The sequence below is a fragment of the Rhinopithecus roxellana genome, chromosome 16, assembly GCF_007565055.1.
Source record: "Rhinopithecus roxellana isolate Shanxi Qingling chromosome 16, ASM756505v1, whole genome shotgun sequence".
Lineage (NCBI taxonomy): Eukaryota > Metazoa > Chordata > Mammalia > Primates > Cercopithecidae > Rhinopithecus > Rhinopithecus roxellana.
In genome coordinates, this window is record NC_044564.1 from 36,970,556 (window position 1) to 37,042,644 (window position 72,089).

Sequence of the window (72,089 nt, forward strand, 5' to 3'; positions counted from 1 at the left end):
ACCGCGCCCGGCCGGTTCTTTCATTTTCAAAACCTAGCACTGGTGACAAAAAAGAAAATAAAGGAGAGATCTTGAGTATCCATCACACTGCAAGCTGAGCACCGTATTCCATTGCATAGTTTCCAGAATTTTCACGTGTGTGTGAATGTACATGAGCATTCCATGTCAATGTCACTTCACGGACAAATCTTTCTCCCCCTCCATCAGAGAGTCTTCACCAAACAAGCATTTCTGGAGTAACCTACTCTTCATCATCAAGAACAACCCGGAGTGCATGCTGGGTCCTGTGGGCACAGAGGTTACAATGGTAGAGACTATACCATCTGCGCTGAGACCTACAGCCCAGGCTGGATCCAGTGTCGGGCTAGCCTGAGGCCTGTCCATTCTACAAGTCCATACATTCATGCTCATCTCTCCCTCAAGAGTTGCCAAACTCTGACCAGGCACAGTGGCTCACACCTGTAATCCCAGCACTTTGGGAGGCTGAGGCTGGCAGATCTCCTGAGGTCAGGAGTTCAAGACCAGCCTGGCCAACATGGCTAAACCCCATCTCTACTAAAAACAAAAAATTCACTGGGCATGGTGGTGCATGCCTGTAATCCCAGCAGCTCGGGAGGCTGAGGCAGGAGAATCATTTGAACCCAGGAGGGGGAGGTTGCAGTGAGCCGAGATGGCACTATTGCACTCCAGCTTGGGTGACAGAGTGAGACCCCATCTCAAAAAACAAACAGAAAAGAGTTGCCAAACTCTGCTCAGGTCTCCTCTGTGATTCCAGGTTTCTTGTCTCCTGGTGGGCACAGTGGTAACCTCTCCTCACACAATTCAACCCATCTAACTGCTCCTGTCTGTTGCCTCATCTCCCATCTCTCCTCCTAGTTCCCCTTTTAATTGTCCCCCTTTGGTCTATTAATGAATCAATAACTCCATTGTCCAGATTTGGGGAAAAGCTCTTCCCAATTCCTCCCATGACTGAAACCTGTTTTTCTCTAAGATGTCCCAAACCTTGAAGCCATATCTAGGAGACCTTCTCCAGTCTTTTTTTTTTTTTTTTTTTTTTTTTTTTGAGATGGAGTCTTACTCTGTCACCCAGGCTGGAGAGCAGTGGCGTGACCTCAGCTCACTGCAACCTCTGCCTCCCCAGTTCAAGCGATTCTCCTGCCTCAGCCTCCCGAGTAGCTGGGACTACAGGCATGTGCCACCACGCCTGGCTAATTTTTTTGTATTTTTAGTAGAGACAGAGTTTCACCATGTTAGCCAGGATGGTCTTGATCTCCTGACCTCGTGATCCGCCCGCCTCAGCCTCCCAAAGTGCTGGGATTACAGGCATGAGCCACCGCGCCCAGTCTGAGAACTTCTCCAATCTTTAGTCGTCCTGGGGGCCAGAAAGGCCCTTTGCCCACCTGTCTTCAGCAATCCCTTCTCGGGCTCTTTCTCCTCCCAAAAGTCCCATCTCACTGCTGACACCACGTCTCCCCCATGTCCCTCTGCTGTCTCTAGGGCCTGCGCCTCCCTGAGGCTTGCCCGGCATTGATGCTTTCAGCACTCTCAAGAATCCTTTGAAGAATTTTCATTTCAAAAACCCTTGGCTGCCCTCAGATGGCCTTCCAAACCTGCTGGGCAGGTGACAGTAGCTATCTTTGACCCATGAGAAACCCTGGCTTGCAAAGGTGTCCTGACGAGCCCTCTCACCTTGTAGCCCAAGTGACAGGGCACAGGCCGAACGCAGGTACCTGGTCCCACAGAGCTGTTTATGGTTGGCCCAGCCTAAGGCAACTGTGATTTAGTACAGTTTGGGAGGACACGTCTGAAGTCATCAGACACCCTCAACCCTGCTCCCAAACCACCCCTGTTGCAGTGCCTCCATCTCCCCTTGACGGTGCCACTGGGATGTTGTCTACTGCTCAGCATGGCGGTGAGTGAAACTCACTCAGTCCATTCACTTGTGATTAGTGCATATGTTGAAATGTGTTCTCACTGATCAAAATAAATTCCAGTGCACGGTTTTCACACACAGCATAATGTTGCGTCTGTAAGATGATAACAGACAAACTCATTAGCTAAAAATGCTCTGCATAAAGTGGGGGCTGAGAAGGAGGCAAGAGAAATCAGTAGCTGAGATTCTACATTAAAAAAACATCCGTTAAGACTGAGAGACCAGGCCTCGCTGCTTCCAGTGGCATCTCCTGGGAGCCTGTGAGAAAATGCAGAGATTGAGCTCACCCCTGAGCTGTTTAATCAAAACCTTCACTCAACAATATCCCCAGGTGATGCGTGTCCACATTAGTTTGATGAGCACAGGCTGGATGACAGAGAAGGTGGGAGGAGGGAGTGTGTGTAGAGCATCACTGACATAATTCCATCTTAGAAAAAAAGTCTGTGTTACATTTCAAAAGGCATCTTGCCAGTGGAACCAGATGTTTTGCCTTGATAAATAAAGACTGCATCCAACCAGATAAGGACATAACCAAACACACTCTTCCACTATCAGGGCCTCACCAGAGGACTCTGTGGCTATTAAAAGAGCAGGACTTCGGCAGGTCAAAACAGCCGTCATAACAGACACGGTCTTGCTGTCACTCCTGATCAGCACCCAGCATCTGCCACTGATGTTCTGCGCACATCAGACTCTTCCTTGAAAGACTGGTGGGTCTCCTGGGCCACACAAGGATATTCCTTTTGTCTACATTGCTCTCCCCGGACTGGTTCATTAGCCCATTCCTACCCCCTTCTTTTTAAAAAATTTGAGCAGGGTGCAGTGGCTCATGCCTGTAATCCCAGCACCTTGGGAGGCTGAGGCGGGCAGATCACGAGGTCAGGAGATGGAGACCATCCCGGCTAACATGGTGAAACCCCCATCTCTACTAAAAATACAAAAAATTAGCCGGGCATGGTGGGATGCCTGTAGTCCCAGCTACTCAGGAGGCTGAGCCAGGAGAATGGCGTGAACCCGGGAGGCGGAGCTTGCAGTGAGCTGAGATAGCACCACTGCACTCCAGCCTGGGCCACAGAGCCAGACTCCATCTCAAAAAATAAAAAATAAAAAATAAAAAAACTTTGGCTTGGTAGCTCACACCTGTAATCCCAGCACTTTGGGAGGCTGAGGCAGGTGGATCACCTGAGGTCAGGAGTTCGAGACCAGCCTGGCCAACATGGCAAAACCCCGTCTCTATTTAAAATACAAAATTTAGCTGGGCGTGGTGGCGAGTGCCTGTAATCCCAGCTACTGGGGAGGCTGAGGGAGGAGAATAGCTTGAACCTGGGAGGCAGCGGTTGCAGTGAACCGAGATCTCACCATTGTACTCCAGCCTGGGCAACAGAGTGAGACGCTGTCTCAAAAAAAAAAAAAAAATTAGAAAAAAATTTTTGTAGAGACGGGATTTCTCATTATGTTTCCCAGGATGGTCTCCAACTCTTGCATTCAAGTGATCCTCCCACCTTGGCCTCCCGAAGTGCTGAGATTACACTTTTTATGAACCATCATACCTAGTCCCATCCCCTTTCTCTTGATATTAAATGTTACTTTGTTGTGGAATGTTTACTCTGTACCGTTTTTCTATGAAGTATACCATTATGTACTATTTACAACATTGACTGACTTGCGGAGTGGCTTGAGCCTGTGTGTCTACATCTCTGAATACTGCGAATTGCCTCCTTGAGAACCCCATGAAGCTCTTGGCTTTTATGATTGAAATATCATCCGTAAAAGTCTGACATCGTGGAAAAACATAAACGTGCATGGACCTGGTTATCTCTGACCTTGCACCACTCACGAGAGGGTGAGTGGGAACCCCGGGAGGAAGGGGAGGCTAGAGGACCTGACAGGAACATTGGCAGCCCAGAGAATCCAGAGGCTGAGCAGGTCATACCTGCACTCAGAATACTTTTAGGACTGCCCCACCTGTTCACCCGCATTCCTACAGGCTGAGGACAACCATAGGAAGCTGAGCGGGGGTCTCCCTTACCACACTCTGACATCAAACATATAGTGTTTATTCCACGCCAGTTCTCTAACTCTCTGACACTAGCTGGTTGGCCTATGGTTCAATTCAATTCTGACGCCATCTACCTGGAGATAGCACAGACTCCACAAGTTAAGAGCTCTGTTCCATAAGACTGCTGCCACCCTTCAGATGCCCGTCACAAGTCCCAGACCACCTGTACCTCTGATTGACTAGCTATAAATTGGGGTATCTGCAACCTCTCCTTCAGTTGATAATTTGCCAGACGGACTCACAGAACTTGAAAACATTTGTTAAGTTTATTTACTGATTTGTTACAAAGGATACAAGTCGGGAACAGCCAGATGGAAAAGCTCCACAGGGCGAAGTATGTAGGAAGAGAATGGAGCTTCCACGTCCTCTTTGGGTAACCCACTCCCAGCACCCTTATGTTCAACAGCCCAGAAGCTCTCTGAACCCTGTCGTTCAGGGAGGTTTCATTAGGAGGTTTGATTATGTAGGTATAATTGATAATCATTGGCAATTGGTGATCAACTCAACCACCAGCTCCTTTCCCTCTAATCTTGCCTTGGTCTTTTGGCTGCCAGCCCCCATCCTGATGCTAATCAGTCATCTCATTAGCATACAAAGACACTCCTATCCTTCAGGACACTCCAAGGGTTTTAAGAGCTGTGTGCCAGGAACTGGGGACAAAGACCAAATATTTATTTTATTTTTTAATTTAATTTCATTTTTTTCTGAGACGGAGTCTCACTCCGTCACCCAGGCTGGAGTGCAGTGACAAGATCTCGGCTCACTGCAAGCTCCACCTCCCGGGTTCACACCATTCTCCTGCCTCAGCCTCCGAAGTAGCTGGGACTACAGGCGCCCGCCACCACGCCCAGCTAATCTTTTTGTATTTTTTAGTGGACATTGGGTTTCACTGTGTTAGGCAGGATGGTCTTGATCTCCTGACCTGGTGATCCGCCCGTCTTGGCCTCCCAAAGTGCTGGGATTAAAGGCGTGAGCCACCGCGCCCGGCCAAATATTTATTTTTTTATTATATCACAGGTCACTCCCTGGTCTTTGACCATGGATACCTTATTGTGAAGGATCACAGAAGTCAAAAGACACTGTCACATTACTTAGAATCCCCTTCAGTCAAGAATAATTGGTCCAGTCTATCATATTGTATGAAAATATCTCACAGGTTTGCAGGCTGCCATTCCATCTTGTCAGCTTCCGGAAACAGGTGGGGTCTCTGCAAATATGGCTTTGCCCTTTCAGGCCTCTGAGCTAAGAGACGTTATCATCTCTTCCTCTGAGCCATTTTCAAAGTGTTAATATAACATTGGGTTTCCCTTATTACATAACCCATTTATTCATTCCTTTACCTTTAACTATGCTCCTCCTTTTGATTTATACCCAAACTTTTCCACCTTGGGAGGGACATTAGGTTCAGCCACCATGCTAGTCCAGATTGCAGGCAGCAGTATAGTCAAGCGAGAGCCGCCTCCTCAGTCCACTCCCATTCAGAGAGGGTAAGGTTACACAGGCACAGGACGATTGGGCTGCTTTCACCATCACACAAGATAGCTGCATTCGCTGTTAGCCCCAATTTTGGCAAATGGGGTGAAGGCACAGCCTACCCCATGAGGCCTTTTGGAATTCTGTCCAAGGTTTAAAAATATAGTTACAGCTTCTAGGCTGGGCGCGGTGGCTCACACCTGTAATCCCAGCACTTTGGGAGGCTGAGGCGGGCGGATCACGAGATCAGGAGATTGAGACCATCCTGGCTAACATGGTGAAACCCCGTCTCTACTAAATACACAAAAATTAGTCTGGGTGACAGAGCAAGATTCTGTCTTAATAATAATAATAATAATAATAATAATAATAATTACAGCTTCTTTTTTTTTTTTTTTTTTTTTTTTTTTTTTTTTTTGAGGCGGAGTCTCGCTCTGTCGCCCGGACTGGAGTGCAATGGCCAGATCTCAGCTCACTGCAAGCTCCGCCTCCCGGGTTTACGCCATTCTCCTGCCTCAGCCTCCCGAGTAGCTGGGACTACAGGCGCCCGCCACCTCGCCCGGCTAGTTTTTGTATTTTTAGTAGAGACGGGGTTTCACCGTGTTAGCCAGGATGGTCTCGATCTCCTGACCTCGTGATCCGCCCGTCTCGGCCTCCCAAAGTGCTGGGATTACAGGCTTGAGCCACCGCGCCCGGCCAATAATTACAGCTTCTAATTCAGGAGCCATCCCTGCAATAGTCGCAGCCTGATCCAGTGACCACCGCATCAGGTAGGAAAAAAACAACCTCAGGTGAGGTGGAGAAAAAAGAAAAAATTATAGTTGTTAAACCAGTGTACTCCTCTCTTGGCAAGAACTGCATAGATATACCAGCATCATCCCCACTCCCTCTTCCCCAGATCCACAGAAAGAGAAATATTGGCTGAGTGTGGTGGCTCATGCTTGTAATCCCAACATTTTGGGAGGCTGAGATGGGCAGATCACCTGAAGCCAGGAGTTTGAGACCAGCCTGGCCAACATGGCAATACCCCATCTCTACAAAGAATACAAAAATTAGTCAGGTATGGTGATGGACGCCTGTAGTCCCAGCTACTTGGGAAGCTGAGGCAGGAGAATCGCTTGAACCTGGGAGGTAGAGGTTGCAGTGAGCTGAGATCTTGCAGCCTGGGTACACTGTACTTCAATCTGGGTGACAAAGCAAGACTCCATCTCAAAAGAGAGAGAGAGAGAGAGAGAGAGAAATATCCATTGGGGTCATTCTTTTTTTTGTTTGTTTCCAAGACAGGATGTTGCTGTATTGCCCAGGCTGGAGTACAGTGGTGCAGTCATGCCTCACTGGAGCCCCAGCCTCCTCAGCTCAAGTGATCCTCCCACCTCAATCTCCTAAGTAGCTGGGACTACAGACGTGCACCATCATGCCTGTCTATTTTTTTTTTTTAATTGTGCAGAGATGGGGGGGGGTCTCTCAAACTCCTGGGCTCAAGTGATCCCCCCTCCTCAGGCTCCCACAGTGTTGGGATTATAGGTGTGAGCCACTGCACCCAGCCAGGGACACTCTTTTAGTATTTCTCATGTTGAGTATGAGCACACACTCAAGAAAGTGTGTCAGCCAACCTTTCATGTTTTTATCTCCGCCTTGTATTACACAACCAACGTTTTAATTGCCAGTTCCACCTTTTTTTTTTTTTTTTTTTTTTTGAGACAGAGTCTCACTCTGTCTCCCAGGCTGAAGTGAGTACGGTGGCAGGATCTCGGCTCACTGCAGCCCCCACCTCCGGGGTTCAAGCAATTCTGCCTCAGCCTCCCAAGTAGCTGGGACTACAGGCGTACGGCGCCATGCCCGGCTAATTTTTGTATTTTTAGTAGAGATGGAGTTTCACCATGTTGGCCAGGATGGTCTTGACCATCGAACCTTGTGATCTGCCCACCTCAGTCTCCCAAAGTGCTGGGATTACAGGTCTGAGCTACCACACCTGGCCTACTGTTCCACTTTTTTTATCAAACTATTACTCCAAGGGGGATATCTCCCTGCCCATTGCTGGATGTAAGGACTATACTGTGTCCTTGGTCTGAAGAAATTACCATCAGCTGTCCAAATTTGGGCAACGTTTCCTGTTCTGGTTTTTCTATAGCACTGTGAGCACATGCATCTTCTACCAGGTAAGCAAAGCCCAGTCCAGAGTCAATGTCTGTTCCTCTTAGGACCTATTCGTAGTCCCCAGGGCTACCACATCAGTCTCACTTGCCAGCTCTTTCCAGGGCCTCCCCACTAGGGAATCTGCTCCATGACCATCTGCAGTCTCTGTCTCTTATGCTTGCAGACAGAGCAGCTTTTTTGTTTGTTTGATATTTTTTTTTTTTTTTTCCGAGACAGAGTCTCACTCTATTGCCAGGCTGGAGTGCAGTGGCGTGATCTCGGCTCTTTGCAATCTCTGCCTCCCAGGTTCAAGCGATTCTCCTGCCTCAGTCTCCAGAGTGGTTGGGACTATAAGCACACACCACCATGCCCAGCTAATTGTTTGTATTTTTAGTAGAAATTGGGTTTCAACACGTTGGCCAGGATGGTCTTGATCTCTTGACCTTGTGATCCGCCTGTCTTGGCCTCCCAAAGTGCTGAGATTACAGGTGTGAACCACTGCACCTGGCTGACAGAGCAATTCTATCAGCATTACGTGCCTGAGAAGGTGCAAGAGAAACATGTCTAGATTCAGTCCATCTCTGCACTGCTGAAGTCCTCCCCCAATCTAGTCATTTTACGGACCCAGACAGCCACCTCAAGTGAGTATATGGGAATACCTGCTTGTCAATTACAATCACCTTCTGGACCTGGAAATTTAAGGTACCCATTATTCTGATAGCCTCTACATGTCTTACTTTAGTGCACCCCTCAAATTCCCACAGTGGCCAGGCGTGGTGGCTTATGCCTGTAATCCCAGCACTTAGTAAGCTAAGGGGGGCAGAGCACTTGAGGTCAGAAGCTTGAGACCAGCCTGGCCAACATGGTGAAACCTCGTCTCTACTAAAAATACAAAAATTAGCTGGGCATGGTGGCGGGTGCCTGTAGTCCCAGCTACTTGGGAGGCTGGGGCACAAGAATTGCTTGAACCCAGAAGGCAAAGGTTGAAGTGAGCTGAGATGGTGCCACTGCACTCCAGCCTGGGTGACAGAGTGAGACTGTCTCAAAAGAAAAAGGAAAAGAAAATCCCCATAGCAATTTCCATAGAACTATGCCCCATACAAGTATCACTTTAATAGGACAGGTTTCTATAGCCTCCTGCCTGACCATGTGGCCAGGCCACTGATCATCACCCATGAACTGGTAAAAAACTGAAACATACAGGTTTTACCACTCTCCAATTCTTCCATCACTGCTAGAAATTCAGCCCACTAAGCTGACTTGTTTTTACCTTCCTCCATAAGAGGTGCATCTTTCCAAACAGGCTGTCTGTTCACCTTGGAACTGTCATCAATACACGAAGCAGCTCTTTGTTGGTCAGTCAAGAGCAGTTTATAGAGCACTGTTCATGTGATGATAGGATCTGGCAGCTCCTAATGCAATTTCTGAATCAGTTCTGAGGGAACAGAGGCTCCCTGTTTGTGAGTTTATGCTCCTCTGTGCCCCAGGCAGCATGATCCTGTATAAACCACTTCCATCTTATTATGGAGCTCCTGTGAGCACTGCTGTCCCCATTAGAATGTTTCTCTGACATCACTCAGGACATCATGGGTATTTTCAGTTTCAAGATTATTTTATGTCCTTTTATCATAGGGTGGCTTCAATTAATGTCTGACAGCAAGCTAGTAAATGCCTGCCAAGTAGAAATTCACTGGTCCAAAGCCCAGTAGATGTGGCTGGGATGCACTTACGGGCTTTCTCCACTAGCCCCACTTTACACTCCACACAGGGCTATCCCACCGAGGGGCTCTCTCCCCGCACTCCAGCTTCTACTCTGCACTGTGTGAGCTCAGGCAATCGTTCTGCTCCCCATACAGCATGTCCAATTAATATTGCTTGAAAAGCAAATTTAATGCCTTCTGTTTTATAGCAGCAGTTCCCCAGTCAGATACCATGTCCATTTCTGTAAGATATTCAGGTAAAAGAGACACAACAACTTCAAACATACCCATTTTCACTCTTCCTTTCACCTTAATCCCATCAATCCTGATATTCCTAAGTGAAGCCTCCATTAGGACTTCCCCAACAATTTTTGTTTTACAATACTAGGTAGAGGAGGCATTCCACAGTCAGACATGATATCCACTCCCATAAAACATTCAGGAAGAGGAGACACCACCTCTACACATAAAGCCTGTTTAATACCCCAATTTTCATGCAATCTTTCACCCTAATTCCACCAATCCTTTCATTTCTATATTCTCTCAGTATAATTGCCACTGAGTTAAGGCTTCACCAACAAGCCCTGGCACCACAGTGTGTGGCGCTCCCTTACCAAGGTGTCCCTGACTCTCCCCTCTGCCTTTCCTCATTCACTTATTCATTAACCCAGTATTTTTATCAGCACCTGTAAGACACAGGCAAGGAAGCTGAAACAGCAAATTTGATAAGGCTTCTGAAACTCTCGCTCAGTTTTGCAATAGTGAGGTTATATGGGGTATCCACATCAAAGGAGCCCCCTTAACCACAGCATTTATCATGACGTGGGTAACAGGCATATTCAGTGGGTGAATATCCCAGTCATAAGCCAGTCCCACAGGACTTGCATTTGAAGCATGTCAGCTCGGGTGCTCCACTTGGCATTTATAGGGGGAGTCGGGCAAGCCCCCTTTTCAGGATAAATAGATCTTACGGTGACTCTTATCCAGTCCACCAGGCTGACTCTTCCCTTGGGAATAACCTCCTGTGTGTCTGAATAGTGTACCACCATCTGTGATTGTTCTAGAGTGAGCTGTGGGTCCTGTATCAACCCACACATGCTCTTCCACTCTGCAGCATTCAAAAACCAAGATACTGCCCCTAAATTAGTTATTCTCAGAATTCACGTTGGTAAAGGCTCCTCAGAGGCTGATGATACTGATTCACAAAATGAGTCAGCTCCATTCTCCGTATGTACCTCCTGATCTCAGTAGTTAGCTTGGTTTTGCCCGCCGTCCACACTGACTACCTTCTTGGTGACCACAGGTCTTAGAGGGACTCTATTTGTCCCCTCATATTTTTCTCTTGGGAGGCGGCTCTGAAGCTAGTAGCTGAACTCAGACCAGCCCAAATCTGACCCTGGTCCAGCCTCAAGGTCCACTCGGCACTCTCATTTCCTTTCATTTTAGCTGATATAGGCACCAATAACCAAGAGATTGTATATTTTGCTTTTTTCTTATTATTTTGCTTTTTTTTTTTTTTTTTTTTTTTTTTTTTTTTTTTTTTTTTTTTTTTTTTTTTTTTGAGATGGAGCCTGCTCGGTTGCCTAGGCTGGAGTGCAGTGGCACAGTCTTGGCTCGCTGCAATCTCCGCCTCCCAGGTTCAAGCAATTCTCCTGCCTCGGCCTCCAGAGTAGCTAGAATTATAGGTGCCTGCCACCATACCCGGCAAATTTTTTGTATTTTTAGTAGAGATGGGGTTTCACCATGTTGGCCAGGCTGGTCTCGAACTCCTGACCTCATGACCTGCCCACATTAGCCTCCCAAAGTGCTGGGATTACAAGCGTGAGCCACCACGCCCAGCCTCCCTTGGTAACTTTTACCATTAGTAACAGATTGCAGCACAGCTATGGCTCCCCCAGGAATCAAAGGTTCCTCATCCCACACCCTTTTACCTTTTTTCTTCGCAAACCATATGCTTCTGTGAGCCAGGGCCTTTCTAGCAAATCTCACGTTTTTGACACCAAGAGAAGCAAAGGTTTTCCCCATCACATTTCTGATGCCACATGTGTGGTGTCTTTTCCAACACTATTTCTCCAAGTCTCATATACCGACTGGGTGTCCTGCAGTTAATTTTACCCAATTCTGGGACTATCTTCCTGGAAATGGCAGGAGATCCCAAAAGTTAAGAGCTCAGTCCCACAGACTGTCCCCACTTCACCATGCCAGTCACGAGTCCTGGGTCTCCTGTACTTTTGACCAACTAACTGGCTATAAATTGAAGTTTCCCACGATCCCTCCTCAGCTTTGGTAATTTGTTAGAACGACTCATAGAACTCAGGAACACGCTTTACTATCACCAACTTTGTGTGCAAAGCTAAGGACACAGCTCAGGAACAGCCAGGTATGGGGTGGTGCTGAGGTTTCACGCCCTCTCCAGGTGCCCCACCCTCACAGCAGCTCCAGGTGTTCACCCACCAATAAGCTGTCCGAACCCCACTGTTTACGGGGTTTTATGGAGGCTTCCTTATGTAGGTGTGAGTGATTAAATCATTGGTCATTAGTAAGCACAACCTCTAGCCCCTCTCCTTTCCACAAAGACCACATTATTTTTTGACCATAGGATTGTGAAAGGAAAAAAAAAAAATATATATATATATATATATATATATATATGTATGTATATATATATACACATATTTCACAATCCTATGGTTTTGGAGACAGAAATTTGCTCTGTCTCCCAGGCTGGAGTGCAGTGGTATGATCTTGGCTCACTGCAACCTCTGCCTCCTGGGTTCAGGCAATTCTCCTGCCTCAGTCTTCTGAGTAGCTGGGACTACAGGTGTGCACCACCACGCCTGGCTAATTTTTGTATTTTTAGTAGAGATGGGGTTTCACCATGTTGGCCAGGCTGGTCTTGAACTCCTGACCTCAAGTGACCCACCCGCCTCAGCGTCCCAAGGTGTTGGGATTATAGGCGCGAGCCACCGCACCCAGCCGGGAAAATATCTTGGCCCCCCAAAATCACTAAGCTAAAGGGAAAATTCAAGCTTTTGTTTTTTGTTTTTTTGGGTTTTTTTGGCCTCACCTTAAATTTTTAGATGACCTTAGAGAGAGGGGCATCTTTGTAACGCTGTCTTCCTCTCTCAGGATGAACATGTCTCTTAATCTACTCAAGTTCCCTGTCTGTTCCTCTGTTCATTTGAAACTTTTCTCTGGGTACTCCTGTACATTTCCAGGTGTGTATTCTGAGATATTTCTTCTCCTTCTTGTTATGCTAAATGTGACTCTTTCTTCCATCAGTGTTTGAGGACTGCTGCTTCAGGTGTGAAGCATTTTAGCAATCTATTACTAGAGAGCCCATCTCAGTGAAGAGTCTGCCGGCTACTCACCCCAGAATCCTGTGTGTGTGCTCACCCTCCTGTGACCCCCTCTTCTTGCCGCCTAGTCCCTGTGTGGTGGAAGGATGGTGATGCCCAGGACAAAGGGGCTGCTCCAGGCTCATCTGGACCCAGCCCCTCCAATCCCTTTCATCACCTTTCAGACTGAAAAGGCAAATCCATATTTGGGGGCTACAAAGTCTCATTTCTCAGGGGAATATCTTATAAGTCTTTTTATCCTGCCTTGAGGAACTTTTCCAAATATAGCCAAATATAACCAATCTCTGACAAGGTTTAGATGTGATGTGTAATTAATAGGTGCCACTGAAATAAACTGCAAAACTTGGTTGTGAAATCCTTGAAACCACCTGAATATCTGTATTATTGTCATAAGCTATTTGACTCTAAATGTATGTGTAATAAAGATTGAATCTGGGCCAGGGGTGATGGCTCAGACCTGTAATCCCAGCACTTTGGGAGGCCGAGGTGGGTGGATCACCTGAGGTCAGGAGTTCAAGACCAGCCCAGTCAACATGGTGAAACCCTGTCTCTAGTAAAAACACATTATCCAGGTGTGGTGGCAGGTACCTGTAATCCCAGCTACTTGGGAGGCTGAGGCAGGAGAATCACTTGAACCCGGGAGGCACAGGTTGCAGTGAGCCGAGATCACGCCACTGCACTCTAGCCAGGGCAACAAGAGACTCCATCTCAAAAAAAAAAAAAAAAAAAAAAAAAAAAAAAGATTGAATCTGTAAATGCATAGGTACACTAACTTTACTGTGAATTGGAATGCTTTTTTACATGGCCATCTGATCTCGTCAGGGCATTTGCTTCTACATGTATCTCTAGCAACCTTTTCTTTCTCTTTCTGTGACCAGTGCCCTTCCCGAGAACCAGGCAAGTCTCCAGGCCCTGACTCCTGTCTGTGTTGACACTTTCCCTTCCTGATGCATTATAGCAGTCTGTGTTTTCCAAAGACAGCTACAGAAATATCTCCCATCGCATGTGTACTCCTACAACGTGACCTGGCCGCTTCCTCCCCGAGAGGTGAGGTCTAGGTCTCCTCCCCTTGAATTGTCCCTTTTTGCCCAGAGTATTCTGAGTATTATCAAGGAAAGTCCCCAAAACTAGCAAAGGGCTTGGCACGGTGGCTCACGCCTGTAATCCCAACACTTTGGGGGGCCGAGGCGGGTGGATCACTTGAGGTCAGGAGTTCGAGACCAACCTGACCAACATAGTGAAACCCTGTCTCTACTAGAAATACAAAAAATTAGCCGGGTGTGGTGGTGCACACCTGTAATACCAACTACTTGGGAGGCTGAGGCAGGAGAATCACTTGAACCCGGGAGGCAGTGGTTGCAGTGACCTGAGATTGCACCATTGCATTCCAGCCTAGGCAACAAGAGTGAAAACTCAGTCTAAACAACAACAACAAACAAAACAAAACAAAAAGACAGCAAAGACTCCCAGCAAACTGGGATAGCTGGGCACCCAGCTATGGATCGGGGTGGGTTCAGGATGGCTCCAACCAAAACAGCATGCTGAGACAGACACTGTGAGTTCCAAAGCTGGGTCATAAAAGCCTGGATGAGGCTTCCTCCAGGTTCTCCTATGTATTAGTCACATTTTTTGTCTTCTGTATCTTATAATTATTTTTTTAGAGATGAGGTCTTGCTATGTTGTCCAGGCAGGTCTGGAACTCCCGGCCTCAAGTAATCCTCCCACCTAGGATTGCAGGCAGGTGCCACCACACCCAGCTCTTTTATAATGTTTGGACATCTTAAAAACCTGGCTGGCCAGGGAGAGGCTGCCCCTCCAGGGGTTAAGCTATTCTTAGAGCTAGCCAAGGGCTTTGTGCTGAGACCCTGTCTTTCCTATACAAACCAACCAATTCCAAGTCTATACCTCAGCCACCCCCTTTATCTCACTCTCACACACCAAGCCAATATTTCCCCTGTCCTGAATCATCCCAGAGCTGGGGACCAGGCAACTAGAGACCACCCTTAAAGCCCAAAGCCTACTGGAATCATTCGAAGTAGCCCATCCTAAACTGTTTCCCCTGCTCTGCCCTGCCATTCTCACAGAAGCCCCAGTAAAAGCTCTGGCCTCACCTTCCTCCTCACTCCTGCTCCCGCCTCCTGACCAAAACCTGGCACTCAGTTTGGGGTGGTCTGCCATGAGCAACAGAAAGCAGAACAACGTGCAGCTTGGAGGACCTGGAAAAGCCAATTCTTACATCATCCCAGGATTTTCAGATGGTACTTTTTTAGGAACTGAAGGTTCTTCCAGTACTCAGGACCACACAGGATGAAAAGTTGAGGGAAAACGCCTGTCCCCACCACCTTTCAACCAGAATAGCCGTGGTTTTCATCTGTTTTGGTTACTTCTGAGAAGAATAATTTCCCATGAAGAAAGAGACACTCTGGGTTCTGAGCATTCTTAGACTTGAACAATGCTGGAACACTCCTCAATTTAAAAAAACTAGATAAGGAAACTGAGGCCCATGAGGGGAGGCCCCAGACCTGGAGGCAAGCTCCAAATAACATAGAAGCAGTTCTGGTCCACTTGCAATTTTGATTACTTCATGCCCGGGTGACCCATTTTATCCCACAAATCAAGAGAAGAAACAAGCTTTGTTCCTGCCTTCTAAATTTAGCCCGTTAGGCTGGCAACTAAACTGTGTTAGGCAGTCTCCAAGCAATACACCTGTGTTTCTCATTACGTCTTTCATTTCCATGGTTTCGATCCTTTCCCACGTTGGGAACCAATTTCCTTATCACATTTGAATAACTTCAGTGGTGAGCCAAAAAACAACCAGGATATTCACACTTAAATTCATAGCATTCAAAATCTAACAGTGATTCTCATTGTGTGTTTTATTTTTCAAACAAGAGGGGGCCTAATTACAATAGACTCACACAGATTGCTTAATATCTAGTACTAGGCTTTTACTGATAAGACATCACATGCAAAGCACATTGAAATACAGCTGATGTGTCCATCAGCATGGGCGATACTCAGAAATACTCACAACTTTCAAATTGCTCAGGTCCCTCAAATTGCTCAGAACCCTCAAAGCATACTCATTCAGAAATTTTCAGAACTTTTGTTTTTTTTTTTGAGACAGAATCTCACTCTGTTGCCCAGGTTGGAGTGCAGTGGCGCTATCTTGGCTCACTGCAACTTCTGTCTCCCAGATTCAAGTGATTCTCCTGCCTCAGCCTCCCAAGTAGCTGGGATTACAGGCATGCACCACGGTGCCCAGCTATTTTTTTTTTTTTTTTTTGTATTTTTGGTAGAGACAGGGTTTTGAGATGGAGTCTTGTGATCCATCCACCTCAGCCTCCCATTCTTACTTCCATTAAGGCAGGGATCACTTTGTCCTGCATTCAGATTGTCAATAAGTATCAATTAATTGATCAATCCTATGAGGCCTCTACACTTGAAAATTTAAAAACTTGACGAATGCATCTGTATAATCACCATCCCTTATTGCTCCAGTGGTTTCTAAGTTTTTCACTGTGCTGAGTCCAATTTCATCATCGTCCAGTTGAAGCGGTGAAGTTGGCCTGTGATCCAGCTATGGAGGCAGTTTTAATATTGCAGCCAGAGGTCCCCAAGACTTGAATCTTTGCTTTTGACAGCATCACAGTCCCTCATGACAGTGGGAAGTGTGATGCTGACATTTACCACTCATTTGGGGATTTTACCTTACACTGCCCTTCCTTCCTGTTATTTACCTGTTATTTATCTTTCATGTATTTTCACCCTTCAGTCCTTTGTCTCCTTTTCTTAATTAAATGGTGGATTTCTTGAAGCGATGCTAGGAATCTAGCACAAAGCCCCGCACTAAGTAGGTCTTCAGCAAAGGGTAGTGAATAGAGATGTGCTTCACAGTATCCAGATTTAAAAGGCAGAGCTAAACCAATTTTTTTTTTCCTAAAAGCAGCAGGCATCCACAGCCAGTAACATTTATTTCTGTTGAAGCCTTAGGTTTTAAAAGGCAAAACTAAACCAAATTTCCCCCTCAGCACATCAGGCGTTGGTTCCATTGAAGTTTATTTCTGTGCGCAGGGCCTCCTGCTTGTGCCTGGCACCCCACGCATCCTGAGCCACGCATGGGTTGGAGAGATGTAGGTCACTGCTCACAGCAGAAGTAGAAAAATGAGTTAGTGGGCTGGCTTAATCAAGAAATACAATCCTTTTGAGAAGCAGAGGTGGGAGGATCACTTGAGGCCAGGAGTTTGAAACCAGCCTGAGCAATATGATGAGATCCTACTTCTACAAAAAAATTTTTTAATTAGCTGGGCGTGGCAGCATATGCCTGTAGTCCCAGGTACTTGGGAAGCTGAGGCAGGAGGATGGCTTGAGATCGGGAGTTTGAGGTTTCAGTGAGCTGTGATTGTGCCATTGCACTCCAGCCTGGGCTACAGAGCAAGACGTTGTCTCAAAAAAAAAAATAATAATAATAATAAGAAGAAGAAGAAGAAGAAAGAAGAAGAAGGAAGAAGGAAGAAGGAGAAGAAGAAGAAATACAACCTTAAGAAGCCACTAATGAAGAGTACTCTCAGCACCATTATCTGGAAAAACAATAAATAACATTTTATGCTACAGTTGTTCAGGAAAAGGAGCCTCACCCCTATGGGAACATTGTCCTCACCTGCTGAAGGCCTCACATTCCGAGAGCTTGTCCCTGTCTGGTTGCACCTGGTAGCAGCCTATCCCATTGAACCACTGTCAGACCCTCTGGAGGGTCAAATATGGGTGTGATCTATAACACAAGGGGGATTTATGTTTAGCCCCTCACAGAAGGTCACTTACAACTTGACACATCTGGTGCACTGATAAAGAGGGGATTGATTTGCAAGGCAGGGGTGGCCCACACAGGACTTTGCAGACTTTTCAGGTGACGGAAGAAAGAATATGTGCGCCCCCCACCCCGGCCCCCTCCCCAGCCACTAATAAGCCACTTTGGTGTAAGCATTACTTTGAGCTGAAGGTAATTGAAAAAAGGCAGAAACAGAAAGAGCTCTCTACCCTCCCCCTTTCTCCTAAAAGCAAGGCATACATTTGTAAAACAGTCCCCAGACCTCTCTCCACCAGGAAGGACCAAAGGTAATTATCGGTGGCAACTGGAGACAGCACCAGCAGAACCCACATAATGAGCATTCCTCCCTAGCCCGTATCTACCATTAGCTTCCCCATATATTTGCATTCCTACAATTTGACACTCCCAGGAGCCTGAAGTCCTTTTCCTTTGTCTTGCCACTTTGCTACAAATTTATTATTCTTTGTTGAGATGCTATATACACCTGCGTTCTAGCCACCTTTTGAGTCACACACTTGAGTGTTGCATGTAAGCAAAATGCATGCATTATAAACTTCCTTGTTTTTCACTCACTAATCTGTCTTTTCTTAGTCTAATTTGACTGCACCTAAGATGGGTAAAGAGAAAAACCTATTTTTCTCCTCCCCTCCACATAGAGGTCTGACAAGAGGAGGGGAGAAGCACTGTTTCTGACTCAGACACCAGCCTGGGCCCAACCCCTTGGACTCCTCCATGTGAGTGGAGAGAAAGTGTCACTCTAGCGTTAAACCTTCGTTTAACCCAAACAGACCAGAAAATAAAATCCTACACTCAAAATCTCAGTCAAATAGTAACACTTGGAAGTTACTCTTAAAATATATTTATCTGTATTTAAGACTTTGCTCAGACCGGGTGCAGTAGCTCACACCTGTAGTCCTAGCACTTTGGGAGGCCAAGGCTGGCAGATGGCTTGAGTCCAGGAGTTCGAGACCAGCCTGGGCGACATGGCGAAACCTTGTCTCTACAAAAAATACAAACATTAACTGGGCATGATGACATGCATCTGTAGTCTAAGCTACTCTAGGCTGTAGTCTAGGCTGAGGCGAAAGGATCACCTGAGCCCAGAGAGGTCAAGGCTGCATGGAGCCAAGATTGTGCCACCGCACTCCACCCTGGGCGACAGACAGAGTGAGGCCCTGTCTCAAACCACCCCCCACTCTCCCCCCAAAAAACACAGGCTGGGCGCAGTGGCTCACACCTGAAATCCCAGCACTTCAGGAGCCCAAGGTGGGTGGATCACGAGGTCAGGAGTTTCAGACCAGCCTGGCCAATATGGGGAAACCCTGTCTCTATTAAAAATACAAAAATTAGCTGGACATGGTGGCATGCGCCTGTAGTCCCAGCTACTTGGGAGACTGAGGCAGGAGAATCGCTTGAACCCGGGAGAGGGAGGTTGCAGTGAGCCGAGATCTCACCATTGTACTCCAGCCTGGGCAATAGAGTGAGACTCTGTCTCAAAAAAAAAATAAATAAATAACAAAAAAAACACTTTCCTGAATTCACACCATATTTAATCTGACTACATTTTAGGGTACAGTGTGAATTCAGTGGGCTAAATGGTGGTCCCCCAAAAGATATACCCACATCCTATCCCTAAGAACCTGCGGATGTGACCTTATTGGGAAAAGGGTCTTTGCAGACATGATTACAGATCTTGAGACAAAGTAATCCTGGATTATCTGCATGGCACCTAAATCCAATGAAGAATGTCCTTTTAAGAGATAGAAGTGGTCAGGCGTGAGCGTAATCCCAGCACTTTGGGAGGCCAAGGCGGGTGGATCACCTGAGGCCAGGAGTTCGAGACCTGCCTGGCCAACATGGTGAAACCCCGTCTCTACTAAAAGTATAAAAATTAACTGGATATGGTGGTGAGTACCTGTAATCTCAGCTACTCGGGAGGCTGAGGCAGGAGAATCACTTGAACGCGGGAGACGGAAGTTGCAGCGAGCCAAGATCATACCACTGCAGTCAAGCCTGGGCGACAGAGTGAGACTCTATCTCAAAAAATATAAATAAATAAACAAACAGAGAGAGAAGCAGCCAGCCATGGTAGCTTGCGCCTATAATCCCAGCACTTTGGGAGGCCGACGTGAGGGAATTGCTTGAGCCCAGGAGTTTGAGACCAGCCTGGGCAACACAGTGAGACCCCACCTCTATTCAATATAAAATTGTTTTAAAGAGAGAGAAAGAGACAAAAGAGAAGACACAGATACAGAGGAGAAGGCCATGGAAAGATGGAGGCAGAGATGATAGTGATGCTGCCACAGGGGACCTCTGGGCCACCAGAAGCTGGAAGAGAAGAGGAAGGATCTCCCCTAGAGCTTTCAGAGGGAGTGCAGCTCGCTGACACCTTGATTTCAGACTTCCAGCCTCCAGAACTCTGAGACAATAAACTTCTGTTTTGGTTTTTCTTGTGTATGGTTGTTGTTGTCGTTGTTGTTGTTTGAGTTTCTTTGAGATGGAATCTTGCTCTGTCACCCCAGGTGGAATGCAGTGGCGCGATCTCGGCTCACTGCAACCTCCCCCTCCTAGGTTCAAGTGATTCTCCTGCCTCAGCCTCCTGAGTAGCTGGGATTACAGGCTCATGCCACCACACCTGGCTAATTTTTGTATTTTTAGTAGAGACAGGGTTTCACCATGTTGGCCAGGCTGGTCTTGAACTCCTGACCTCAAATGATCCACCCGCCTCGGCCTCCCAAAGTGCTGGGATTACAGGCATGAGCTTGCTTCTTTCTTCTCTTCTGGTGAGTATTTGCTATTGAAGACAGTTAACTTTAAGTCACCATTCTTGGTCCAGCCAGGGAAAATCAAGCGTAGGACTCCAGCAGGTTCTCTCTTTTTGGGAGGGAGGATTCTACTCCAGTGGAACATTACCTAGTGGGATGCGGGGGTGGCAGGAGGTGTTAGCGAGGGTTTTCAGAGTTTTATCTAGGATTCTTCCTTTCCCCAAGTGCATATATATATACATATATATTTTTAGGCAGGGTCTCGCTCTGTCACCGAGGCTGGAGTGCAGTGGTGCAATCCCAGCTCACTGCAGCCTCCATGGCTCCATGGCTCAAGCAATCCTCCCACCTCAGTCTCCTGAGTAGCTGGGATTACAGGTGCATGTCACATGCCAGGCTAAATTTTGTATTTTTTGTAGAGACGGGGTCTCACTATGTTGCCCAGGCTTGCCTTGAACTCCTGGATTCAAGGAATCCTCCCACCTTGGCCTCCCAAAGTGCTGGAATTACAAGCCTGAGTCACTGTACCCAGACCCAGGTGCTCTTAAAAGGATAAAAGCCGTGTCCGTCTGTCTCTGGGTGGGACTTTTCTAATTAATGTTACTAACAAATGAGCAAATGATGTGCTCTAAAATGCGAAAGGTTTGAGGCTCCACCTGTAATTGTGCCACTGCATCCCAGCCTGGGTGACAGTGAGACCTTGTCTCTAAAAAAAAATAAATTAGCCAAGGCCAGGCACAGTGGCTCACGCCTATAATCCCGGCACTTTGGGAGGCCGAGGCAGGCGGATCACGAGGTTAGGAGATCAAAACCATCCTGGCTAACACATGAAACCACGTCTCTACTAAAAAATACAAAAAATTAGCCGAGCATGGTGGCAGGCACCTGTAGTCCCAGCTGCTCAGGAGGCTGAGGCAGGAGAACAGCATGAACCTGGGAGGCGGAGCTTGCAGTGAGCTGAGATCACACCACTGCACTCCAGCCTGGGCGACAGAGCGAGACTCCATCTCAAAAATAAATAAATAAATAAATAAATAAATAAATAAATAAATAAATAAATTAGCCAAGGCAGGTGGTTCATGAGGTCAGGAGTTCGAGACCAGCCTGGCCAACCTGGTGAAACCTGTCTCTACTAAAAATACAAAAATTAGCCAGGCATGTTGGTGGGTGCCTGTAATCCCAGCTGCTCAGGAGGCTGAGGCAGGAGAATCACTTGAACCCAGGAAGCAGAGGTTGCAGTGAGCCAAGATCATGCCATTGTACTCCAGCCTGGGGGACAGAGTAAGACTCCATCTCAAAAAATAAAATAAAATAAAATAAAATAAAATAAAATAAAATAAAATAAAATAAAATAGGCCAGGCACTGTGGCTCACACCCATAATTCCAGCATCTTGGGAGGCTGAGGCAGGTGGATCACTTGGGATCAGGAATTCAAGACCAGCCTGGGCAACATAGTGGAACCCTGTCTCTACAAAAAATAAATAAATAAATAAATCAGATAACATGCAAAGGACGAAATAGTTGGTGCAAGGGGAGAAGACCAGGATCCTGGATCTGCCACTTACTGTGTAACCTTGAATAAGGTTAGTTAAGAAGCCTGAGCCTCAGTTGCCTCATCTGAAGAATGAACAGTAGTAACTTCATGTACTGACTTTACCTGTGCGTGTGTCTACTTCCCTGTTAACCTGGGGCCCTTGAGGATGGGCTGTGCCTGCTTCTGCTGTCCCGCAGCCTGGCCCACAGAAGGGAGCTGACCGTGTGGCCCCGCAGGGTGGCTTTGAGGAAAGACTCCTCATGCTTATGAACCCCTTGGCTTCATCACCACCTTGGTTCTCTCGAAAGACTTGTCCTAAAGGCCCTGTTTTGCCTTCTACCACTCTCTTTTCCCCTCAACATGCCTTTGTGGCCCATTTTTGCAGGATGGAGATAATAGAGAAAGGAGAAGGATGAAGAAAGGGAGAAAGGTTGAGACGATCGTGTTAATACTCCAGGTACAAATTTTTATGCAGAAGAAAGTTGTTTCTTCTTTAGAAGGTAGAACTTCTACAAATATGGAAATTCAACGTAATTTTTTCGGTTCAAATTCTACTGAATTATTTTTTTTTTACTTTTTTTTTTTGAGACGGAGTCTCACTCTGTCGCCCAGGCTGGAGTGCAGTGGCACCATCTCGGCTCACTGCAAGCTCTGCCTCCCAAGTTCACGTCATTCTCCTGCCTCAGCCTCCCAAGTGGCTGGGACTACAGGCACCCGCCACCATACCCAGCTAACTTTTTGTATTTTTAGTAGAGACGGCATTTCACCGTGTTAGCCTGGATGGTCTCGATCTCCTGACCTCGTGATCTGCCCACCTCGGCCTCCCAAAGTGCTGAGATTAGAGGCGTGAGCCACTGTGCCTGGCCAGTTTTTTACTTTTCTTTACGATGGCTGCTGCTTTAAGAGAAGGGGTCTGGACACGAACCATGCAGGGTCAAATGTGTTCCCTAATTAAGAGGCCGCTGCACAACAGAAACCCCCCCCCCGCTTCAACGTCACTCACATTGTAATGAATAGCCTCTCCACTTTAGGCAAAACAAGTAGCAGATGTTAGCACAGGCCGAAATAAGCTAATAGACCTTGCTTGTCATGGCGAGCACCCAACGCTCTTTGAATTAGGTGGGTTTGGGTTTGTACCCAGGTCTCTGGGATGAGCTGCTTGGCTGAGCCTCAGCCTCCAGCGAAGCCCATCCAGCTGTGTCCTGGCAACCTCCTGCTGTCCCAGGGCTTTCCACAGAGAATTCAAAGTCTACAGCATCTCCAGTGTGTCATTATTTAAGCTTATTTGTACAGGGAGAAATATATCAGGCCTTAAGTCATCTGTAGCTGTCACATCTTTTCTGTAAGGCTAAAATATTTCCAGATGCTGACAATTTTTTAGATAATTCCCTCAGATTGGTACAGCAAGGGGATGATCTTTCTTTGTAGAAAAACTGAATCATTCACTGAAGTCTTTGCTATTTCCCACCTTTTACCTTTTTGGTAAGAAAGCTGAATTATTTGTGTAGTGAAGGCAGTGAAGTAGGAATGTGGATGTCTTCTGTCTAGCACCTACCCAAAGGGACAGATCCTTTCCCCAGGCCTTCTCACCTAATGGATGGCGGTCTTCCCCGTGCTCTGCTGGTTCACCATGCTCTTGCGTCTGCCTCTCATCATTTTTCATAGAAAATAAAAGAATTGGCCAGGTAGGGTGGCTCACGCCTGTAATCCTAGCACTTTGGGAGGCCAAGGTGGGCAGATCACTTGAGGTCAGGAGTTCGAGACCAGACTGGCCAACATGGTGAAACCCCATCTCTACTAAAAATACAAAAATTTGCTGAGCGTGGTGGCACATGCCTATAATCCTGACTACTCGGGAGGCTGAGGTAGAAGTGAATCGCTTGAACCTGGGAGGAGAAGGTTGCAGTGAGCCGAGATCACGCCACTATACTCCAGCCTGGGCGATACAGCGAGACTGATTCTTGAAAAAAAAAAAAAGGAAAGGATTTATTTCTGTACATGTCTCTGAGCTTTTTTTTTTTTTTTTGGCAGGGTATGTAGTATACATTTCTGGTTGTAATAAGCAATGTTATTTCTTATATGCCCATCTCTGTCTTAAAGTCCCCTCACAGCTCCAGCTTGGGAGAATAGATACCCAATTGCATACTTTTTATTTGAAATAAAATTTGCACCCGTTCCAGGAAGAATTCGCTATACTCCTACTAGGGAGAAGTAAAGAACAGGGAAACTGACAGTAACTCTTGGAGCGCAATCCTACAGGAAAATGCTTACCAAAACAAAACCTTTGCAATAATCATTTTTCTTTATGGGGAACAAAAAACATTAGATAAGGACAACACTGTCTAAATATTTATTTGATGATTTGAAAGGCATTTCCATTGTTTCAGGACTTGGCGAGGCATAGACACATTCCTTATCCTAGACTAAGCCACCTGCAAGTAACCAAAGCCAGCATCTGGACTCAGCCACTGGCCACTGAGTTCACCAGGGAAAGAGTCCATGCTGGGGCCCGGGGTGTAGGCTATGTTTCCACAGAAAGTTGCAGCAACATCCCCACCCCAGCTGCCCTTCTGCAGAGTGACCTGCCCCTCCTCCACCAAGAGGTGGCGTGGACTTCCCTCCCTTTGCATTGGGCTGGCCCAAGACAGGCTTTGACCAAGAGCACGCAGCAGGAGTCCCTCGGTGTGGCTACCAAGACAGGGCCGGCAGGGCCTGCAGCTCCTCATCCTCCCTCTGCCTCCTTCACCATTGTCCACTCCTCCCTAGCACCACACAGAGCCCAGGCTCCCCGGGAAAGAGACCACTTGGAATAAGAGAGATGTCTGTCCAGCCTTCAGCTCCTTTAGCCATCCTGCCTGGGCCAGCCCCAGGGGTCCCCACCCCCAGCCGATCTGCCAACTGACATCACCTGGAGCAAAACTAACCTGGCTGAGCCCTGCCCAACTCTGGACCTACAGAAGTTTGCACATATGAAATGATGGTTGTCATCTGAAACTACTAAGTCCCTGGGCCATTTGTCATTCAGTAAAAGGCCCAAGTGACAGGATATAGTCAGGGGTCCCAGCAACTTGGCAGTGAATGGTGTCAGGGAAACCAACACAGCAGAAAATGAAGCCTGGGTGGCTGGCCACCATGCCATACCCACACATCACGAGCTACCACAGCCCCGATTCCAGAGGGCTCCAGGGCAGGGTCATGGGTGCCAGGAGAGAGGGTGTATGGAGCATGCTTGACATAAGTGACTCCATCTTAGAAAAAGACTCCATCTTACATTTCAGAAGGCATCATACCAGCAGGGACCAGAGAGGTTTACCTAATTAATAAAGATGGCATCCAACCAGATCAGGACATAGACAAGCACACTCTTTTACCATCAGTCCTCACCAGAGGACTGTGTGGTCATAAAACATGCAGAACGTCATCAGTTCAAAATGGCCGTCTTAACAGACAATGTCTTGCTGTCACTGGTGATCAGCACCCAGCATCTGCCACTGAAGGCTCGGCCTGCATCAAAGATTCTTCCTTGCAAGATGTTGACAAGTGCCCAGACCAGCTGAGGACACTGTCCATGTTGCTCTTCTTGGACTGGTTTGTGAACCTCTCTTCCTATCCCCTCTATTCTTTTTTTTTTTGAAACGGAGTCTCTCTGTCACCCAGGCTGAAGTGCAGTGGTGAGATATTGGCTCACTGCAACCTCTGCCTCCCAGATTCAAGTGATTCTCGTGCCTCAGCCTCCCAAGTAGCTGGGACTACAGACTTGGGCCACCACATCTGGCTAATTTTTGTATTTTTAGTAGAGACAGGTTTTCACCATGTTGGCCAGGCTGGTCTCGAACTCCGGGCCTCAAGTGATTTACCTGCCTCAGCTGCACATAGTGTTGGGATTACAGGCGTGAGCCACCGTGCCTGGCCTCCCCTTTACTCATGATGTTAAATATTATTTTGCTTGATGTGGAATGTTTAATCTTAATATTTATATATTGATTAAGTATACTCTAAAGTATGGTTTGCAGTATTGACTGACCTGTGGAGGGGTTCGAGCCTGTGTGCCCAAGGTTCTGACTACTGAGTAAATGGAGTATACTAAGGAGAATTGCCTCTGAGGGAACTTCATGTAGTTCATGGCTTTTATGACTGAAATAGCATCAATAAAAGTTCAGCCTTGTGGAAAGACACCAATGTGCATGGTCCTGGTTATGTCTGACCTTGTGCTACTCATGACAGATGTGGACATGATCACATGCTGTAGGGCCTCAGCTACACAGGCTGGTTTCTAAAACAGGCAGCGATTTAGCACACTGAATCTCTGAGGTCAGAACTGCCACCAGACACAGATTCAATTTTGTTTTGTTTTGTTTTGTTTTTGAGATGGTGTTTCGCTCTTGTTGCCCAGGCTGGAGTGCAGTGGTGTGATCTTGGCTCACCGCTATCTGCGCCTCCTGGGTTCAAGCAATTCTTCTGCCTCAGCCTCCTGAGTAGCTGGGATTACAGCTGCACACCACCATGCCTGGCTAATTTTGTTTGTTTTTGCTTTTGTTTTTGAGACGGAGTCTCACTCTGTCACCCAGGCTAGAGTTGCAGTGGTGCGATCTCGGCTCACTGCAAGCTCCGCCTCCCAGGTTCACGCCATTCTTCTGCCCCAGCCTCCTGAGTAGCTGGGACTACAGGCACCGGCTAATGCGAGGCTAATTTTTTTTTTTTTTTTTTTTTTTTTTGTATTTTTAGTAGAGACGGGGTTTCACCATGTTAACCAGGATGGTCTCGATATCCTGACCTCGTGATCCGCCTGCCTTGGTTCCCCAAAGTGCTGGGATTAGAGACACGAGCCAAATTTTGTATTTTTAGTAGAGATGGAGTTTCTCCATGTTGGTCAGGCTGGTCTCAAAATCCCGACCTCAGGTGATCCGTCTGCCTCGACCTCCCAAAGTGCCGGGATTACAGGCATGAGCCACCATGCCAGGTCCACAGATTCAATTTTACAGAGTTGGAGGAGAGGCGTTTACAGACTCTGCATAGGTCCAGAATGTGGCTTAGCAACTACATCATGGATGTACGTGTTTGCAGATGGATCAAATGCCCCAAACAATTCAATATGTTAAATGTTTACATCAGAACACTTGCGTCAGAATCTTTCTGTTTCTGCACTTAGCTCTGTAGTTTCTTTGGACCTTTGTGTCTGGTTTGCCATAGGCTAAGAGCCTCCCATAGGTTCCAGCAACAGCACACAAGTGAAGGAATGGGACAGGTGAAAAAAAAAAAAAAAACACAAATAGAATGAGGACAATGCTGATGATGACATCTGCAGAGGGAAGACAACAGACTACTTCTGCAACACTGAACCCAGAGTGAAGAGCGTTGTTGGAGGAAATAGCAGAGGAAACCACAACTCAGAGGAAGCCACAGCTAGACAAGCAGCTACTGGTGGGATGGGATGATGGAGGGTGGAGCCATGGAAGAAACTGCTGTGCTCTGTAGAGTCTGGGATGGGGCCAGGGCTCCACAGTTAGAGGTAGGAGAGTCCAGTGGGGCTGAAAATCAAGCAGGGTTGAAGACCTGTGTGTAAAACAGTCAACACCTGCATCCCCACCCCACCCCATGCACAGAACTGTGAGGACATCGAGCCAGGTAATGACTCCAGGCGAAGAGTCATGTGCCCAGTCTGGAAGGACTTGAGCAGCTGGTGTGCACGCCCAGAGTAAAGGCCTCCCCACAGTGGAGTGGCTAGGGGGCAGAGCCCCCACTTAGCATGGCCAGTTCTCTGCCCACTCTCGCCAAAGGGTGATCTAAAGGCAGCAGTCCCTGTTCATGTCCCAGAGTTTCTGTCAGCCTTTATAGTCCCTCATTCTCAAATATAAAAGCTTAACAGAGGCTCACTGCAGATTAGAGAAAACTTGTGGTATGAAAGAAAGCAATGAGGATTCCAAAAGGAGAGAAAGACAAAGACAGAAATTTAACATCAAATAACACAGAGATAATTCAGAGAAATAAGAACATAAAACAGGCCCGGCGTGGCGGCTCAGTCCTGTAATCCCAGTAATTTGGGAGGATGAGGCAGGTGGATCATGAGGTCAGGAGTTCAAGACCAGCCTGGCCAACATGGTGAAACCCTGTCTCTATTAAAAATACAAAAATTATTTCTGCACTACCCACAGAGGGGTCCATATGGCGTTGTTCTGGATTCCTGTCATAACTTAAAGGAAAACTTTCGCAATGTCTGGAGCCCTTGATGTCTTGCAAATGAAGAAGGATGTTCTTAAGTTCCTTACAGCAGGAACCCACTTAGGTGGCACCAATCTTGACCTCCAGATGGAACAGTACATCTAGAAAAGGAAAAGTGACGGCATCTACATCCTAAATCTGAAGAGGACCTGGGAGAAGCTTCTGCTGGCGCCCCGTGCCATTGTTGCCATTGAATACCCTGCTGGTGTGTCATATTTTCCAGGAATACCAGACAGAGGGCCGCGCCGAAGTTTGCTGCTGCCACTGGAGCTACCCCAATTGCTGGCCGCTTCACTCCTGGAACCTTCACTAACCAGATCCAGGCAGCCTTCCAGGAGCCACGGCTTCTTGTGGTTACTGACCCCAGGGCTGACCACCAGCCTCTCACAGAGGCATCTTATGTTAACCTACCTACCATTGCTCTGTGTAACACAGATTCTCCTTGCGCTATGTGGACATTGCCATCCCATGCAACAACAAGGGAGCTCACTCAGTGGGTCAGATGTGGTGGATGCTGGCTCGGGAAGTTCTGTGCATGCATGCCACCATTTCCCATGAACACTTGTGGGAGGTCATGCCTGATCTCTACGTCTACAGAGATCCTGAAGAGATTGAAAAAGAAGAGCAGGCTGCTGCTGAAAAGGCTGTGACCAAGGAGGAATTTCAGGGTGAACGGACTGCTCCAGCTCCTGAGGTCACTGCCACTCAGCCTGAGGTTGCAGACTGGTCTGAAGGTGTGCAGGTGCCCTCTGTGCCTATCTGCAGTTCCCTACTGAAGACTGGCACGCTCAGCCTGCCACGGAAGACTGGTCTGCAGCTCCCACTGCTCAGGCCACTGAGTGGGTAGGAGCAACCAGTGAATGGTCTTAAGCTGTTCTTGCACAGGCTCTTAAGCAACATGGAAATAAGGCTGAGGGAAAATAAACATCAGTTTCAGAAAGAAAAAAAAGAAGAAGGAGAAGAAGGAAAGAAGAGAGAGAGAAAGAAACAGAACACAAAATGAGGGATAGAAAATTATAAAATAAATAGTCCTGGCTCAGTGGCTCAAGCCTGTAATGCCAGCACGTTGGGAGGCTGAGGCAGGCGGATCACCTGAGGTCAGGAGTTCAAGACCAGACTGGCCAACATGGTGAAACCCCATCTCTACTAAAAATACAAAAATTCGCCGAGCCTAGTGGCAAGCACCTGTAATCCCAGCTATTCGGGAGGCTGAGGCAGGAGAATCGCTTGAACCCGGGAGGCGGAGGTTGCAGTGAACCGAATTTGTGCCACAGCACTCCAGCCTGGATGATAAGAGTGAGACTCTGTCGAAGGGAGGGAGGAAGGGAGGAAGGGAGGGAGGGAGGGAGGGAGGGAGGGAGGAAGGGAGGGAGGGAGGGAGGGAGGGAGGGAGGGAGGAAGGAAGGAAGGAAGGAAGGAAGGAAGGAAGGAAGGAAGGAAGGGAAGAGAGAGAGAAAGAGAAAGAGAGAAAAAGAGAAAGAAAAGAACATTTAAAAATAATTAATTAACTTTTCTGAAGAAAGTTAATGAAGAAAGACACAATCTTCAGATTGAAAGAGGCATTGAACCGGGCGTGGTGGCTCACAACTGTAATCCCAGCTACTTAGGAGACCAAGATGGGAGGATCACTTGAAGACAGGAGTTTGAGGCCAGCTTGGCCAACATAGCGAATCCTTTGTTCCAAACAAACAAAAAAGAATGAAAGAGGCATTCAGAGTATCAATTACTACAACTACTTTGAAGAACATCTGGACGATAATTCATGGAGCTCACTGTCCATATGCTCAGTAATTTCCCTGTCAGGTTCATTCCCTGGGGGCAGAGCTTACAGACTGCGAGCTCTTCGTGTGCTATGAGATGAATGCCGACCTGCCAGGTTTACAGTCTCAGTCCTCAGGGCGTCTAAGCAGGGCCAGGAGCAGCTGGAATGGCCAGAGATCGGCACCTCCAGCTGGGAGCAGCTCCTCTGTCCACTGATTCCCTTGTGCCACACCATGTGGTGCCGTGTGCACTGTGCACCGTCATGCGACAAGACTGGGAAGTGCTTCCCCAGAAAGACGCTACACTAAGCACATGAGATGTAGGCAATTAATTGCAGCATTGTTTGTGGGAGCAAAATAAATGGGAATAACCTAAATGTCTACCAGTGGAAAATGGATTAAACAATAACACGCTGAGAAGCCTCCGGCTCTGTGAACACATGGATGGGTCTGCAGGGTGGTGCTCTGGAAAAAGCACGGAGCCCTCGTCCTCCCCCAGACCTGGCCCTATGTATCTCTTCATCTGGCTGTTCCTGAGTTGTATCCTTTATAATAAGCCCACAATCTAGTAAATAGACCATTTTCCTGAATTCTGTAAGCCGTTTTAGCAAATTATCAAGCCTAAGAAGGGGGTCTTAGGAATGCTGGATGTATAGCTTGTTTGTCAGAAATACAGGCAATACCTAGATTTGAAATTGGCAGTGGAAGCTGAGGGTGGGGCAGTCTTGTGGGACACAGCCCTTAACCTGTGGGGTTTGATGCTATCTCAGGTAGATGTTGTCAGAATTGAGTAGGACACCCAGCTGGTGTCTTCCAAGGAACTGAATTGCAAACAACCCACCCATTTGGTCACAGAAGTGTTCTAAAGCTGAGAGAAAAAAGTCAGGTTTTTTTCCTATACATTTGATGTTAGAAAAGGGATTTCTAGGGATTTGCTAGAATAGCCCTGACTCATGGAAACATGTGGTTTGGAAAGAGACAGGAGGAAAGGATGAGAGATCAGGAACCTTTGATCCCTGAATGGCGACATGGTTACGCATGGTATGAAAGTGCAGCTGGGTTACATTCAAAAGGTAAAAGTTACCCATGGAATTTGGAGATGGTATTACACCCAACTCTTGAGGAGTTGGCCCTTTGGGTACATAAGAAAATGCAAAATAATTAGAAGCATGCTAAACATACAGTTCTGAGGGTACTGTGAGAGTGTTATAGCTAAAATGAAATTCAAAGAGAGTGCTGGCTTGGACCTTGAGGCTAGACCAAACTCAGATGTGGGTTAGTTCAAGCTTCAGCCACTAGCCTCAAAGCCACCCCCAAAAGTACAAGTACTTCCGGCCGGGGGCGGTGGCTCACGCCTGTAATCCCAGCGCTTTGGGAGGCTGAGGTGGGCAGATCACAAGGTCAAGAGATTGCGACCATCATGGCCAACATGGTGAAACCCTGTCTCTACTAAAAATACAAAAATTAGCTGGTCGTGGTGGTGCGCACCTGTAGTCCCAGCTACTTGGGGAAGCTGAGGCAGGAGAATCGCTTGAACCTGGGAGGCGGAGGTTGCAGTGAGCTGAGATCACACCACTGCACTCTGACCTGGCGACAGAGTGAGACCCTGTCTCAAAAAACAACAACAACAAAAAAAAAAAAAAAAAAGAAAGAAAGAAAAAAGAAAAGAAAAAAAAAGAAAGAAAAAGTACTTCCAAGACCTCTGGTCACCAAGGTTGTCCATGTGAGAGGATGGCAAAACTAAGAAAGGACTACAGCCAGGGGTACGGAGTGAAGGAGTTGTTTCATTCTGTGACTCAGTCCACCAGCTTCCTGAGGAAACTTCACTCAAGTGGATTGTGAGAGTAACTCATTTAGGGGCAGCATTTTTGCTTTTGAATGCCAGAGTAGAAGAGCAAGTTTCGGCTGATGCAGGACCTATAGTCCACTATGAAACAATCACCAATGACTGCACATGATCCAGACACATAGAGGTAATTCCCTAGGGAACAGCCAGCCCGGTGGACTGAGTAAAGCCACTGAAAGGTCTGTTTACCCTGAGAAGGGAAACCACCTGACTCCATTTTGGTGCTAAGTGGAGCCCCGCAGATGAAGCAGCTTAAATGCTTTGTATACAAGCCATGTGGGACTGGCTTTATGATGACTGAAATATTCACTCACTGAATATGCCTGTTACCCAGGTCATGGTAAATGCTGGGGTTAAGGGGGCTCCTTTTGCATGGGTGTCCCATGTGACATTACTTCTGCAGAATCAGAGGACAATCCACAAATCCTTATCAGATCACCTGTCTCAGCTTCCCTGTATAGGTCTTGCTGATACCAAGGACAGTAAAGTGATTTAATGGCCAGGTGCGGTGGCTCACACCTGTAATCCCAGCACTTTGGGAGGCTGAGGTGGGAGTTCAAGATCAGCCTGGGCAACACGGTGAAACCCTGTCTGTACCAAAAAAAAAAAAAACCCACAAAAAATTAGCCGGACTTGGGGTGCTGAGGTGAGAAGAAGGGAAGAGAAGGAAAGGGGAGGGGAGGGGAGGAAGAAGGAAGGAAGGAAGGAAGGAAGGAAGGAGGAAGGGAGGGAGGGAAGGAGAGAGAGAGAAGGAAGGAAGGAAGGAAGGAAGGAAGGAAGGAAGGAAGGAAGGAAGGAAGGAAGGAAGGAAGGGGAAAGAGAAAGAAAGAAAGGAAGGAGGGAGGGAGGGAGGGAGAAAGAAAGGAAGGAGGGAGGGAGGGAGGGAGGGAGAAAGAAAGGGGAGAGGGAGGGAAGGAAGGAGAGAGAAAGGAAGGAAGGAAGGAATGGAAAGAAGGAAGGAGAGACAGAGGCAAGAATCAAGAAACTTGCCCCAACAGGTGGAAGACTTTGGATGAAAAATGGAAATGGGATGAATGTGACAAACACTGATGGTGCTAAACAAGGTGTTGATGCAGCACTATCAAAGGTTGAGTGAACCAACGGGACCTCCTGCTCATACCCTACATTAAAGGGCCCTGTCTTCAGGGCCGGGCGTGGAGGCTCAAGCCTGTAATCCCAGCACTTTGGGAGGCCAAGGCAGGTGGATCAACTGAGGTTGGGAGTTCGAGACCAACCTAACCAACAAGGACAAACCCCGTTTCTACTAAAAATACAAAATTAGCCAGGCATGGTGGCGCATTCCTGTAATCCCAGCTACTTGGGAGACTGAGGCAGGAGAATCGCTTGAAGCCGGGATGCAGAGTTTGCAGTGAACCAAGATTACGCCATTGCACTCCAGCCTGGCCAACAAGAGTGAAACATCATCACTCTCACACACACACACACACACACACACACACAAAAGGGCCTTGTATTTGTTTGTTCTGCGCTAACAGTGTCTACAATAAGAGTCAAAAATCTGTAAAATATTTGAAGATAATTATTCTGAGGCAAATATGAGTGACCAATGGCCCATGACACAGCCCTTAGGAGACCCTGAGAGCGTGTGCCCAAGGTGGTCAAGGCACAACCTAGTTTTATACATTTAAGAGAGACATGAGACATCAATCAAATACGTAGGATATGCATTGGTTCAGTCTGGAAAGGCAGGACAAGTGGTTGAAAGAGTTATTATCTAACGACCTCGAATCAATAGAAAGGAATGTCTGATAAAGGAATGATAAGGGGTTGTAGAGACCAAAGTTGTATCATGCAGATAAAGCCTCCGGGTAGCAGGCTTCAGTGAGAATAGACTATAAAGGTTTCTTATTATACTTAAGATCTGTGTTGATCTTAAATGCTGGTCAGTTTTTCCTGAATCCCAAAAGTAGGCAGGGTGAGGGTGTAATGAGGCATGTCCAACCCTCCCTTCCTGTCATGGCCTGAGACAACTTTGGAAAGTCCTTGGCTGAGAGGAAGGGTCCATCTAGATGGTTGGCGGGAGGGGTGGGGAGGCTTAGAATTTTGTTTTTGGTTTACAATAGAATACCACAGAACAAAATTGGCTCACGTCTGTGATCCCAGCACTTTGGAAGGCTGAGGCAGGTGGCACCTGAGATCGGGAGTTCAAGACCAGCCTGGCCAACATTGTGGAACCGTGTCTCTACTAAATATACAAAAAATTAGCCAGGTGTGGTGGTGGGCACCTGTAATCCCAGCTACTCGGGAGGCTGAGGCAGTAGAATTGCTTGAACCTGGGAGGCAGAGGTTGCAGTGAGCTGAGATTGTGCCATTGCACTCCAGCCTGCGCAACAAGAGCAAAACTTTGTCGCAAAAAACAAACAAACAAACAAACAAACAGAACAAATTTGTATTTCATACAGTTCTGGAGGTTGAGAAGTCCAAGTTCAAGGGGCTGTATCTTGTGAGGGCCTCCTTGCTGCTACATCTCATGGCAGAAGGTGGAAGAGCAAGAGAGTACCCAGGAGTAAGCAAGGGGAAGCAGGCTGGACTCATTCTTTTATCAGGAGCCCATTCCTGCTATAACAGCATTCATCCATTCATAAAGGCAGAGCCCTCATGACCTAATCACCTCTTATGGGTTCCACCTCCCAACACTGCTGCATTGAGGATTAAGTTTCCAACACATACATTCTGGAGAACACATTCACAACATAGCACAGTCAAGTCAAGAATCTTTACAAAACTCAAGACTGAAACCTATCTGATATTGTTTGGACTTGTGTCCCTGCCTGAATCTCATGCAAATTGTAATCCTCAGTGTAAGAGGAGGGGCCTAGTGGGAGGTGATTGGATTGCTGGGGCAGACATCCCCCTTGCTGTTCTGGTGATAGTGAGTTCTCACGAGATTTGGTTGTCTAAAATTGTGTAGCACCTCCCCCGTCGTCCGATTCCTCCTACTCCAGCTACGTAGAACATGCCTGCTTCCCTTTCACCTTCTGCCATGATTGTAAGTTTCCTGAGGCCTCCCCAGTCATGCTCACTGTATAGCCTGCAGAACCGTGAGCCAATTCAACCTCTTTTCTTTATAACTTACCCAGTCTCGGGTAGTTCTTTATAGCAATGCAAGAATGAACTAATACAGTATCCACTCATTCATTGTACAAATATGGACGAATGTGGGTTGAAATACTTTGCTGGAGGGGCAACACGCCTGATCCATGCCCCAAAGAGCTTTGATGCGGGCCATGCTTGTGATAGATGACTGGAATGTGAAGTCAAGAGAGCTCAAAGCACCCACCAAGAAGGTCTGGCCCTGCCTGGACATCAAAAAGAGCTGCCTTGATAAAGTGGTGGTTATGCTGCGGTCTGAAGGACTAACAGGGCTAACAAGGTGAAGAGGAGCAAAAGAACATTCCAGGTGTCCTGAAAGCACTTATAGCTTAAAAAAAAAAGATTTCCGGGAAGGGAAATGAAGACTTCTGGGATATGAAGCCAGAATAGAAGTTATTGAATAAAATGAGAAATTGGCAGGCAAGGTGGCTCACCCCTGTAATCCCAGTACTTTGAGAGGCCGAGGCAGGCAGATGACTTGAGGCCAGGAGTTCGAGACCAGCCTGGCCAACATGGTGAAAAACCCGTCTCTACTGAAAATACAAAAATTAAGCAGGCATGGTGGTGGGCACCTGTAATTCCAGCTACTCAAGAGGCTGAGGCAGGAGAATCACTTGAACTTGGGAGGCAGAGATTGCAGTGAGCTGAGATCATGCCACTGCTCTCCAACCTGGGCAACAGAGCAAGACCCTATCTCAAAAAGAAAAAGAAAAAAAAGAAATCTATGATTACAAATAGACACATTGTCAGACTACTCAAGAATTAGTGATGCCATTTCCATGCCTTAGAAGAGATTTATTCACAGGATCCTGGGCACGGCATGCGGATTGGGTTTCATCCCCGCAGTGAGTAATCTGGTAGATTCCTCACTTCTACTATCCTGAAGGTTACATTTCATCTAAGATTGGTACTCTTTTTGTAATTGCTAAAACACAATATTCAACTGCTTTTGAATCGCTAGGTAGCTTCATACAAGATAAATTTCCTCTATCTCAATATATGAACTGAATTTTATATCTTTTGGAAATATTTTTGCCCCAAGATTCTATGGACATTTTTGTCACGTGCATCCGTGTGAAGAGACCACCAAACAGGCTTTGTGTGAGCAACAAGGCTGTTTATTTCACCTGGGTGCAGGTGGGCTAAGTCTGAAAGGAGAGTCAGCAAAGGGTCGGTGGGATTGTCATTAGTTCTTACAGGTTTGGGGATAGGTGGTGGAGTTAGGAGAAATGTTTTGCAGGCGGGGAATGGATCTCACAAAGTACATTCTCAAGGGTGGGAGAATTACAAAGAAGCTTCTTAAGGGTGGGGGAGATGACAAAGTACATGGATCAGTTAGGGTGGGGCAGAAACAAATCACAATGGTGGAATGTCATCAGTTAAGGCTATTTTCACTTCTTTTGTGGATCTTCAGTGGCTTCAGGCCATCTGGATGTATATGTGCAGGTCACAGGGGATAGGACGGCTTAGCTTGGGCTCAGAGGCCTGACAATTTTTTTCTCAGAATTTAGAATGTTAACCACAGGAGAAGTTAGAATCTTTTTATTGGCAAGGAAATATTTTATAATATCTTCTATTTGAATGTATTATTTTATTACCGATGTGTCCATTTGATTTTTGCTGTTTACAGTGACGAGTATTTCAGAGTACAAAATTATAATTTTTTTTTTTTTTTTTTGAGACGGAGTCTTGCTCTGTCACCCGGGCTGGAGTGCGGTGGCGCCATCTCAGCTCACTGCAAGCTCCACCTCCCAGATTCACACCATTCTCCTGCCTCAGCCTTCTGAGTAGCTGGGACTATAGGCACCTGCCACTGCGTCCAGCTAATTTTTTGTATTTTTAGTAGAGACAGGGTTTCACCTTGTTAGCCAGGATGGTCTTGATCTCCTGACCTCGTGATCCGCCTGCCTCCGCCTCCCAAAGTGCTGGGATTACAGGCGTGAGCCACTGCACCCGGCCAAAAATTATACATTTTTACCACACGATCCTATCACAAGCTTAGATAGGAGGAATAAGTTCTAGTGTTCCATAGCACTGTGGAATGACTACAGTTAATAATACTATATTATGTAGTTTCAGATAGCTAGCAGAAGGATATTGAATGCTCCCAATATAATGATAAATATTTGAGATGACGAATATGCTAATTACCTGATCTGATCACTTACATTATATGTATCACAACATCACGATGTACCCCATAAATATGTACAGTTATTCTGTGTCCATTTTAAAAATGAAGAACAAGGCCAGACACAGTGGTTCAAGCCTGTAATCTCAGCCCTATGGGAGGTTGGAGAGGGAGGATCACCTGAAGCCAGGAGTAACAGCCTGGGTAACATAGCAAGACCCCCCCTTTCACGAAAAACATTTATAATTAGAAAATAAACCAATAAAAATAAATAAGACATTATAATGGCAAAAACTGCAATTACTTTTGCACCAACCTAATAATAAACAAATAGAAAATTAAATAAACAAATAAGATAAAATAAAGTGAACAAGATAATAGTAAGAGAAAACAAATAAAAATCACAAATTTTATTTTGAAGACTTTGTGAAAAATGTAATTGTCTACATAAATTTCATAAATTTAAAAATATGGAATTTTCAAATAAAATAAGAAAACCAGGTGGTTGAGGTCCTGGCTAATGCAATAGAAGGGAAAAAACCAGGGAGTATGAATAACAAAATGGATGACTGTCTTACACACAAAATGCATAACGGTTAATGGAAAAACTAGTGGAACTAACAGGAAAGTTCCATAAGATGGACAGGTACAGTTCGAACAAACAGTAACCACTGGCTTTTTTTTTTTTTTTTTGAGACAGAGTCTCCCTCTGTCACCTAGGCTGGAGTACAATGGTGCGATCCCGGCTCACTGCAACCTCCGCCTCCCAGGTTCAAGAGATTCTCCTGTCTCAGCCTCTTGAGTAGCTGGGACTACAGGCGCCCGCCACAATGCCTGGCTAATTTTTGTTATTTTATTTTGTTTTATTATTTTATTTTATTTTATTTTGAGACGGAGTCTTGCTCAGTCGCCCAGGCTAGAGTACAGTGGCCCCATCTCAGCTCACTGCAAGCTCCACCTCCTGGGTTCACGCCATTCTCCTACCTCAGCCCCCCGAGTGGCTGGGACTACAGGCGCCCACCACCACACCTGGCTAATGTTTGTATTTTTCGTAGAGACGGGGTTTCAGCATGTTGGCCAGGATGGTCTCGAACTCCTGACCTTGTGATCCGCCCACCTTGGCCTCCCAAAGTGCTGGGATTACAAGTGTGAGCCACCCCACCTGGCCAATAACCACTAGCTTTTTTATAATGAAGGAACATTTGGTTAGAAAATGAAATGCCTAAGAATCCCAAACAAAACTAGAAAATTTTTATCAAATTTGAACTACAAATTCAACCAATCCTAAGCCTAATGGAACTTGGAAAGTTAAACCTAGAATTCTTCTAAAAAAGAAAATAGTGCCAGGCGCAGTGGCTCATGCCTGTAATCCCAACACTTTGGGAGACCTAGGTGGATGGATCACCTGAGGTCAGGAGTTCGAGATCAGCCTGGCCAACATGGTGAAACCCCTGCCTCTACTAAAAATACAAAAATTAGCTGGGTGTGGTGGTGGGCACTTCTAATCCCAGATACTCGGGAGGCTGAGGCACAATAATCTCTTTAACCTGGGACACACAAGTTGCAGTTAGCCAATATTGTGCCATTGCACTCCAGCCTGGGCAACAGTGCAAGACTCTGTCTCAAAAACAACAAAAACAATTAGCCGGGCGTGGTAGCACATGCCTGTAATCCCAGCTACTCCGGAGGCTGAGGCAGAATTGCTTGAACCTGGGAGGCAGAGGTTGCAGTGAGCCGAGATCTCCCCTCTGCTTTCCAGCCTGGGCGACAAGAGCAAAACTCTGTCTCAAAAAAAAAAAAAAAAAGAAAGAAAAGAAAAGAAAAGAAAATAGGCCTGGCGCAGTGGCTCATGTATGTAATCCCAGCACTTTGGGAGGCCGAGGCAGGCTAATTGCTTGAGTCTAGGAGTTCGAGACCAGGCTGGGCAACATAGTGAGGTCCCTCCCTCTACAAAAAATTTAAAAAATTAGCCAGGCATAGTGGCATGCACCTCACCTGTGGTCCCAGAAACTCAGGAAGCTGAAGTGGGAGGATTGCTTGAACCTGGGAGGTCAAGGCTGCAGTCAGCCAAAATCACACCACTACACTCCAGCCTAGGCAAGACCCTGCCCTCCAGCCTGGGTAAGACCTGTTTCAAAAAAAAAAAAAAAAAAAAAGAAAAAGAAAAGAAAAAAGAAAATGAAAGAAAGAAAATCTGCCAGGAAAATGTTGAAGGAGAGGAAGAATGAGAGCACACGATCCTATCACAAGTCCAAGTAGCCCATGGCATTGAAATAAAAATTGTGTGGCTTTGGCACTGATGGAGGCAACTCAACAAATGGGAGTTTAGTACATGACAAAAGTCACAGTTATTTTTTTTATTAACGGTTGGTTTAAAGCCAGGCTCTTGCTCTGCTGCCCAGGCCTTGACCTCCTGTGCTCAAGCAAATCTCCCACCTCAGCCACTGAGTAGATTACAGGTGCACACCACTATGCCCAACTAATTTTATTTCTTATAGAGACAGGGTCTCACTATGTTGCCCAAGCTGGTCTCGAACGCCTGAGCTCAAGGGATCCTCCCACCTCACTCTCCCAAAGCACTGGGATCATAGGCATAAGCCAGCACAGAATGGATTATTTTTAAAATAGTAATGTTGAGACAACGATCTCTGTGGAAAAACTGCAATATTTTCCTCAGATCACACATCCTTAAAATTTCTTTTATTGACTAAGGTCCTAGATGTAAGCATATTATAAAAGAATCATATGCTGAAAGAAATCAAGAGAGTATATTTTTCTTTTTTTTTCTTTTTTTGAAATGGAGTCTTGCTCTGTCACCCAGGCTGGAGTGCAGTGGTGCAATCTCAGCTCACTGCAACCTCCGCCTCCCAAGTTCAAGTGATTCTCCTGCCTCAGCCTCCTGAATAGCTGGGACTACAGACATATGCCACCATGCCCAGCTAATTTTTGTATTTTTAGTAAAGACGGGGTTTCACCATGTTGGCCAGGATGGTCTCGATTTCTTGACCTCATGATCCACCTGCCTAAGCCTCCCAAAGTGCTGGGATTACAGGCGTGAGCCACAGTTCCTGGCCCCAAGGGAATATACTTCTGTAAGTCTTGGGTGGTAAAGTATTTACTAATTAGGACATGAAATACACATGTTATAAAGAAAATATACTGGCTGGGTGCTGTGGCTCACACCTGTAATCGCAGCACTTTTGAGAGGCCAAGGTGGGCAGATCACCTGAGGTCAGGAGTTCGAGACCAGCCTGGCCAACATGTTGGTGAAACCTTGTCTCTACTAAAAGTGCAAAAAATAGCCAGGTGTGGTGGCAGGCACCTATAATCCCCGCTACTCGGGAGTCTGAGGCAGGAGAATTGCTTGAACCTGGGAGGCAGAGGTTGCAGTGAGCCAAGATTGCACCATTATACTCCAGCCTGGGCAACAGAGCAAGATACCATCTCAAAAAAACAAACAAACAAACAAAATATATATATAAATGGTTGGTCAATAAAAGATGCTTTCTGTTAATAGTTATCAGAAAATGTGAAGTAAAACAGTGAGATATCATTTAAACTATTTAGATGGGCATAAATATTAAAGATTAATAACATACAGACCAATGCATATGTACATATATGGAAAGGGGAGGAAGACCATATCCCCATACAATTTTGGTAGAAAATCTGTATAGAGTTTTTAGATGAACTCTTTCAAGCATCAACATTTACAGTATGCATACACTTTATGACAACAATTACTTTCCAAAAAGCTGTCCCATAGAAACGTTCATGCATGTATACATGTGTTTATAGAAGCATTGTTTACCACAATGGAAAAATGAAAACAACCTAAATGTCCATCAAAAGGGAAACTTACATAAACCATGGCACCTTTTTAATACAGAAAACTAAGTAGTGGTTTTTTTTTTTTTTTTTTTTTGAGACGGAGTCTCGCTCTGTCGCCCGAGCTGGAGTGCAGTGGCCAGATCTCAGCTCACTGCAAGCTCCGCCTCCCGGGTTTACGCCATTCTCCTGCCTCAGCCTCCCGAGTAGCTGGAACTACAGGCGCCTGCCTCGTCGCCCGGCTAGTTTTTTGTATTTTTAAGTAGAGACAGGGTTTCACCGTATTAGCCAGGATGGTCTCGATCTCCTGACCTCGTGATCCGCCCGTCTCGGCCTCCCAAAGTGCTGGGATTACAGGCTTGAGCCACCGCGCCTGGCCCCAGTAGTGGTTTTAAAAAAATAAGGAACTTCAATTCAGGATGGCAGACCAATCATACATACCTACCTCTCACCTGATGAGGCCTCACGATACAGAATTCAGAGGCACAGGAGTGAATAAATCCAAATAAAGCAAGAGTGAAGTGGTGGTGCAGGAGAAAGTGGTGGCCAACACGAGAAATTTCAGTACACTTGCGGGAAACACACACCGGTGGAGGGCATGTTCACCTAATTATGAACATTACAGAAGCGTGGTGAACTCTAGCAAGTAGGTAGGATGGAGGACAGAAGCCAGGATTGGGGTAAATGGGGAGAATTCACTGCTTGGGTTGGGTCCCTCGCTTACTCCTCACCCCCACAATGGGTAATTCAAGAGAACAAGAGACACATTTAAAAGTCTCTAACATAGAATATATACATATATATATATATATATTTGGTTTGTGTTTGCAGTGGCACGATCTCGGCTCACTGCAATCTTCGCCTCCCAGGTTCAAGCAATTCTCCTGCCTCAGCCTCCTGAGCAGCTGGGATTACAGGTGCACACCACCATACCCAGCTAAGTTTTGCAGTTTTAGTAGAGACGGGGTTTCATATGTTGGCCAGGATGGTCTCGATCTCCTGACCCTGTGATCCGCCTGCCTTGGCCTCCCAAAGTGCTAGGATTACAGGTGTAAGCTACTGCGCCTGGCCGAATATATATATATTTTTAACCACAAAATAAAGCCAGGAAAAAGGGGGGTTATTGTTTGATGGGTACAGGGTTTCACTTGTAGGGCATCAGAATGTGCTATCCCGGACAGGTGCAGTGGCTCATGCCTGTAATCGCATCACTTTGGGAGGTGGAGGCGGGCAGATTACACGCCTGTAGTACCAGCTAATATGGAGGCTGAAGTGGAAGGATCACCTAAGCCCAGGAGGTTGAAGCTGCAGTGAGGCATGATCAAGCCACTGTACTCCAGCCTGGGCAACAGAGCAAGACTCCATTTCAAAAAAAAAAAAAGTGTTGGCCAGGCGCGGTGGCTCACACCTGCAATCCCAGCACTTTGGGAGGCTGAAGTGGGCGGATCATGAGGTCAGGAGATCGAGACCATCCTGGCCAACATGGTGAAACCTAGTCTCGACTAAAAAAAACACAAAAAGTTAGCTGGGCATGGCAGCGGGCGCCTGTAGTCCCAGCTACTCGGGAGGCTGAGGCAGGAGAATGGCGTGAACCTGGGAGGGGGAGCTTGCAGTGAGCCGAGACTGCGTCACTGCACTCCAGCCTGGGTGACAAAGTGAGACGCTGTCTAAAATAAATAAATAAATAAATAGTTATCCCAAAACATGTCTCTTTGACATTATTATTTTGAGCCAAATATTATATAATAATTGAGAAGCAGCAGATGCCAAAAAAGCTCTCTGTCCTCCCCCATCATTTGCCTAAAAGCAGGCTTAGACACTTAATCACTGAGACTCTTTTTGGCCCAGAGACAGCACCCAAGGGGAATCTAGGTAACCAACCTTGCCAAAACAACAATCTTCCTTCCCAAGTTTCCCTGCACATCTTCACCTTCCCACGGATTGCTGTTTAGAAAAGCCTAGACATCGTTTCCTCTGTCTCATCACTTCTCTACAAATATATTGTCCTTTGTCAAGATGCAATACAAGCTCCTGTCTAACCACCCCTTTGAGTTACTCATTCCTGAGTGCTACTTGTGTATGCACAGTGCACATGGTAACAAATTTACGTTTGTTTTTCTCTTGTTAATCTGTCTTTTGTCAGTTTAATTTCCAGGGCCCCAGCTGGTAAACCTGAAAGGGTAGGGGGGAAGATTTTTTCCCTCCCCTACACAGGTCTGCAAGATGATAAAAGTTCTGTGGGCTGGGCGTGGTGGCTCATGTCTGTAATCTCAGCACTTTCGGAGGCTGAGCTGGTAGGATTGCTTGAGCTCAGGAGTTCCAGACCATCCTGGGCAACATAGCAAAACTCCGTCTCTACAAAAAATACAAAAATTAGCTGTGTGTGGTGGTGTACGCCTGTAGTTCCAGCTACTTGGGGGACCAAAACAGGAAAATCACTTGAGCCCTGGAGGTAGAGGTTGCAGTGAGCCGAGATTTCACCACTGCACTCCAGCCTGCGGAACAGAAGACAACTCTGTCTCAAAAAGAAAAAAAAAAAAACAGTGGGGGATGTGGGTAGTACACACTTGGCTGTGTCCTCCGTGCTTCCCTTCCCCTCCTGTCTGTAGTGGCATGACTGCGGCTCCGGCAGCTATCTTGGGACCAGAGGGAAGGCAGGCAGGAGTCACTGAGACCTCAACAACGGCATCCAGCTGGGAAACTCCAAAAACCACCAGTCCCGTGTTACTTTTTCATAAACCCTTTGAGTTTGAGTCACTATTATTATTTACTACTATTATTATTATTTTGAGACAGAGTCTTGCTCTGTTGCCCAGGCTGGAGTGCAGTGGCATGATCGCCACTCACTGCAACCTGCACCTTCCAGGTTCAAGCGACTCTCCTGCCTGACCCTCCCGAGTAGCTGGGACTACAGGTGTGTGCCACCACGCCTGGCTAATTTTTTGTATTTTTAGTAGAAACGGGATTTCACCGTGTTAGCCAGGATAGTCTCGATCTCCTGACCTTGTGATCCGCCCACCTCGGCCTCCCAAAGTGCTGGGATTACAGGCTTGAGCCACCGCGCCCGGCCAAGTCACCATATATTTTGTGCTTGCTGTTATATGCAGCCAAAGGCAATCCCTAACTGATGCATTCTTGTTATATCCTACTCCTATTTCGTGTTCCTGGCAGCACCTAGCAGAAACCTTTGCAGAGCTGCCTTTTTACAAAGACTTGTTGGGCAAAAGAAACTAACTCAGGATTGTTATAACTTATGTCAAACAGAGAACAGCACCACCAAATGCACTGGTGCCCTGAAGACCTCATAAAGGAAAACAGAAGCCTTCCCCAGGGAGGAACACGAAGAACTAACAACTCCAAATGCTAAGGAAACTTCCATCAGCCTTGTCTAAGGAAGAAGGTGGATAGATGACGTCCCGGCAGATGAGGTAATAAGACAGAGTCTCCACTCTGAATTTATGTGCTTCAGCCCCTTGGGAGGTAAACTGCCTGAAGCCAATCAACTTGTGGGCATTAGTGGCAAGGAGCAGGTGACAAATCGTCGCCTGCTCATTATAACGGAAGCCAGAATGCCTCAGCTCTCAGGGAGAGAGAGGTGTTAATCCCTCACATCCTCTCCTGCAACGGGGGCACTTAATGAAGACTAGATAATTATTTCTCTTTATTCTTGGTAGTCAATAACAATCACTTATACTACAGGAAACAAGATAATTCTTAGCCCTCCTCATTAAAAAGACTATTAAACCAGGCAGGCACGGTGGCTCATGCCTGTAATCCCAGGACTTTGGGAGGCCAAGGTGGGTGGATCGTGAGGTCAGGAGTTCGAGACCAGGCTGACCAACATGGTAAAACCCCTGCTCTCCTAAAAATACAAAAAGTAGCCAGGCATGGTGGCACGCACCTGTAATCCTAGCAACTCAGGAGGCTGAGGCAGGAGAATTGCTGGAACCCGGGAGGCAGAAGTTGCAGTGGGCCAAGATCGGGCCATTGTACTCCAGCCTGAGTGACAGAGCAAGACTCCATCTCAAAAAAAAAAAAAAAAAAAAAAAAAAAAAAAAAACAACAAAACAGCCAGGTGCGGAGGCTCATGCTTGTAATCCCAGCACTTTGAGAGGCCACGGCAGGTGGATCACGAGGTCACGAGTTTGAGACCAGCCTGGCCAGTATGGTGAAAACCCGTCTTTACCAAAAATACAAATATTAGCCAGGCATAGTGGTGCTTGCCTGTAATCCCAGCTACTTGGGAGGCTGAGGCAGGAGAATTCTTGAACCCAGAAGGCGGAGGTTGCAGTGAGTCAAGATAACACCACTGCGCTCCAGCCTGGGACAGAGCGAGGCTCCGTCTCAAAAAACGAACAAACAAACAAAAAACTATTAAGGTCATAGAAGTACACAGGTCATAGGAGCACAGAACGAATACTCAAGTTGCCTGTCCACTTTCATTTTCGAGATCAGAAGCTTGGGGCTGGAAAAGCTAAATGTTTGGCAACTAATTTGGGAACTCAAATTCATGCTTGAGCCGGGCGCGGTGGCTCATGCCTGTAATCCCAGCACTTTGGGAGGCCGAGGCAGGTGGATCACGAGGTCAGGAGTTTGAGACCAGCCTGGCCAACGTGGTGAAATCCTGTCTCTACTAAAAATACAAAAATTAGCTGGGTGTGGTGGCGTGTGCCTGTAATCCCAGCTACCCAGGAGGCTAAGGCAGGAGAACTGCTTGAACCGGGACCCAGGAGGCGGAGGTTGCAGTGAGCCAAGATCACGCCATTGCACTCCAGCCTGGGCAACAAGAGTGAAACTGTCTTGAAAAAAAAAAAAAAAATTCATGCTTGGAATGCTCTTAATGTCTAAAAGGAAAATGGATAATTTGATATTCTTCCCAGATAACTACACATTCACTATCATTGCATTCCCCATCCCCAAATGTGGATGCTTAACTGTGCTTTGTTTTCTTTGTTGTGAACTGATCTGGTATTTATAGTTCTAACGGTCTCTCCCTAATGAGGGCTGTGGTTTTAAGGGCCACTCCCCTTCCCACATCTACTATTACTTCCCTTCTCTTTCTCTTTTTCCTTGACAATTGCCCCTTTTCTCCAGTCTATAGGTGGAAAAGAAATCACATTCTACTAAGCGGATCCAGTAAGCGGATCTACTTAATGTAAAATTTTATACATTTTCTATTCTGGGTTTCATATAGAACTTTTAAAAACAATAATGAAAATTGTGTTGACTTGGATGGACACTTTGATTAATCTTTTTCCTATAAATTGTATTTGATGGCTGGACATGGTGCCTCATACCTGTAATCCCAGCGGTTTGAGAGGCTGAGGCAGGTGGAGCACCTGAAGTCAGGAGTTCGTGACCAGCCTGGCTAACATGGTGAAACCTCGTCTCTACTAAAAATACAAAAATTAGCCAGCATGGTGGCAGGTGCCTATAATCCCAGCCACTTGGGAGGCTGAGGCAGGAGAATCACTTGAACCCGAGGCAGGTGAATCACGAGGTCACGAGTTTGAGACCAGCCTGGCCAGTATGGTGAAAGCCTGTCTCTTTAGACTCTGTCTAAAAAAAAAAAAAAAAGTCAGCAGTATATATCAAAAGCACTTTCATTTACTATTTTATTATGTATTTTTACTTTTTCCAGACAGGATCTTACTCTGTTGCCCAGGCTGGAGCACAGTGGCGAGATCATGGCTCACTGCAGCCTCAACCTCCAGGGCTCAATCAATCCTCACACCTCACACCTCAGCCTCCTGAGTGGCTGGGACTACAGGCCAGACTGGTCTCAAACTCCTGGACTCAAGCAATCCTCCCACCTCGGCCTCCGAAGACATTGGGATTATAGGCGTGAGACACTGCATCCAGCCCTCTTTCATTTTTGAGAAGTGACTAACAAAAAACACAGAAAGTAGCTGGCTGTGGTAGCGTGCACCTGTAGTCCTAGCTACTGGGAGGCTGAAGTGGGAGAATCACTTGAGCGAGGGAGAATTGCTTGAACCCAGAAGGCGGAGGTTGCAGTAAGCTGAGATCAAGCTATCACACTCCAGTCCGGGTGACAGAGTGAGACTCTGTCTCAAGAAAAAAAAAAAAAAAAAAAGTCAAGTGCGGTGGCTCATGTCTATAATCCCAGCAATCTGGGAGGCCAAGCCAGGTGGATCACGAGGTCAAGAGAGCGAGACCATCCTGGCCAACATGATGAAACCCCATCTCTACTAAAAATACAAAAATTAGCTGGGTAGGGTGGTACGCACCTGTAGACCCAGCTACTTGGGAGGCTGAGGCAGGAGAATCACTTGAACCCAGGAGGCAGAGATCGTAGTGAGCTGAGATCATGCCACTGCACTCCAGCCTGGCAGGAAAGTGACCCTCACCCTCCCCTTCACCCTTTTCCCCTGAAGCAGGTCATTAAATCCTCATTTTTTAGGTGTCCTCTCTACACTCGGAGGAAAGGAATGTCCTTATCTCTGAAGACACAAGCACACTGAGAAGAATCTGAACAAACATGTCTTGCAAATCCCCTGTCTCTTACAATTAGGTCATGTCCCTCTGTTCAATCACACTTCTGCACGCCTGTCCAGTCTTCATCAAACTTAGCATTAAAATACATAGGTTTCACAAGGCACGGTGGCGGACACCTGTAATCTCAGCTACTTGGGAGGCCGAGGCAGGAGAATCACTTGAACGTGAGAGGTGGAGGTTGCATTGAGCCGAGATTGTGCTACTGCACTCCAGCCTGGGTGACACAATGAGACTCCCTCTCAAAAAAGAACACATAGGTTTCCCTGTTTCATTGGGTCTTCATTTCTGAAGCCTCCAGTGTTTCATAAAACTTATGTAAAATAAATGTGTATGCTTTTCTCTTCTTAATCTGTCTTTTGTTATAGGGGCTTCAGATATGAACTGACTGATGGGGAAGAAAAGGTGGTTGGGTTTCCTTTTTTTTGAGGTAGGGTCTTGCTCTGTCCCGCAGGCTTGAGTGCAATGGTGTAATCTCGGTGTGCTGCAACCTCCACCTTCTGGACTCAAGCAATCCTCTCATCTTAGCCTCCTGAGTAGCTGGGACCATAGGTGCATACTACCACGACTGGTGAATTTTAAAATTCTCGAAGAGACTGGCCCCATTATGCTCCCCAGGCTGATCTTGAACTTGTGGGCTCAAATGATCTTCCCCCCTTGGCCTCCAAAGTGCTTGGATTGTGAGCATGAGCCATTGAGCCAAGTCAAAAAAGGCTCTTTCTTTCCCCATACATCTCCTACCATTGGTATGTTGTTCTAAATTTCTCTGAGTCTCTGAAAACCAGGTCTGGTGCTTATTGAATGGGTACATTGAAAGGAAAAGGGTTTATAAGGTGAAAGAAGTTGGTGCCACTTTACTTGTGTGAAGATAGTTTTCTTTTTTTTTTTTTTCTTGAGACGGAGTCTGGCTCTGTCGCCCAGGCTAGAGTGCAGTGGCGCGATCTCGGCTCACTGCAAGCTCTGCCTCCCGGGTTCAAGAGATTCTCCTGCGTCAGCCTCCCGAGTAGCTGGGACTACAGGCGCCCGCCACCATGCCCAGCTAATTTTTTGTATTTTTAGTAGAGACGGGGTTTCACCATCTTAGCCAGGATGGTCTCAGTCTTCTGACCTCGTGATCCACTCGCCTCGGCCTCCCAAAGTGCTGGGATTACAGGTGTGAGCCAGTGCGCCCGGCCAAGATATTTTCCTTAAGGATAGGATGTTTCTCAGGAGCACTTGGGGGTTTTCTTCCTTGTCAAGTTCTTCCATTACAGGAGACAAAATGTCTGCCCTTATCAAAGGCCAAATGTGGAAACCTTAGATAGTGCCTGTCCATTGCACTCACGACTTTCCCTGCCAGGGCAGGGGAGCTCACAAGCAGTCGGTGGATAAGAACACCTGAATCCTGAAGTACAGCCGTAAACCACTGAAAACAGCCTTCGTTCACAAAGCACACTGCTGGCTTCCAAAGTTCTCAGCTGGCCAAGGGCAGTGGCTCATGCCTAGAATCCCAACACTTGGGGAGTCCAAGGCAGGAGGATTGCTTGAGCCCAGGAGTTCAAGATGAGCCTGGGGCTCGAACCCATAGGGAGATGCCATCTCTACAAAAAAATAAAAAATTAGACTAGGTGTGGTGGTTAACACCTGTAATCTTGGCACTTTGGGAGGCCAAGGCAGGCAGATGACCTGAGGTCAGGTGTTCCAGACTAGCCTGGCCAGCATGGTGAAACCCCGTATCTACTAAAAATACAGAAATCAACCTGGCATGGTGGCCCATGCCAGTAATCCCAGCTACTGGGGTGGCTGAGGCAGGAGAATTGCTTCAACCCAGGAGGCAAAGGTTGCAGTGAGTCAAGATTGTAGCACTGCACTCCAGGCTCTTTGACAGAGCAAGATTCCATCTCAAAAAAAAAAAAAAAAAAAAAGCTGGGTGTGGTGGCGGCTTGTGCCTGTAGTTTTAGTTACTAGGGAGACTGAGGTGGGAGGATCAGTTGAGCCAGGAGAGTTGAGGCTGCGGAGAGCAGGGATCAGGCCACTGTACTCCAGCCTAGGCAACAGAATGAGACCCTGTCTCAAAAAAAAAAAAAAAAAAAAAGTTCTCTATGCTCTTACCCAGAAGCTCCCCTCAGTCCCAGAGGGCATCAGATAGGGCACTGGTGCCTCATATATCCCAACATTAGGCCACAGTGAGAGCTGTGGCTCCAGGGTCCTGCTGTGTCAAACCCTAGGGAGACAGCAGTCCTCTGACGACAGGGATGAGCCTTGCATTCCAATAATATATCAACCCAATGGTTCCGGTGGGAACATTTCCACTGTGGCCCTTTGCTGGTGTCTCTAGAATGGAGCCTCTCCAGGGAAGGCTGGTGAGTGAGCCTGTGTCCAACAGGACAGGAATCTGCACAGCAGGAACCTACCGAGCAGCTCCAATGACAGGCACATGAGGGTCCTGGCTCCCAGTGCAAAAGCACATACAAAGGAGAAATAAGGAGGCTTAATATTCTCCTAGAAAATAAGAGACTCCTGCAGCCTTTTTTCTTTTCTCCTCTTCTCTCTTCTTTTCTTTCATCTCGCTGTGTGGCCTGGGCTGGAGTGCAGTGGAGCAATCAAAAGTCACTGTAACCTTGAACTCCTGGGCTCAAGCAATCCTTCCACCTTGACCTCTCAAGTAATTGGGACCACAGGCACACACCACCATGACTGGCTAATTTTTAAATCTTTTGTGGAGATGGGGGTCTTGCTAGGCTCAATGGCTCACATCTGTAATCCCAGCACTTTGGGAGGCCAAAGTGGGAGGATTACTTGAGACCAGGAGTTCAAGATCACCCTGGGTGACATAGAGAGACCTCATCTCTACAAGAAATGCAAAAATGTTAACTAGCCTTGGTGACATGCATCTGTAGTCCTAGTTATTTGGGAGGTTGAGGTGGGAGGATTGCCCAAGTCCAGGAGTTCAAGGCTACAGTGAGCTGTAATCATGCCACTGCACTCCAGCCTGGGTGATAGAGTAAGACCCTGTGTCAAAAAAAATAAAAATAAAAATAGAGCTGGGAGCTCACTATGTTTGCCCAGGCTGCTCTTGAACTCCCACTTTGGCCTCCCAAAGCTTTGTGATTACAGGTGTGAGCCTCTCACCATATTCAGCCACCTTTTCTTTTTCTCACCTTTTCTTTCTTTCTACCTTTTCACTGCAACCTCCGCCTCCTGGGCCCAAGCCATCCTCCCACCTCAGCCTCTTGAATAACTGAGACTACAGGTATGCACCACCACATCCAGCTAATTTTTTTTTTTTGTATTTTTAGTAGAGACAGGGTTTCACCATGCTGGTCTTGATCTCCTGACCTCAAGTGATTTACCTACCTCAGCTTCCCAAGGTGCTGGGATTACAGGCATGAGTGAGCCACCATGCCCAGCTGAGATGGGGTTTTGTCATGTCAGCCATGGCTGGTCTGGAACTCCTGGGGCTCAAAGCAATCTGCCTACCTCGGCCTCCCAAAGTGTTGGGATTGGCCAGGTGTGGCAGCTCATGCCTGTTCTCCTACCTACTTGGGAGCAGGAGGATTGCTTGAACCTGGGAAGCAGAGGTCGGAGGTTGCAGTGAGCTGAGATTGCGCCACTGCATGACAGAGCAAGACTTCGTCTCAAAAAAAAAAAAAAAAAAGGCTGGGTTGGGATTACAGGCTTGAGCCACCACACCCCTGCTACCTTTTCTTTCTGTTTTTTTTTTTTTTTTTTTTTTTTTGAGACAGAGTTTCGCCCTTGTTGCCCAGGCTGGAGTACAATGGCACAATCTCAGCTCACTGCAACCTCTGCCTTCCAGGTTCAAGTGATTCTCCTGCCTCAGCCTCCCGAGTAGCTGGGATTACAGGCATGCACCACCACGCCCAGCTAATTTTGTATTTTTAGTAGAGATGAGATTTCTCCATGTTGGTCAGGCTGGTCTCAAACTCCCGACCTCAGGTGATCTGCCTGCCTTGGCCTCCCATTAAGTGTTGGAATTACTGAGCCACCACCCCCAGCATCTCTGTCCTTTTCAAATGTATGTAAATCTACTAATGGCCAAACAAGCCTCTTTCCTGCCTCCCAATGCCAGGAATATTTCCGCAAGGACCCAAGAGACATCTCCTTGAGATGTAGTCATCAAGGAAGAGAATGCCCCTGTCTCCCAGTTTGAAATGTAATCATTAAGGAAGAGAATGACCCTGTCTCCCAGTCTGAAATGTAACCATCAAGGAAGAGAATGGCCCTGTCTCCCAGTATGCAGAGAGGAGATGGGCCTTACTTGCCACCTGACTCCACACTGCAAACCTAATTACTGCAATGTGTTGCAGCCACTTGCCTGTACAAAACAGGGAAGTTTCTTTCAGTCTTTGCAATCTTTTAGCAGATTGCCTGTGATGGACATCACTCTATTTGATGCTTATTCGATAATAAAATTGTTTTCTTTCTCTTCTATTTTGTGGAGAGGTTTTCTAGCTTAGAAGGGGATTTTGTTTTTAATTCCATCTTCAAAGCACAGGCCCGGAGCAGCCCCCAGTGCACTTTTTTTCGGGCCCCGGGGGTGGGCTGTTTTTCCTCTTGTGTCCTGGAAGCACCTAGGAGCTCCAGAAATGACCAAGACCGTCCAGGCACAGTGGCTCATGCCTGTAATCCCAGCACTTTGGGAGGCCGAGGTGGGCGGATTGCCTGAGCTCAGGAGTTCAAAACCAGCCTGGGCAACACGGTGAAAAAATAAAATACAATTAGCCGAGCATGGTGGAGTGCACCTGTAGTCCCAGCTACTCAGGAGGCTGAGGCAGGAGAATTTCTTGAACCCGGGAGGCAGAGATTTCAGTAAGCCAAGATTGTAACACTGCCCACCAGCCTGAGCAACAGAAACTTCATCTCCAAAAAAAAAAAAAAGAAAAAAACAAGACCCAGAGGGGCCCCAGGCCAATTACCCTCAGTCAGAATTTCTGGGAGTAGGGCTGGGAAATTAAAAAAAAGTTTAAACTCTCCAGGTGATTCCAGTGTGCAGGCATAGCTGGGGTTTGCCACTCTGGGAGGACCAAAGAAACTAACAGACAAACCCACTGCCGATGGAACTGGAGCCTTGTGCAGAACTATAAAGACACCAAAAAAAATGGTCCCTGACTTCACCTTTAAGAGACTTCCATCTTCCTGCTCCAGGTCCCTTGAGGCTTGCCTCCTTCCTCATCCTTTCTAAGCCCGGTTCTCTAATCCTTTCATTTTGGGAACAACATACGGCCACTAAATTTCCTTTTGTGGCCAGGAGCAGCGGCTCACACCTTGTATTAGTTTGTTTTCACACTGCCGATAAAGACATATCTGAGACTGGGAAGAAAAAGGCATTTAATTGGACTTACAGTTCCACATGGCTGGCGAGGCCTCAGAATCATGGCAGGAGGTAAAAGGCACTTCTTACATGGTGGCAGCAAGAGAGAATGAGGAAGAAGCAAAAGCAGGAACCCCTGATAAACCCATCAGATCTCGTGAGACTTATTCACTATCACGAGAATAGCATGGGAAAGACCAGCCCCCATGATTCAATTACCTCCCCCTGGGTCCCTCCTACAACACATGGGAATTCTGGGAGATACAATTCAAGTTGAGACTTCGATGGGGACACAGACAACCCATATCATACCTTTAATCCCAGCATTTTGGGAGGCCAAGGTGGGAGGATTGCTTGAGCCCAGGAGTTCAAGACCAGCCTGAGCAACATGGCGAGATGCCATCTCTACCAAAAATACAAAAATTAGCCAAGTGTGGTGGCACGTGCCTATAGTTCCAGCTACTCAGGAGGCTGAGGTGGGAAGATCACTAGAGCTCCAGAGGTGGAGGATGCAGTGAGTCAAGATGGCATTACTGCCCTCCAGCCTGGGTGAAACAGCAAGACCTCATCTCAAAAAAAAAGAAAATCCTTTTGTGCAAGTTAGACTACAATTAAAAAACTCAATATATTTATCCTAAGAAAGTCATTATTAAGTCTCATACTGAAAAATCTAATCATGCCTTAGATTTTTTTTAAGCTCTGAAAGCATAGAAAATCCAATCCAAATTTCTTAGGACTGCAGCCTCATTAAGTGAAAAATTATTCAGACACTTGTTAAAACAGGAAGAAAGACTATTCAGGACTATTGATATTGGTGTCAAGATGGCCGCAATCAGGGAGAGAGATTAAGTTTAACTCTGAATACACCTGTAATTTCAGCACTTTGGGAGGCCGAGGCGGGTGGATCACCTGAGGTCAGGAGTTCAAGACCAGCCTGGTCAACATGGAGAAACCCTGTGTCTACAAAAAATACAAAAATTAGTGGGGTGTGGTGGTTCACACCTGTAATCCCAGCCACTCAGCAGGCTGATGCAGGATAATTACTTGAACCTGGGAGGGGAGGTTGTAGTGAGTCAAGATCACACCACTGCACTCCAGCCTGGGCAACAAGAGTGAAACTCCATCTCAAAATAAATAAATAAATAAAAATAACTGGCCGGGGACAATGGCTCACACCTGTAATCCCAGCACTTTGGGAGGCCGAGGTGGGCGGATCACCTGAGGTTGGGAGTTGGAGATCAGCCTGACCAACATGGAGAAACCCTGTCTCTACTAAAAATACACAAAATTAGCTGCGCATGGTGGTGCAAGCCTGTAATCCCAGCTACTCAGGAGGCTGAGGCAGGAGAATTGCTTGAACCTGGGAGGCAGAGGTTGCAGTGAGCCAAGATCATGCCATTGCACTCCAGCCTGGGCAACAAGAGCGAAACCCTGTCTCAAAAAAAATAATAGTAAAAATTAAACAGACTCTGTTCGGGCATGGTGGCTCATTCCTATAATCCCAGCACTTTGGGAGGCCGAGGCAGGTGGATCACAAGGTCAGGAGTTCAAGACCAGCCTGGCCAATATGGTGAAACCCTACCTCTAATAAAAATACAAAAATTAGCTGGGCATGGTGGCACATGCCTGTAGTCCCAGCTACTCGTTGGGAGGCTGAGGCAGGAGAATTGCTTGAACCTGGGAGGTGGAGGTTGCAGTGAGCCAAGATTGCGCCACTGCCCTCCAGCCTGGGCGACAGAGCAAGACTCCGTCTCAAAAAAAAAGTAAAAATAAACAACAACAAAAAACTCTCAATACAGCAAAAACAAGAAAAGCTAAGGAGCAGAGTGAGGGGGTCAAAGGATGGAAAATTACTTAAGAGGGGAACTGGAGTGGGTGGGGGGGCAGGAATTCTTGCTAAACTGATTTACTAAGATTTTAGCTGACGGCAGGCCAGAGAATCAGATATCTAGAGCGAAGGATTAATTCCTTCCCAACTGGTGTGGTAGTATTTTTGCTATATTGAGACTCAGAAATCAATTCCCCAGAATGAAGGCCTCAGAAGCAAGTTTTTCTCTGACCTTCTCCTTCCCTCTTTTTCTCATTTTCCCTCTCCCCCAAGCCTAGCCATAGAAAAAAAATCCATCTTCCCCAAGGGGGTCGTAGAAACCTGAACCCTGTTTCTCCAAAGCCAGTCATAAAACCTAAGAATATTATTCTAACTCTCCCACCACCAACCCACGTTTCTGTGTAAAAACTGGTTAGAAGGAAATTATCTGGGCCTGGGGGTGGTGGCTCATGCCTGTAATCCTGGCACTTTGGGGAGCAGAGGTGTAATGCCCAGACCCGCGATGACCCAAAAGCAACCACCAGAGTCCAGGGACAAAGCCAAGCAGCAGGGATCGCTTTATTTCGAGTTCGAACTCCGATCTCTCCGGCCAGGCGTCAGATCCTAGGGAGAGACCCTGAGCTCAGTGCTCAGCCGTCTTTTATAGTCAGACACAAACAAGTTACAGCAAGTTACAGAGTCACTGGGGATTTTTACAGTTGTAGGTTTACAAATGGCTGACATTTAAAGTTAAACATTAGTCAGTTGTTCATTGGTTCCCGCCCTTTGACCAAACCACAAACGGCCGTTTGCCCTGCTAGGGACTTTCCAGATAACCTTGTTGTTCTAGCATTAAGGGGAGTTTCCTGACTTTTCTGACCTCTGATATTCAGTATTTTTCTACTCCTCAGAGGCAGGAGGACTGGTTGAGCCCAGGAGTTCCAATTGAACCTGGGCAACACAGTGAGACCCTGTCTCTTTAAAATATTTATTTTAATTAAAAAGAATTTTTTTTTTTTTTTTTTTTTTTGAGACGGAGTCTTGCTCTGTCGCCCAGGCTGGAGTGCAGTGGCCGGATCTCAGCTCACTGCAAGCTCCGCCTCCCGGGTTTATGCCATTCTCCTGCCTCAGCTTCCAGAGTAGATGGGACCACAGGTGCCCGCCACCTTGCCCGGCTAGTTTTTTTGTATTTTTTAGTAGAGACGGGGTTTCACCATGTTAGCCAGGATGGTCTCGATCTCCTGATCTCGTGATCTACCCATCTCGGCCTCCCAAAGTGCTGGGATTACAGGCTTGAGCCACCGCGTCCAGCCAATTAAAACGATTTTTAAAAAATAAATTATGTGACCTACCTTATTTGACTGTATGTCATAAGACCCTTATTCCAGAGAGCGTCCTGCCCCACACACAGAAGGAAGGAAGGCTGCTCAGAGAAGTCAAGAAGAGTCTAGATAGACAGGCCTTGCTGGATTTCCCCACTCCGTCTAATCGCAATAGACCATACTCTTTCTGTCCTATCATATTTCTGCATGGTTGTGCATTCTGAGGAACCTAAGCATAAAAATGGACACTTTCCCCTGTATCCTTGGGTCCTCATTCTGAAGACTCACATGTCGCATAAAGCTATGATCAAATAAATTTGTATGCCTATTCTCCTGTTAATCTGCATCTTGTCAGTGATTTTCAGCAAACCTTCATGAAACCGCCTTTGCAAAATTATGACTGAGACAGTGAAAGAGATCTAACTTAACCAACTCCATCTTTCTTTTAATCTCCAAGCTATCCTTGTTTATTCCTGGGCATAGGCTGAACTAACTTTGGGAAGAACTTAGTTTACAGTTTTAAACAAAGATGATAACAACCCTTTCCCAAAACAAACCTCCTTCTCAACTGGGGACTAGACTGCCTTTGTAGGACTAACAAATTAGCCACAAGATTAGAAATTATGGTTTAGGAGTCAAGCAGCTGGAGGCTACAAGATTCTGACACTCCTTAAACTGCTTCTCAGATCAGTGATTGAGATATTTTGCAGTCCCTGCACTTGATGGATCAGCTGGCACCACCCAGATTAATAAACTGTCTCATCTGATCTTGTGGCCCCCACCCAGGAACTGACTCAGCTCAAGAAGACAGCTTTGACTCCCTAAGATTTCATTCCTGACCAGTCAGCACTCCTGGCTCACTGGCTTCCCCGCATCCACCAAATTGTCTTTAAAAACTCTGCTCTCTGAATGCTCAGGGAGACTGATTTGAGTAATAATAAAACTCTGGTCTCCCGCACAGCTGGCTCTGTGTGAATTATTCTTTCTCTATTGCAATTCCCCTGTCTTGATCAATTGGCTCTGTCTAGGCAGTGGGCAAGGTGAACCCATGGGGCAGTTACATTCAGAGAGTGAAGGGGAAGTTTTCCCTTGGCCTCAACAGCTTCCACTGGAGTTGTCCGGCTAAAGAGAGGACCCAGAATGAGGCCTAGACGAAAAGATGATTCAGAGGTACCTGACTCACGTTCAGCCTCCGATCTATGTTGCTACCACTTTTCACCCTTTATGCTCTTGCAACAAATAGCTTGTGTGTACACACACAACTGCATGCCACATCTTTGACCACATGGCTATTTTTCTGTCTTTTAGTCTACAACTCACTTTCTTTCTTTCTTTCTTTCTTTTTTTTAGATGGAGTTTCACTCGTCGCCCAGGCTGGAGTGCAGTGGCGTGATGTCAGCTCACTGCAACCTCCACCTCCCAGGTTCAAGTCTCCTGAGTAGCTGGGATTATAGGCACCCACCACCACACCTGGCTAAGTTTAAAGTTTTGTGTTTTTAGTAGAGACGGGGTTTCACCATGTTGGCCAGGATGGTCTTGAACTCTTGACCTCAGGTGATCCGCCCACCTCAGCCTCCCAAAGTGCTGGGATTACAGGCAAGAACCACCATGCCTGGCCTACAACTCACTTTCAAAATTTACTAAACTTAGACAGATTCCTTGAAACATACAATTAGCAAAGCTGACCCAATGAAATAGAATATGTAAAGAGTCTTATATCTATAAAGAAACTTAATTCACAATAAAAAATCTTCCCCCTATAGAAAGGATTTTACTAGTGAATTCTGTCAAATAAGGAAGAAATCATTTTAATACTAGACAAGCGCTTTCTGAAGATACAGGAGGAGGAAATGCTTCACAGCTTTATTTAGGAGGCCTGTGTGATTCTGGAACAAAAATTTGATTAAGACAAGAAAAGTTGGGTGTGGTGCTGCACTCCTGTAGTTCCCTCTACTTAGGAGGCTGAGGCAGGTGGGTCACATGAGAGCAGAAGTTTGAGGTTACAGTGAGCCATGATCATGCCATGCCACTATACTCCAGCTGGGTGACAAAGCAGAGACTATATATATATATATATACACACACACACACACATATGTATATACATACACACACATATAAATACACACACACATATACACACATACATATATCTATATACACACATGTATATATACATATATTTTTTTTAAGTGCAGGAGTGGTGGCTCATGCCTGTAATCCTAGAACTTTGGGAGGCCGAGGCACATGGATAATTTGAGGTCAGGAGTTTGAGACCAGCCTGCCAAACATAGCAAAATCCCATCTCTACTAAGAATACAAAAATTAGCCAGTTGTGGTGGCACACATCTGTAATCCCAGCCAACTCAGGTGGCTGAGGCAAGAAAACTGCTTGTACCCAGGAACTAAAGGCTACAGTGAGCTGTGATAGCGCCACTGCACTCCAGCCTGGGTGACAGAGCAAGACTCCATCTCAAAACAAAACAAAAACCCAACCGAACAAACAAAAAAAGGACATTACATTACAAGAAAATTATAGACCTCACAAATATAGATGCAAAACTCTTTGATAAAATATTAGCAGATCTACTTTGGCAATACATTTGTAGGATTGGGTTTATCATGGCCAAGTGGGCTTATTCTAGAAATAAGAAGGTTTAGCATTCAAAAGTCAATTATTATAATTCTCTATATTATATTGAAAAAAGAAGAAAAACGTGATCATTTCAGTTAATATATAAAAATCTTTTGACAGAATTAAACACCCATTCAGGATAAAAATCTCAGCAAACTAGGAATAGAGGGGATCATCCTCAACTCGATAAATACCATCTGCAAAAATCCTGGAGTTAACATATCAGAAAAAGAGAAAAGCTAACTCAGACACTATCAGTTTGGGCTCAGTGCCAATACATGGCTGCCATATCTACAGTTGACTTAGCACTTGATATGGTTTGTCTGTGTCCCCATCCCAATCTCAACTTGAATTGTATCTCTCAGAACTCCCACCTGTTGTGGGAGGGACCCAGGGGGAGGTAATTGAATCATGGGGGCTGGTCTTTCTCATGCTATTCCCATGACAGTGAATAAGTCTCACGAGATCTGATGAGTTTATCGGGAGTTTCCACTTTTGCTTCCTCATTTTCTCTTGCTGCCACCATGTAAGAAGTGTCTTTCACCTCCTGCCATGATCCTGAGGCCTCCCAGCCATGTGGAACTGCAAGTCCAATCAAACCTCTTGTTCTGGGCCGGGGGCGGTGGCTCACTCCTGTAATCTCAGCACTTTGGGAGGCCAAGGTGGGCGGATCACCTGAGGCCAGGAGGTCGAGACCATCCTGACCAACATGGAGAAACTCCGTCTCTACTAAAAATACAAACTTATCTGGAGTGGTGGCACAGCTACTTGGGAGGCTGAGGCAGGAGAATCACTTGACCCGGGAGGCGGAGGTTGTGGTGAGCTCAGATCACGCCATTGCACTCCAGCCTGGGCAACAAGAGGGAAACTCCATCTCAAAAAAAAAAAAAAAAAAAAAAAACACCTCTTGTTCTTCCCAGTCTCAGATATGTCTTTACCAGCAGCATGAAAATGGACTCATGTCATAAACTGGTACTGGGAGTAGGGTGTTGCTGAAAAGATACCCAAACATGTGGAAGCAACTTTAGAACTGGGTAACAGACAGAGGTTGGAACACTTTGGAGGGCTCAGAAGCAGACAAGAAAATGTGGGAAAGTTTGGAATCTCCTAGAGACTTGTTGAATGGCTTTGACAAAAATGATAATAGAAATATGAACAATAAGGTCTAGGCTGATGTAGTCTCAGATGGAGATAAGGAACTTGTTGGGAACTGGAGCAAAGGTGACTCTTGTTATGTTTTAGAAAAGAGACTGGTGGGCTGGGCGCAGTGGCTCACACCTGTAGTCCCAGCACTTTGGGAGGCCGAGGCAAGCGGATCATGAGGTCAGGAGATTGAGATCATCCTGGCTAACATGGTGAAACCCCATCTCTACTAAAAATACAAAAAAAAAATTAGCCAGACGTGGTGGCAGGCACCTGTAGTCCCAGCTACTCGGGAGGCTGAGGCAGAAGAATGGCATGAACCTGGGAGGCGGAGCTTTCAGTGAGCCAAGATAGCACCACTGCACTCCAGCTGGGGTGACAGAGCAAGACTCCATCTCAAAAAAGAAAAAAAAAACAGAAAAGAGACTGGTAGGATTTTTACCCTGCCCCAGAGATCTGTGGAAGTTTGAACGTGTGAGAGATGACTTGGGGTATCTGATGGAAGAAGTTTCTAAGCAACAAAACATTCAAAAAGTGATTTGAGTGCTGTTAAAAGCATTCTGTTTTAAAAGGAAAACAGAGCATAAAAGTTCAGAAAATTTGCAGCCTTACGATGTAGTAAAAGAGAAAAACCCATTTTTTGAGGAGAAATTCAAGCCAGCTGCAGAAATCTGCATATGTAGCGAGCAGCCTAATGTTAATCTCCAAGACCACTGGGAAAATGTCTCCAGGCCATGTCAGACACCATCATGGCAGCCCCTCCCATCACAGGCCCAGAAGCCCAGAAGGAAAAAGTGGTTTCGTGAGCCAGGCCCAGAGTCCCCATGCCGTGTGCAGCCTAGGGACTTGTTGCCCTGGGTCCTAGCTGCTCCAAACATGGAAAAAACAGGCCAGCGTAGAGCATGGGCTATGGCTTCACAGGGTAGAAGCCCCAAGCCTTGGCAGCTTCCACATGGTGTTGAGCCTGTGGGTGCACAGAAGTCAAGAATTGAGGTTTGGGAACCTCTACCTAGATTTCAGAAGATGTATGCAAATGTCTGGATGCCCAGGCAGAAGTTTGCTACAGGGGTGGAGCCCTCATGGAGAATCTCTGCTAGGGCAGCGCAGAAATGTGGAGTTGGAGCCCCAACACAGAGTCCCTAGTGGGGCACTGCCTAGTGGAGCTGTCAGAAGAGGGCCATCATCCTCCAGACCCCACAATGGTAGTTTCACTGACAGGTTGCACCGTGCACCTGGAAAAGCCACAGACACTCAATGCCAGCCTGTGAAAGCAGCCAGGAAGGAGGTTGTAACCTGCAAAGCCACAGCAGCAGAGCTGCCCAAGACCATGGGAACCCACCTGTTGCATCAGCATGACCTGGATGTGAGACCTGGAATTAAAGGAGATCATTTTGAAGCTTTAAAATTTGCCTGCCCTGCTGGATTTTTGGACTTGCATGGGCCCTGTAACCCCTTTGTCTTGGCTGATTTCTCCCATTTGGAATGGCTGTATTTACCCAATACTTGTACCCCCATTGTATGTAGAAAGTAACTAGCTTGCTTTTGATTTTACAGGCTCATAGGTAGAAGGGACTTGCCTTGTCTCAGATGAGCCTTTGGACTGTGGACTTTTGGGTTAATGCTGAAATGAGTTAAGACTTTAGGGGACTGTTGGGAAGGCATGACTGGTTTTGAAATGTGAGGACATGAGATTTGAAGGGGCCAAAGGTGGAATGATATGGTTTGACTGTGTCCCCACCCAAATCTCAACTTGAATTGTATCTCTCAGAATTCTCATGTGTTGTGGGAGGGACCCAGAGGGAGGTAATTGAATCATGGGGTCTGGTCTTTCATGTGCTATTCTCATGATAGTGAATAAATCTCACAAGATCTGATGGGTTTATCAGGGTTTCCACTTTTGCTTCTTCCTCATTTTCTCTTGCAGCCACTGTGTAAGAAGTATCTTTTGTCTTCTGCCATGATTCAGAGGCCTCCGAGCTATGTGGAACTCTAAGTCCATTTAAATATTTTTCTTCCCAGTATCGGGTATGTTTTTATCAGCAGAATGAAAACAGAGGAACACAACACTTGTCATTTGTAGTGATAATATATGTGTACATGTATCAGCCATGTTTCTAGTGTCTGTAAATCTGTATTTAACATCTGCATATGTCAGATATGCATTGTTCTGGACAACCTGTTATTATGTGTGAGTCACCTTGCCTTGGCCTCCTACCTCTCTTATTGTCCCCAAGCCCCTTACAGGAGGAGTCCACCTCCTATCCTCCTGTGACCACACTTTTCTTTTTTTGAGATGGAGTTTTGCTCTTGTTGCCCAGGCTGGAGTGCAATGGTACAATCTTGGCTCATGGCAACCTCCCACTCCCAGGTTCAAGCGATTCTTCTGCCTCAGCCTCCCAAGTAGCTGGGATTACAGGCATGTGCCTCCACACCCGGCTACTTTTTGTATTTTTAGTAGAGACAGGGTTTCTCCATGTTGGTCCGGCTGGTCTCCAGCTGGTCTCGAACTCCCAACCTCAGGGGATCCACCCATCTCAGCCTCCCAAAGTGCTGGGATTACAGGCGCGAGCTACTGCACTCAGTCTCTTTTTTTTTTTTTTTTTTTTTTTTTTTGAGACAGTCTCGCTTTGTCACCCAGGCCAGGCTGGAGTGCAATGGATCTCTGCTCACTGCAATCTCTGCCTCCCAGGTTCAAGCGATTCTCCTGCATCAGCCTCCTCAGCAGCTGGGATTACAGGCATGCGCCACCATGCGCAGCTAATTTTGTGTATTTTTAGTAGCGACAGGGTTTCACCATGTTGGCCAGGCTGGTCTCAAACTCCTGACCTCAAGTGATCCACCCGCCTTGGCCTCCCAAGTATTGGGATTATATGCATAAGCCACCCTATACCCGGCCGACCACACTTTTCAAATAAAAACTGATAACCTTCTGGTTATATTTGACAGTTTACCTTACAAATAAGCAGGCTTACAAATTAATCCCCCTGGGGAAGATCTTGTGACTTGATGGTGACATTCTGTCTCTGAGTAAAGAATCTTATCGAAAGTACTGCAAATTGTTGATGTACTGATGAATGCATAGCCTGCTGACACTGAATAGGACGCTGATTTATTTTAAGATTAGCTGAAGCATGAAGTTCTACTGATTGTCTTGCATGTAGGCATTTTTTAGCCCGCATGATGTAATCTGTAGCTAATGATCACGACTTCTGTATTGTACCCGCCTATGAAAAGAGAACAACTCCAGTCTGAGAAGTCCTCCTCCTTTCTTTTAAACTTTCCTATAAAAAACTCTTTAGGAGTTGGAGACCAGCCTGACCAACATAGTGAAACCCCATCTCTAATAAAAATACAAAAATTAGCTGGGCTTGGTGGTGGGCACCTGTAATCCCAGCTACTCGGGAGGCTGGGGCAGGAGAATCACTTGAACCCAGGAGGCAGAGGTTGCCGTGAGCCAAGGCTGCGCCATTGCACTCCAGCCTGGGTGACAGAGCAAGCCTCCGTCTCAGAAAAAAACAAAAAATAAAAAACAACTTTTCCCCATGGTGGGGCGTGGCAGCTCATACCTGTTAATCCCAGCACTTTGAGAGGCCAAGGCAGGAGGATCACTTAAGGTCAGAAGTTTGAGACCTGCCTGGGCAACAAAGCAAGACTCTGTCTCAAAACAAATAAATAAATAAAAAATAAAAAGACAAAACAAAAACAAACAAAACCTTTCACCTAGTGACAGACTCCAGAACAACTGCAAGTTTGTTGGTGGGTCTTCCTGGGCCAATTCTTATGTTCAGCTTTCAATAATCCCTTGTAAAATTATTTCTGTCTCAACAGCCTCAACTTTTGGTAGACAAAACCAGCCGCTTAACAGTCTCAATCACCTCCTCTATGGGGTTTTCACCCTCTGGGCTACCACACTCCTGCCCTAATCATCCCAGAGCCAGGTACTAGACAACTAAGAGACAGCCCCTAAGCCCCAGGGGCCACTTACATTATGCAATTTTTTGTTTGTTTGTTTTAGCAGCAGCAAGATTTATTGTGAAGAGTGAAAAAACAAAGCTTCCACAGCATGCAAGGGGACCCGAGCAGGTTGCCTTATAATTCAGTTGAAACTTTTCTTCTTTTTTTTTTAAATGGAGTTTCACTCTTTTTGCCCAGGCTGGAGTGCAATGGTGCAATCTCAGCTCACTGCAACCTCCGCCTGCCGGGTTCAAGTGATTCTCCTGCCTCAGCCTCTTGAGTAGCTGGGATTACAGGTGCGCACCACCACGCCTGGCTAATTTTGTATTTTTAGTAGAGATGGGGTTTCACCATGTTGGCCAAGCTGGTCTCAAACTCCTGACCTCAGGTGATCCACCCACCTCAGCCTCCCAAAGTGTTGGGATTACAGGCGTGAGCCACCACGCCCACCTAATTTTTTTGTATTTTTAGTAGAGACACTATGTTGGCCAGGCTAGTCTTGAACTCCTGACCTTGTGATCTGCCCGCCTTGGCCTCCCACAGTGCTGGGATTACAGGCATGAGCCACCGCGCCCAGCCCATGAATCAGAGTTTTTAAGGTCAACTTGGTGGGTGGGGGAAAGCCAGTAAGCCAGGAGTGCTGATTGGTCAGGGGTGAAATCATAGGGAATCCGAGCTATCTTCTTGGACTGAATCTGTTCCTGAGTGGAGGCCACAAGATCAGATGAACCAGCTGATCCGTCAAGTACAGGATCTGCAAAATGTCTCAATCACTGATCTTAGGAGCAGTTTAGGAAGGGTCAAAATCTTGTAGCCTCCAGCTGCCTGACTCCTAAATCGTAATTTCAAATCTTGTGGCTAATGTTAGTCCTAAGAGGCAACCTAGTCCTCAGGCAAGAAGGAGGTTTGCTTTGCAAAACGGTTGTTTTCATCTTTGTTTTAAACTATAAATTTCTCCCAAAGTTAGCTCAGCCTACACTCAGGAATGAACAAGGACAGTTTAGAGGTTAGAAGCAAGATGGAGCTGGTTAAATTAGATCTTTTTCACTGTCTCAGTCATAATTTTGCAAGCGTAGTTTCGAGATTGTGTAGTGTGTATACCTGGCATGGTACATGAGCCCAGAAGAGTTATTTAAATGTGATTAAACTAAACACAAAGAAATACTTTTCTTGGATATAATATTGTATCAAAAAAATTAAGAAAGTTTGGATAAATTTAAATATTAAATAATAGTTTGTTGACTATGAGGCAAAAAGAAAATCCAGGGAACTCACCACCCAGTCATCCCTGTGGTCCTGAGGTTCCTGGTCAGCGGCTGTCTTCTGTCCTTCAAATCTTGTGATGTTTGTTTCATACATAATACCCAGGACAGTTAGTTGTGCTCAGTATGAGGAATAAGGAAACTACCACAACTCACACATATGAAACAGATAATTTGAATAGCTGCATAACTATTAAAGAAATTGAATTCATAATTTTAAAACTCTCAAAAAGGAAAAATTCAGGGCCAGATGGTTTCATTGCAGACTCCTGCCAAATGCTTAAAAAGTTAACACCAGTTGTACACAATCTCTTTTAGAAAATAGGGGAGAAGGGAATATTTCCTAACACATTTTATGAAGTTAATATCCACCTAATGCCAAAATCAAAGAAAGTATTAAAAACACAGGCCAGGCACAGTGGCTCACATCTATAATCCCAGCATTTTGGGAGGCTGAGGTAGAAGGGTTGCTTGAGCCCAGGAGTTCCAGAGACTAATGTTGGTAACCTGGTGCGATCCCATCTCTATTTAAAAATTAATTAATTAAAACAAAAAACTATAAACCTATATCCCTCATGAGTAGAGATGCAAAACTCCTTAATTAAATATTAGTAAATAGAATTCAACAATATATCTTTAGAAATTATACAACTTGTCTGAGTAGGGTTGATTCCAAGGATGCCAGCATGGTTTAATATTTGAAAATCAGTGTAATCTATCATATTAGTAGCGTAAAGAGAAGCAAATCACATGATCCTGTCCATAGATGCAGAAAAAGCTTTTGACAAAATTCAAGTTTGACAAAATTCAATTCAGCCATTAATGATAACAACTTAAAAAAAAAAAAGTAATAGAGAAAAATACTTCTTCCATCTACAAAAAACCTACAGCTGCCAGGCATGGTGACTCATGGCTGTAATTGCAACACTTTGAGGATCTCTTGAGCCCAGGGGCTCAAGACCAGACTGGGCAACACAGAGAGACCCTGTGTCTACAAAAAACAAAATTAAAAAAATTAACTGGGCATGGTAGCTTCTGCAAGGCATGAGGATCACTTGAGCCTGGGAGGCAAGGCTGTGGTGAGCTGTGATCATACCATTGCACTCCAGCCTGGGTGACAAAGTGAGTGAGACCCTGTCTCCAAAACAAACAAACAAACAAACCTACAGCTAACATACTTGATGGTGAAAGACGTAACGTTTTCCCTTTAAGACCAGCGACAAGGAAAAAAAAATAAGATCAGGAACAAGGAAAGGGTATCACCTCTTATCAGTCACGCCATTCTCCTGCCTCAGCCTCCCGAGTAGCTGGAACTACAGGCGCCCGTCACTTCGCCCGGCTAGATTTTGTATTTTTTTAGTACAGACGGGGTTTCACCGTGTTAGCCAGGATGGTCTTGATCTCCTGACCTCGTGATCCGCCCGTCTTGGCCTCCCAAAGTGCTGGGATTACAGGCTTCAGCCACCGCGCCCGGCCAACTCTTATCAGTCTTATTCAACATAATGCTGAAAGTTGTATGCAGTGTATAAAGCAAGAAAAGGAAATGAAAGGCATACAAACCATATGGATCAGAAAGGAAGAAGTAAACTTGTCCATGGCTGGGCACAGTGGGTCACCCCTATAATCCCAGCACTTTGGGAGGCCAAAATGGGAGGATCACTTGAGTTCAGGAGTTCAAGTACAGCCTGGCCAACATGGTAAAACCCATCTCTACTAAAAATACAAAAAATTTGCTGGGTGTGGTGGCACACATCTGTAGTCCCAGGTATTCAGGAGACTGGGGCATGAGAATCACTTGAACCCAGGAGGCAGAGGTGGCAGTAAGCCCAAATGGCACCACTGTACCCCAGCCTGGGCAACAAGCCAGACTCCATCTGAAAAAAAAAAAAAAATTTCTGGGTATGGTGGCTCACCCCTGTAATCCCTGCACTTTGGAAGGCTGAGGTGGGTGGATCTCCTGAGGTCAGGAGTTCAAGACCAGTCTGAGCAACATGGTGAAACCCCATCTCTACTAAAAATACAAAAATTAGCTGGAAATGGTGGCACATGCCTGTAATCCAGCAATTCAAGAGGCTGAGGCACAAGAATCACTTTAACCCAGGAGGCAGAGGTTGCAGTGAGCCAAGGTCACACCATTGCACTCCAGCCTGGGCAACAGAACAGGACTCCATCTCAAAATAACAACAACAACAATAACAAAATTGTCCCTATTTGCAGATAGCATATATATATATATAAAATATATATTTAAATACATGTATATATACTTATATATTTATATATACTTATATATTTATATATACATATATTTAAATATGTTTTACAATTATAATATATTATATTATAATTAATCATACACAATTAATTATATTATAATTACATGTCTTCATATATAAAGATATATAGATATACATATCTATATATGTGTATATATACTTATATATCAGTATACTTATATATACATATATGTACATATAAATATACACATTATATATATACATATATATATATTTTTTGAGACAGAGTCTCGCTCTGTCACCCAGGCTGGAGTGCAGTGAAACAATCTTGGCTCACTGCAAGCTCCACCTCCTGGGTTCACGCCATTCTCCTGCCTCAGCCTCCCAAGCTGGGACTACAGGCACCTGCCACCACGCCCTAATTTTGTTTTTTTTTTTTTGTATTTTTAGTAGAAACGGGGTTTCACCGTGTTAGCTAGGATGGTCTCAATCTCCTGACCTCGTGATCTGCCCCAGCATATATATTTTTAACATTTTATTGGAGATGGAGTTTTACAATGTTGCCCAGGCTGGTCTTGAACTCCTGAGCTCAGTCGATCCACCCACCTCACCCTCCCACAGTGTGCTGACAGGGGTGAGCCACTGTGCCTGGCCAGATATCATAATTTTCTATGTAGAAAATCTCAAAGTAAAAAAAAAAAAAAACTTCCTAGAAGTAATGCAGAAGTCAATTGTATTTCTACATACTAGCATGAACATGAAGGCATCAAGATTAACAATGGAGTACCATTTAAAATCACTCAAAAAGTACTTAGGTATAAACATAGCAAAATATGTACATGACTTACCTGCTAAAAACTACACAAATTTCAGGAAAGACATCAAAGAATCTCTAAATAAGGAGACACACTATGCTGATGGACTAAAAGACTGAACATAGTAAAAATGGCAATTCTTTCCAAGTTGATATACAGGTATAATGCAATTCCTATCAAAACTGCAGCAAGATTATCTGTAGATATAGATGTAATATTATTCTAAAATGTGTGTGGAAAGGCAAAGGAACTAGAATAGCTAAAGCAATTCTGAAAAAGAATAAAGTAGGAGCAATCAGTTCACTTGATTTCAAGACTCATAATATAGCTACAGTAATCAAGTAGTTTGGTATTGGTAGAGGGATAGACACATAGATTAACATAACATAACATAACATAACATAACATAACATAACATAACATAACATAACATAACACAACATAGACCCAGGAATAGATCCACATAAATATGCCCAACCAATTGGGCAAAAGCAATTCAACAGAGGAAAGACAGCCTCTTCAAAAGATGGTACTGGAACAATTGGACATTAAAAAGCAAAAAAATAAATCTCAGCCAAGTCTCATACTTTATAGAAAAACTCAAGGGCCTGGTGCAGTGGCTTACACCTGTAATCCCAGCACTTTGGAAGGCTGACGTGAGTGGATCATGAGATCAGGATCAAGACCAGCCTGGAAAAGATGGTGAAACCCTGTCTCAACTAAAAATACAAAAAATTAGCCAGGTGTGGTGGTGGATGCCGGTAATCCCAGCTACTTGGAAGGCTGAGGCAGAGACTTGCTTGATCCCAGTGGCGCGATCTCGGCTCACTTCAAGCTCCGCCTCCCGGGTTCACGCCATTCTCCTGCCTCAGCCTCCCGAGTAGCTGAGACTACAGGCGCTCGCCACCTCGCCCGGCTAGTTTTTCATATTTTTTAGTAGAGACGGGGTTTCACCGTATTAGCCAGGATGGTCTCGATCTCCTGACCTCATGATCCGCCCGTCTCAGCCTCCCAAAGTGCTGGGATTACAGGCTTGAGCCACCGCGCCCGGCCTATTTTGTTGTTGTTCTTTTTTTTTTCTTTCTTTCTTTTTATTTTTTGAGACAGTCTCACTCTGTCGCCCAGGCTGGAGTGCAATGGCGCAATCTTGGCTCACTGCAACTTCTGCCTCCCTGGCCAAGATGGTGAAACCCCATCTCTTACTAAAAATACAAAAATTAGTCGGGTGTGGTGGTGCACACCTGTAGTCCCAGCAACTTGGGAGGCTGAGGCAGGAGAATAGCTTGAACCTGGGAGGCGGAGGTTGCGGTGAGCCGAGATCGCACCATTGCACTCCAACCTGGGTGACAAGAGTGAAACTCCGTCTCAAAAACAAACAAAAAAACCCCACTCTGATCCCCGAATGCCTGGGGAGACCGATTTGAGTAATAATAAAATTCCCATCTCCGTATGGCTCTGTGCGAATTACTATTTTTTTTTTTTTTTTGAGGCGGAGTCTCGCTCTGTCGCCCGGACTGGAGTGCAGTGGCCAGATCTCAGCTCACTGCAAGCTCCGCCTCCCGGGTTCACGCCATTCTCCTGCCTCAGCCTCCCGAGTAGCTGGGACTACAGGCGCCCGCCACCTCGCCCAGCTAGTTTTTTTGTATTTTTAGTAGAGACGGGGTTTCACCGTGTTAGCCAGGATGGTCTCGATCTCCTGACCTCGTGATCCGCCCGTCTCGGCCTCCCAAAGTGCTGGGATTACAGGCTTGAGCCACCGCGCCCGGCCTGCGAATTACTCTTTAAATTGGCTCTGTCTAGCCAGCAGGCAAGGTGAACCTTTTAGGTGGTTATATATATATAAAATATCCTCCTTCTCAACATAACCATAATGTCACCATCATCCCACTCCCCAATAAAATAATTATCTGCGATCTTCAAGTACCCAGTATACTTGCTGTTGCCAATTATTATTATTATTATTGGGACGGAGTTTCACTGTTGTCACCCAGGCTGGAGTGCAGTGGCGCTATCTCGGCTTAATGCAACCTCTGCCTGCTGAGTTCAAGGGATTCTCCTGCCTCAGCCTCCTGAGTGGCTGGAATTGCAGGCACCTGCCACCACACCTGGCTAATTTTTGTATTTGTAGTAGAGATGGGGTTTCACCATCTTAAATGGGTGAGCCATTGCACCCAGCCTGACAATTATTATACTATCCTTTTCATGAACACTCCATCAGGTCAAATCCTGTCCCCAAAAGTTTATTACAGTCTTCTACATGGTCTCCTATATCTCAAAATTCCTCCTCTCCATTTTCTTTTTTTTTTTTTTTTTTTTTTTTTTTTTTTTGAGACGGAGTCTTGCTCTGTCCCCCAGGCTGGAGTGCAGTGGCTGCATCTCAGCTCACTGCAAGCTCCGCCTCCCGGGTTTACGCCATTCTCCTGCCTCAGCCTCCCGAGTAGCTGGGACTACAGGCGCCCGCCACCTCGCCCGGCTAGTTTTTTGTATTTTTAGTAGAGACGGGGTTTCACCATGTTAGCCAGGATGGTCTTGATCTCCTGACCTCGTGATCCGCCCGTCTCGGCCTCCCAAAGTGCTGGGATTACAGGCTTGAGCCACCGCGCCCGGCCCTCCTCTCCATTTTCTCTAGATAGCACCAGATTGACTCAGCAAAGTTTACCCCACAAACCTGACCGAACAACTTAAATGGTTTCCAACTGTATGGTGAAACTCCTTTATAAAAGTGTAGTCCTGTATATAACTTATTTTGATCCTTGACATAACTCTGTAAGAATGGGCAATGAGAGTTTAAATTTCCGCAATATCCTGGCGCTTCACAACCCGTGTCCTAATAAATCCACATGACCAAGTATTCCCAGACCATGTCATGCATTTATTCATAATTAACAGTTGTTGAACCCTTACTGTGCTCTAGGAGTATACTGATAATGAAAACAGTTTGTTGTTCCCTCTGGACTTTATAATGGGCTAGGAGAACAGAGGATACACAAGTAAACAAATTGATATCTATGCAATTACAAAAAGGGATCTATGCTACAAGTGGAAACAACAAAGGTGTAAGTAAAAGAGAGTAATAGTGGGCAATCTACTTGTGCAGGTGGTCAGGGGAGGCTTCTCTGAGGAGGTGATATTCAAAAGTATTTATTTGCCTGCTGTGCAGAAAATGACCTATAGGGAGGTGGGGAATCAGCCAAGGGAAATGGAAAGAAGCCTGGTAAGTTGACCAGATGGCTGAACTCTGCTCCTGCTGTTTCTCTCTTCAAGTCCTCCTTTGAGTAAACATTTCTTGAGTACCATGTGATGTCTCCCCGCTCCCCAACCCTGTGATGTGTAAATGTTCTTGTGGATACAGACTTTGTGCCCCCTCCAGAGGCTAATGAACAATGGTATCTGCTGAACTAGGGAATGGAAGGGCTGTTTTGGTTTTCTTTTCTTTCTTTCTTTTTTTTTTTTTTGACGTGGAGTGTTGCTCTTGTCACCCAGGCTAGAGTACAATGGTGCGATCTCGGCTCACTGCAACCTTCGCCTCCTGGGTTCAAGCGATTCTCCTGCTTCAGCCTCCCCAGTAGCTGGGATTACAGGCGTGCGCCACCACACCCGGCTAACTTTGTATTTTTAGTAGAGACGAGGTTTCTCCATGTTGGTTAGGCTGGTCTCGAACTCCCGACCTCAGGTGATCGATCCGCCCGCCTTGGCCTCCCAAAGTGCTGGGATTACAGGCGTGAGCCACCGTGCCCGGCCTCTGGTTTTCTTTATACAGACAGGGACAGTTGTTTGAGAGAAGCCTGGAAGGGCATGGCACTACAATTTGTGATTTTGCTGAGGCTCCAGGAGCATGGCATGAAGCCACAGTATAAATGAGTCTGGAGAGGGGATGCCTTCCAAGAGACACAGTTCCTGGGTTCTCTTTGCCCCTTGTAGTCCCACTGCTGCCTGGCTTCCAGCAGACAGTGGCAGGCTAGTTTGGGGGAGAAAAAAAAAAATATTTTCCCTCAACCCTCTCTGAGTTCTTCACTGAGATGGACTGCTAGAACAAAAGACAGATTAACAAGAGAAAAGCAAACAAGTTTATTGACATGACTACCTTATAAATACATGGGAGATAACTCAGAGAAATGAGACAATCTTAGATCTCAAAGAGGTAGCTTCAGACTTCCCTACCATCATTCCCTGACACAAATAATGAAAGGCGTGGGCCAGACCACCCTCATCCTCTGCTAGGACTACCTGGCCAAGAGGTACAGGGTAAACAAAAGCCAGGTTTGTGATGCAGATTGAGCTTGTGTTTTTTGCATTAATAAGAGTTTCCAAGGCTGGGCATGGTGGCTCACACATGTAATCCCAGTACTTTGGGAGGCTGAGGCGGGTGGCCCACCTGAGGTCGGGAGTTTGAGATCAGCCTGA

The 72,089-nt window shown here is 46.1% G+C and overlaps 1 pseudogene; it reads left to right on the forward strand.

Annotated features, from left to right (window-relative positions):
• The first annotated feature begins 27,998 nt into the window (after positions 1 to 27,998).
• On the forward strand, positions 27,999 to 28,877 carry LOC104668454 (annotated as a pseudogene).
• Positions 28,878 to 72,089: the final 43,212 nt, after the last annotated feature.